At 35.7% G+C, this 60948-nt stretch overlaps 3 protein-coding genes across 4 annotated transcripts; all 3 read right to left on the reverse strand.

Annotated features, from left to right (window-relative positions):
* Positions 1–10294: 10294 nt before the first annotated feature.
* On the reverse strand, positions 10295–13782 carry LOC107763402 (ras-related protein RABD2a). The gene is made up of 8 exons (XM_016581892.2): positions 13587–13782; positions 12553–12625; positions 11887–11934; positions 11765–11812; positions 11357–11428; positions 11096–11251; positions 10906–11009; positions 10295–10721 (listed from the first exon to the last, which is right to left on the reverse strand). The coding sequence occupies exons 1-8, from the start codon at positions 13598–13600 to the stop codon at positions 10625–10627; spliced, it is 612 nt and encodes a 203-aa protein (XP_016437378.1). The 5' UTR covers positions 13601–13782; the 3' UTR covers positions 10295–10624.
* An 8592-nt stretch (positions 13783–22374) lies between these two features.
* LOC107828886 (uncharacterized) lies at positions 22375–27008 on the reverse strand. The gene is made up of 2 exons (XM_016656274.2): positions 26656–27008; positions 22375–22838 (listed from the first exon to the last, which is right to left on the reverse strand). The coding sequence occupies exons 1-2, from the start codon at positions 26924–26926 to the stop codon at positions 22657–22659; spliced, it is 453 nt and encodes a 150-aa protein (XP_016511760.1). The 5' UTR covers positions 26927–27008; the 3' UTR covers positions 22375–22656.
* Positions 27009–33728: 6720 nt separating this feature from the next.
* On the reverse strand, positions 33729–39223 carry LOC107828885 (glutamate dehydrogenase A-like). 2 transcript variants are annotated; one of them, XM_016656273.2, is made up of 10 exons: positions 39088–39223; positions 38754–38877; positions 37851–37964; positions 36259–36480; positions 36075–36149; positions 35658–35774; positions 35296–35546; positions 34836–34911; positions 34671–34757; positions 33729–34064 (listed from the first exon to the last, which is right to left on the reverse strand). In XM_016656273.2, exons 2-10 carry the CDS (start codon positions 38859–38861, stop codon positions 33879–33881), a joined length of 1236 nt encoding a protein of 411 aa, XP_016511759.2. In that variant the 5' UTR covers positions 38862–38877; positions 39088–39223; the 3' UTR covers positions 33729–33878. The 2 variants fall into 2 exon arrangements, with proteins under 2 accessions (XP_016511759.2, XP_075081811.1); XM_075225710.1 differs by lacking the exons at positions 33729–34064; positions 39088–39223 and adding an exon at positions 34223–34515 and having other exon boundaries at positions 38754–39063.
* Positions 39224–60948: the final 21725 nt, after the last annotated feature.

Here is a 60948-nt window from a genome sequence, read left to right on the forward strand (position 1 = left end):
AAATTGTTATATACAAACTCCGGTCCGCTTTACGTGATTTTTTATATTTTTTTGTAGTCCATAATATTTGATTTTTTGAAATATCAAAAAAAGAATTAATTTCTTTCTTTTTTTCAAAGTTGTCATTGGAGTAAAGAGGCTAGGAATATATGTTATATTTTAACAAAATAACTGCCAAGGCATGTTCACATTTATCTATATTAACTAGTATTAGTACCCGCGCGGATGCGTGGACACTAATCATGTTAAATATTTAAATTATTTGAATTGTATTAAAATAATCTTAAAATTTACACTTTCTCAGTAAATATAGATAAATACATGAAAAAAATTAACCATTTCTTCTATTTTTCTTTTTTGATACCATTACACCGGTGTCATTGGATCCTAAAAATAATCGGTAAGCAAAATAATAACTCATATTTATGACAAAACAATCAAATGTTGAGACAATGAATGACTCTTTGGATAAGACTTAACTCTTTTATTATTACTTGAACTCTTATTTAGTGTGTTGATATCTCTTAAAAAATATTTCTTTCTTAAAATTTCAGTTTCTAAAACATTATTTTTCAATAATTATTATTTTTATAATAATGTAATTGAAAATATTATTCTTAATTCAAAAATTATTTTAGTTGGCTATCTAAAAATATAAAAAATTCTTTAGCTAGTGAATTATTTTTACTCCATTTTGATATTTGACATTAACCATGTTAAATATCCGAGTTATTTGAATTATATGTAAATAAATTTAATATTTAAACCTTCTAAATAATTATAGATAATCGTCAGATATTAATTAAGAAACATTACATGAAAAAACTCTAACATTTTCTCAATTCTTGTAGTGATAATTTTATATTTGCACTATTCTCATAGGTGTCATTGGAACCTAAAATAGCCATAAAGTGAAATAATAACTCATATTTATGGCAAAGCACAAAGGTTGACACGATATAAACGATTCTTTGATTACGACGTGACTCTTATACTACGACTTGCACTCTTATTTGATATGATTTTATCTTTCAAAAAATATTTCTATTTTGAAATTTTAATTTCTAAAACTTTATATATATTATAATAACAATTATCTTTATAATGATGCAAGTGAAGATATTATTCTTAATTTAAAATTCACTTTAATCAGTTATCTAAAAATTTAAATGATTCTTTGGCCGGATTTATTTCAGTATGACTCCACTTTAAATTTATCGATATCTCTAGCCCTAGAATTTGAATTTTTAATACCCTATATATACAAAAAAATTTGTTCTTTGAATCCTTAAATGTTAAATTAGTTGATTATTATTATTATAAAATATTGCATATATTGTCTTAAAATTGTCAAGTAGTTTATTTTTCGACACCATACTTTGCTTAACCTCAATGCAAACTACTCAAATTGCATTCCAGTTCAAATTCAAATATCATATCAGTTTGTTAGTAATAGTGATTTTTTTAAAAACGACACATATTTTAAATTAAAAAAAATATGCTAAAATATTCTTATCTTATAATCTATGCATTTGAGTTGAAAAAAAATTTTAAATCGATGAGATTAACTTTCAAATTTTTTATACTCAACAAAGATGAAACATAAGAAGAACTTTGTTGTCATCTTTTATTTCTCATTTTTATATCTGTCTAACATTTTTTCAATATTTATTTTCTTTTATCGTATTTTTCATGTCATTATTTATTTTGTTACAAAAAATTAATTTATTTCACTATAAAAGGATAAGTTTTAATAAAAAAAATTCTATATATGAACTTTATTTATATTTTTAGTCTTTGGTTGAAATTATTTCATATTTTTCTTTTGGCTTTATCTAATCACAACCTAAATAGGTACTCACCCGGCCACTTAAATTAAAAAATGGAATGATGTGTAATTTATATATAATTCATATATAATATGTGTATAATCGTATGTTGTCGGTATATCATCTATTTATATTAGCTATAAAAAGTAAACAATAAATATGGCCGGATATTATGTAAATATTCTATAAGATTTCGGTTTTTTGAGTTTATCCATGATATAAATTCTATTATAATAATTTTAAAACTCTCTACTAATATTCAAAAATATCTTATATTTTTATTACTTTGAATTAAAAAAAGTAAAGAGTTTTTTTGAAATAATTTGTTTACATTTAAAAAAAAATATTTCACGTCATACCAATTTTTTCTTTATATATACTCTTTGTTACACTTAAAAGCCACTATAGACACTATCAAATAGAAACAAATTTCTTTCTTGCTGAGTTTGAAAAAAAAAAAATCTTTCGCATAATCTAATAATTCAAAACTAATATTCTTCAACGAAAAAAATATTATACCCTTGCAATATTGGCTTGAGTATAGCTAACTGAAGGGGTTTCGGCTTATACCCTTCAATTCCTTGAATGTTAATGATAGCAATTGTATAGCCAAAGTTTTGTTATTTGTTTGATGCCCGTTTATGCAAATTGACTCTTCAAACAAATATTCTTCAAGAAGAAAAAAGAAACAACTTTTTTTAATATTGATGATTTTATGATGTTTCTTTCTCCAGCATATATGTTTACTTTATTATATATGTAAGTAAACTTTTATTTGGTTCTATAAACTCTTTTTTGTTATTTAAATAAACATAGACGTGTACCCTATATATTACATTTATTTTAAAAGAATTTTATTTATTCAAATCTAGTTACAGTGTTTCAAAGAACTATACTTATAGGATTTTAAATGTGAAAGAGTTTTATAGTTATATGGAGTAGTTTTTTTTTCTAGAGGCGAAGTAGTATTTAAATAACTAGAAAAAAATAACAAAAGTTCCTAACATGATTGCATATGATCATTAACCGGATTAAGTATGATAACATGATAAAAAAAGATAAATTTTATTTTTAATTTAAATTCAAATTTTAGAACTTTATCTATAAATTCAAACTTATCTTTTAGTTCAAATTTCGTATATATATATATATATATATATATATATATATATATATATATATATATATATATATATATATATATATAGTCAAATATAAAATAAAGTTACCATATACTATTGACATTTATTAGCTTGCCACTTGGCTTAACCATAATGTTAACTATATATGATAATTTTCTTGCTTTAATATATATATAGATTAATGTTAAAAGATGAATTAAAAACATTCAAAAATCACTTAAAGTGGACCGAGAGTAATAAATAAGAACATATTAATTATATACATGTAATAATACAAAACATATTACGTAAGGATTACAAGAGTTAGAAGCCTGCACTTGCTTCCATGACTTCAGAAAACAAAAACAAAAACAAAAAAGAAGAGTAACGGTCGTTTGTTTTTGTGAATGTAGGGTCTACTTGTCTATACAACAAACAAAGATATGAAATTCTAGAAGTCTCAATCGGTTTAATTTTGTCTAATATGAGAACACAAAAACAGATGTCATACAAAGCCTTAAAATGAAAAATAAGAAATAGGCCATAAATCAATCATCTTAGCTTATATAAGATGCACCACTGTTGCCTCAAACTTCATCCACCAATTGATCTTAGGAAATTCTTGATCCTTCATCCCCTTTTTCATGGCTTAGAATCCCAGTCTAAAGATACCTTAGACTAAGTACAATTATATATATTGCTGCTATGTCTATCATTACCCTTTACAAATCCATCTCTAAAATGACCATTTTGGTCTATTTTCAATGAAAATATCAAGATAAGGTTGAATTTGTAAAGGTTACGTATAGACGTAGCACCAATTATATCTAGTCTCGAGAGGAGTTTGATTTAGAAAAAACTCAAATCAATGTTACTGGTGAGGTTGTTCCGCGTTCTCTTAAGTCGGCTTGTGTAGCTTGGTGATTGAACGGATAAGAGGTCCAAATTGTGGCTATGTGCCTTACTTAGGGCATATTTATGATTTTGTAAGAATACAACGTACAAAAATTAGTGGATTCTGATGAGCTTGATCGATGAGTTCGTGGAAATCACCTGCCTCTAATCCAATGGAGAGCATTTGGGCGAGAGGCAGGTGATTTCACGATCTCATCGAGATAGATTTACTCATCATTACACTGCTATAGGGAGGCCAACCAAATTGCTGATTATTAGGAAAAACAAGCTACAACTAGGTATGAGAGAGAGGGTCATTCTATAATTTTACAAGGTTTGAAATATACATATATGATTCTCACTTTGCGTTTTACACCCCTAATGTACCTTTTCATTTTGTAATTCTGCACCCTATCTTTTCATCTTTAATGATTTGCTCCCTAATTTATTCATTTCTTTGCAAAACTGTAAAAAGTGTTTATTTCATGAAGGTAACGTAGCAAGCACTAGTTAGACAAAAGACATGAACAATGAAGATGGAGGTGAAAATTCACTTAAATTGAAACTGTTTGAAAAATTTTGTACCTAAATATTCACCTTCTATGCGAAATTTTACTTTTATGTTTTTCTACCAGCATTTTTCCCCGGCTGTAGTACTAGTGTTATCCTTATGTTTTTTATTTTTAGGTCGTTACTCTTTTACATAAGGTTCTCTTTGCTTCGTTTTATTTGTCTGTTTATTGTTACTATTTCGTTTGATGTAGTTCTCTATCGTAACTGCTCTGATTTTGTTGAATTGAATCGAGGGTTTTTTGGAACCAGCCTCTCTACCTTCACACCCAAATCCCACTTGTGGGAATATACTAGGTATATTGTTGTTATTTTTATTTTTGTTGTTGTTGTTGTTGTATTTTGTTGTTCTACCAGCAAAACGTCTCCTCCTCTTCTTTTTCTGCTTTCAAACTTCAAAGAGTACCAAAATATAGCAAGGAAAAGAAAACAAGAAATCTTCCCAAACAGGCTAATTATCTTGCTAATTTTAATATTTCAGTGTGTCAGTGTTTGACCTAATAATAATGGTAACCTTTTAACTTGTATAAATAGAAGTGTAATTTATACTATTAGGCTTGTTTGGTATGAGAAATAAGGGATAATTAATTTCGAGATTAAATTTGGATGAGTTTATCCCATGTTTGGTTGGGATAAAATCGCGGTATATATAACTAATCCCAAAATTAATTATCCCGGGATTGTAGTATTTTTTTAATCCCTATGAGAGGGTGGGACAACTAATCCCGAAGTAACTAATCCCGAGATATTTAATCCTGAGATAACTTGTTTCCGACCAAACGACCCTGAATGTTGGAGCAGATTGTCTATCTTATTTTTTGAAAAGCTAGTTTCACGTTTTATAAGTAAGTATTTATAGTTATTTTTTAAGATCAACAGCATAAAAATTCTTTTACACTGTCTTTTTTTGGTAATTAAACTATTCATGCCTTGCGGTTGGAAAGAAATACCAGACTCTTTAACAGAATAAAGAAGACTGAAGAAAGTATAGCCAGAGAAATAGCGTATGTGTGCAGTGTAAGAGCTGTGCTGCTTAGATTCGTTAGGAAAGAATAGAGCTTGAGCTAGTTTTTTGTGTTGGATTTTTTTTCTCTCTATAAACAGCTAGCTGTGATATAGCTTTATTGTAATTTGTACATATGCACTTGGTGATGTGCTAGAATAGTTTTGCCCTGATTGTTCCTCATTTTTTAGTATTTTAGGCCCATAAAACAGAAATTAAAAATGATTTTTAATTTTTTGTATGCTAATGTTCACGCCATCTTTATGAATTCGGGTGACGGGCTCCGAACCGCCTAAAATTTTATGGGCTTATCAACATCGACCTAATAGTCATCGATTCACCATGAAAGTTCCTTATTTTTTGGCGTTTTAGGGCCATAAGACAGAAACTCACGATGATTTCTGATTTTTGATGTGCTAACGTCCACATCATCTTCATGAATTCGGGCGACATGCTTCGAATCGCCTAAAATTTTGTGGGCTCATCCAAAACTACCCAAGAACAATAGTCATCGCTTCACCATAAACGTTTCTTGTTTTTTCGGGGCGTTTTAGAGCCATAAAACAAGAATTCACGACGATTTTCAATTTTTCGTGTGCTAATTTCTACGTCATCTTTGCGAATTTGGGTGACGGGCTCCAAATCTTCTAAAATTTTGTGGGCCCATAAAAACAACCTAATGAACAATAGTCATCACTTTGCTATGACCGTTTCTCGTTTTTTGGTATTTCAAACCATAAAACAGGAATTCAGGATAATTTTTAATTTTTTGTGTGCTAATTTAGTCCACACCATCTTCATGAATTTGGGGGCCGGCTCCGTATCGCCTTAAATTTTTTAGGCCCATCAGAAGTGATCTAATGAACAATAACTATTGATTCTTCATGATTGTTCCTCATTTTCTAGCATTTTAGAGCCACAAAATAGGAATTCAAGGCAATTTTTAATTTTTCGTGTGCTTATACTTATATCGTCTTCATGAATTCGAGCAACGAGCTCCGAAATGCCTAAATTTTGTGGGACCATTAGAAACTACATAATGAATAATAGTCATCGGTTCGCCATGACCGTTCCTCGTTTTTTGCGTTTTAGAGTCATAAAATAGAAATTTTTGACGATTTTCAATTTTTCGTGTGCTAACACCACACCATCTTCATGAATTCAAGCGACTGGCTTTGAGTTGCATAAACTTTTGGGGGCCCATCAGAAACAACGTAATGAACAATTGTTATTGCTTGCCATGACCATTCCTCATTTTTTGGGATTTTAGGGCCATAAAACAGGAATTCATGACGATTTTTAATTTTTTGTGTGATAATGTCCACACCATATTCGTTAATTTAAAAGACGGGCTCCGAATTACCTAAAACTTTGTGAGCATATCATAAACAACCTAATGAACATTAGTCATTGCTTTGTCATGGTTGTTCCTCATTGTTTGGCATTTTAGGACCATATAATAGGAATTTAGGATGATTTCCTATTTTTCGAGCGCTAATGTTCACGCCCTCTTTTGTGAATTTAGGCGATGAGCTTCGAATCGCGTAAAATTTTAGGGGTCTATCAAAAACGATCTTATGAACAATAGTCATGGTTTTTGCGATGATTGTTCCTCATTTTTGACATTTTAAGACCATAAAATAAGAATTATGACGGTTTCTAATTTTTCGTGTGCATTACACACCATCTTCATAAATTAAGGTGACGATCTTCCATATCGCCTAAAATTTTGTAGGCCCATCAAAAACGACCTAATGAACAATAGTCATTGATTTGTCATGACCATTCATCTTTTTTTTTGTTGATATTTTAGGGTCATAAAAAATAGAATTCAGGACAATTTCAAATTTTTCGTATGCTAATATCCGCGCAATTTTCATGAATTCTGGAGACGGGCTCTGAATCGTCTACAATTTTATGGGCCCATCCCAAACGAAGTAATGAACAATAATTATTGCTTTGCCATAATTGTTCCTGTTTTTTGGCATTTTAGGGCCATAAAATAGTAATTCAGAACAATTTCTGATTTTTCTTGTGCAATGTCCACGTCATCTTTCTGAATTCGGGCAATGGCATCTAAATCGCCTAAAAAAATTGGGCCCATCAGAAACGACCTAATGAAAAATAGTCATCATTTTGTTATGATTGTTCCTCATTTTTTTGGCGTATTAAGGCAATAAAACAGGAATTCAGGACGATTTCTAATTTTTCGTGTGCTTAGTCCACGCCATCTTCTTGAATTCTGACTATGTGCTCTAAATCGCCAAAAATTCTGTGGGCCCGTCAGAAATGACCTAATGAATAATAATCAATGATTCTTCACGAGTTTTCTCATTTTTTGGCGTTTTAGGGCCATAAAACAGGAATTCAAGACGATTCTAATTTTCGTGTGCATTAGTCCATGCAATCTTCATGAATTCGGGCGATGGGCTCCGAATCGCCTAAAATTTTGTGGGCTCATTAGAAACAACTTAATGAATAATAGTCATTTCTTCTCCATGACTGTTCCTCATTTTTTGGCATTTTAGAGCCATGAATCAGGAACTTAGGATGATTTTTGATTTTTCATGTGCTAATATCTACACCATCTTCATGAATTCGGGCAACGGGCATCGAATGGCTTAAAATTTTATGGGTCCATCAGAAACGACATAATGAATAATAGTCATTGGTTTGCCATGAATGTTCCTCATTTCTTGGTATTTTAGGGCTAGAAAACGGGATTCAGGACGGCTTATAATTTTTCGTGTGCTAATGTTCAAAATTTGTGGGCCCATCTGAAATAACCTAATGAACAATAATCATTTCTTCTCCATGATCCTTCCTCTCTTTTTTAAGCTTTAGGACCATAAAACATGAACTCAGGATGATTTTCAAGTTTTCGTGTGCTAATGTCCACGCCATATTTATGGATTTGATGACGAGCTTCGAATCGCCTAAAATTTTATGGGCCCATCAGAAACGACCTAAAGAACAATACTCATCGTTTCACCATGATTGTTCCTTATTTTTTGGCGTTCTAGCGCCATAAAAAGGAATTCATGACGATTTCTAATTTTTCATGTGTTAATGTCGATAAAATCATCTTGAATTCGGGCGACGGGCTCCAATTCGCCTAAAATTTTGTGGGTCAATCAGAAACGACCTAATGAATAATAGTCATTGCTTCACCATGATCGTTCCTCATTTTTGGCGTTTTAGGTCACAAAATAGGAATTCATGACGATTTTCGATTTTCCGTGTGCTAATATCTGTGCCATCTTTATGAATTCGGGCGACGGGTTCCAAATCGCCTAAAATTTTGTGGTCCCATTAGAAACGACCTAATGAACAATAGTAATTGTTTTGCCATGATTGTTCCTTTTTTCGCACTTTAGGGCCATAAACAAGAATTCAAAATAATTTTTTATTTTTCGTGTGCTAATGTCCATGCGATCTTCATGAATTTCGGCGACAGACTCCGAGTCACCTAAAACTTTTTGGGCCCATCAGAAATGACCTAATGAAAAATAATCATTGCTTTGTCATGACTGATCCTCTTTTTTTGGCATTTTAGGACCATAAAACAAGAATTCAAGACGATTTCCAAGTTTTCATCTGTTAATGTCAATGTTATCTTTATGAATTCGGGCGACGGGCTCCGAATCGCCCAAAATATTCGGGGCCCATCGAAAACAGCCTAATTAACAATAGTTATTGTTTCGTCATAATTGTTCCTTCTTTTTTGGAGTTCAAGTGGCATAAAATAGAAAATTCACAATGATTTTCAATTTTTTGTGTTCTAACGCCCACACCATTTTTATGAATCTGGACAACCGTCTCCAAATTGCCTATAATTTTGTGGGCCCATCAGAAATGACCTAATGAGCAATAGTCATTGCTTCGCCATAATTGTTCTTCGTTTTTTGGTGTTTAGGGCCATAAAATAAGAATTTAAGACGGTTTTCAATTTTTAATATTCACGTCATCGTTATAAATTCGCGCGACGGGTTCCAAATCGCCTAAATAGTCATTGTTTCGCCATTATTGTCCCTCGTTTTTGGGGCGTTTTAGGGTTATAAAGCAGGAATTTAGGACAATTTTCAATTTTTCGTATGCTAATGTCCATGCCATCTTCGGACGACCGGCTCGAATTCGTCTAAAATTTCGTGAGCTCACCAGAAATGACCTAATGAACAATTGTCATGGCTTTGCAATAATCGTTCCTCAATTTTTGGTGTTTAGGTCACTTTCTATTTTTCGTGTACTAATGTTCACACCATCTTCATGAATTCAGGCGACGGACTCCGTATCACCTAGAATTTTGTGGACCCATCAGAAGCCACTTAATGAACAATATTCATTGCTTCACCGTGGATGTTCCTCCTTTTTTTCGTATTCTGGATCAGAAGAGAGGTAGAGATAGGCCAAACAAGTATTGAGAAGATGTGATTAGACATGACATAGCACAGCTCCAACTTACAGAGGACATGACCCTAACTAGGAGAATGCGAAGGCGGATAATTAAGGTAGAAAATTAGCAAATAGCTTAGCTTAGTCTCGGATACTGTATATGTTTTCCATATTATATGTAGTATTATTTTCATTCTTGTATTATTTTAGCCCTCAATTTTTATTACTACCTGTTGTTTTCCTTGTGGCAATATTATTATTATTATTATTATTATTATTATTATTATTATTATTATTATTATTATTATTATTATTATTATTATTTGTCTTGCCTATAGTGAAATATTTTCTTCACTATTGTTTCTCTTTTTCTGAGAATTGCTTTTCTTGAGCCGAGGATCTATCGGAAATATCACTCTACCTCCACAAGGTAGGGGTAAGGTATCTACATACACATTACCCTCCCAGAACCCACACCAAAAATATACTGGATATGTTCTTGTATTATCACAGAGCATTTTATTTGAAGCACATGATAGTAGGTACAACAGCATTGCATCCCCATCTAGTAAACCCAACTTCTGATATATATTGCAGAAACTGAATTGCAAACACTGCAATTTGACCAGGAAACCCAGTGAAGTGAAAATATCAAAAGGGGAGAAAGAGTCCTACTTAAAATAGCATTTTCTTTTGATTTGCACAGGCCAATACGGGTAGATACGAAGATTGGAGCTGGCAGAGCATAAAAAACAAAGGCATCACAATCGGAAAGGTCGCACTGGAAGCAAATCTAGCTTAGCCGAATCCAACATCTAAGTAGAACAGCAGCCACTCTTCTGGTTAACAGGTTGTCCTCGTATCTGCACGGTGGGTGGCCTTGCATTGTTTGATGCCGGCTGGCTCGCCATCCTGTATTAAGTAATAAAAGGCATAAACCAAGAAGATATCTGACCAAATATATATTTTTGTATATATGTTCAAAGTAAACAATAAGGAGATGGTGATATCAACTAAATTCAGCTTCACAGAATGACGAGATGCTATTTCACAGACACTTAACTGCATCAAAACCAGACTAACAAATTAAAAATACCTATTCTTTATTTCAGCTGCCATTGCCATGAACGCTTGCTCAACATTAGTGGCACTCTTCGCACTAGTCTCCATAAACGGGATGCCGATTTCATCAGCAAACGCCTTGAATGTGAATCAAGAACTATTCCGGTCAATCGAGAATCATTACACTAAAAAGACAAAAGAACGAACAGAAGAAAAATCACTACCTTTGCTGTATCATATGATACAGCTCGGTTGTCAGTTAGGTCACACTTATTTCCAACCAGAAGCTTGTTAACGTTTTCGCTTGCATAGCGATCAATTTCACTCAACCATTGCTTAACATTGTTGAAGCTTTCTTGATCAGTTATATCATATGTTATCTGCCAGAATATGTAAAGAAGTGGTTTGAGGAAAACAGAATTTACCAAGCGAAAAAATTGAAAATCAAATGATTGATTCCTTTAAAAGGGGTCAGGGAAACATACTATAATGCCATGTGCTCCACGGTAGTAACTACTTGTAATTGTCCTGAAACGTTCTTGTCCGGCAGTGTCCCACTGGCAAATGTAACACAGGCAAGGGCGTTAAATTCACTTTGAAAATGCATAATGATAGGAACAAAAGCTAGCACATAAATTCAGATCATGTACACTTGTAAAAGAATATAGCTCAGTTCTAGAACATCTGATCTCTGTATGACAGAATCTTAACTAAAATTGCAAGTAAAGTTCAATCAATTCATGGCAAACTACACACTACCCGGAATCCTAAAACAAAGTATTAACGGCTGTGTTCAAATTTAAAAAATTCATTCTAAAATTCCAAAAGAAAATGCCTGGGACAAATAATGTCAAACCTCAAACCAAAACGAAAGAAGACAAAAAGAATCATACAATTTGAAGTTTAATAGTCTTCCCATCTTGCTCCACTGTGCGTATTTTCTGCAACGTAAAATAGGAGCATCACTGACTGTAAGTATGTTATGTATGTAATTTCACTATGAATTTTGGCTTACAAAATCAACACCAATTGTGCTGATGTAGCTGTCCAAATAAGAATCATCCTGCATCAGAAGATAAGAATCAGTTAATCAAAACATCAAGATGTGGAAATATAACAAAGTTCCTTAAGACACAAAGCAAGAAAATATTAGAACATTCAAATTCAGTGCCATCATGCTAAACTTTATAAAATGTTTAACATGTCTGCTAAAACTATCAAAACGAACTGATCTTACAATCTATATTTAACTATAGAGCAGAGGCGAACCTTCGTTACATGCAAGTTCTTACTCTCAATACTTATAGCTCAAGTAAATGCACTTGACAAGTCAGTCCTTGACATTAGATAAAAGCCAAAAAAAGAAATTGTCACTATAAAAAAGGATAGCCAAGAACAAGTATGCACTTGACCTAATTGAGCAATGAGCCGATGACCATCACCACTAATTAGATCTGCCGGAATTGCATGATAAAACTGCTTAGATAGGATACCGAGTATATTAAGAGCAACATGGAGCTACTTCGGTCTGCTGCTATATACACTCCCACACAAATCAATCTGCACACTTTCCTAGTTTTACTGCTTATATCAGCCATTAATGGAATAAGGTAAGTAACATTCAGCTCATAAGCAAGAGTAACTAAAAATACGCCAAAATTAAGTGCGATGAAATACTTACAGCAAATCTCAGGAGAAGACATGACTTTCCAACACCTGAATCTCCTATTAACAAAAGTTTGAACAAGTAGTCACTGCAGAAAGCATAAAATGCAACAGCATTAAGTTCCACCTGAGCTGAAAAGAATGATGAACTTGTAGACAGATAGATTGTAATTAAGGCAACTGCAAGAAAATAACCCACAGCTCCCTTGCAATAAAACTTCTGGCATTTTGAGGTCAAAGTGCAAACTAGTGAGTAGCAAGAAACAAGTGAAACATTGATAAATCCTGCATCCTTAGGAATCAAATAGAGTGAAAGTTCTCAACGAGCACCTCAACTAAGTCCAAAGTGATTAAGCTAATTCTTATTTTCTTATTATGTTGTGTGCCGGAGGGGAGCCTTGGCACAAGGGTAAAAAGTTGCGGTGGCTGGTGTGACCATGAGGTCATGAGTTCAAGCCACTAAAACAACCTCTTGCAGAATGCAAGTTACGACTACGTATATAAGGCTGCGTACAAAAGACGCAATTTGGTCCGACCCTTCCCCGAATCCCGAGCATAGTGGGAGCTTAGTGCACCGATGGTTGTGTCTGGGCCAATTGATTATGGTTGTGTCCGGTCAACTTGTGTGTAGCTAGAATAATCCACAGGGCAGCCTACTACAGCCAACAAGCACGAGTGCCGAGTGCCAGGTAAACCAGTGCACATATAGTGCTTATATTCTTCCCCTTTTCCAGATTGATTGGGATATTATGCAAAAAGTTAAAACCAAAATGTTACCAATCAATCTCGTAAATCATCAAATTGAAAAGATCAGAGTAAATGATCAATTCTACAACCTATAAAAAAGTAATTTACTAAATTTCATGAATCTGAAGGGCAAAACATTAAATACAAAATTCAATTGAATAATAAGCAAATTCGACAATAAAACTACCACAACCCAAGCAGAAATCAAGCCTTCAATCGCATTATACAAGAAAGACAAAAAATTTATAATAAAACAAACCCTAGAAATGTAATTCAAAGAGAGAAAAAGGTATAAGAATTTACTATTCGGGATTCATGATTTTGCGAAGCTCTGATCCAAAGGGCGAAGGGAACGGGGATGTTTCTGTTCCCTACGGCCGGAAATCGCCGGAAAATGGGATCGTCGCCGGAAAATGACGTAGAGCAAGGTGTTTGATAGCGTGTGTGACAGAGATTTCAAATGTATGGAAATGTTGGGTAATATATATGTGGACCGACAAAAAAGGGATTGGTTTTGGGAAACTAACCTGCCTTTTCTTAATTTAACCAAATTATATGGACCACACATCTTCCAAAGTCCAAACTCATTAATATTGAATGTTATTTTTTCCATTTTTAGTATATTGATATTTTTTTATATTTAAAAATAATTAATTTAGATTATTTTTTAACTTAATGATACTAGGAAGGTGTGGCAATATTTGCTTGTTGTAAACTATAAGCTTAAGAAATTATTCTTTAATAAACTCCATAATGGCACATGAATTAAGATGAAGGAAGTAGTCATTAAGGATCTCATGTCTAAAAAATGAAAGTAGCAAAAAAGAATATGCTGAGATTGATGTGCGGATACTAGGAAGGATATGGTCAGGAACAAAGATCTTTGGGATAAGGTGAGGGTGGCACCCGTGCAGAGATAGTTCGTGCATGTGAAGAGGAGATGTACTGACACCCTGGTGAAGAGGTGCGAGAGATTGAATACCTGAGGTATAAAGAAAGGCAGAGGGACACCACTGGATAGGAAGTTGTGGAGGTCAAGAATTAGGATGGAAGATTAGTAGGTAGTAGAATTTGTCCTTACTAGTAGTTTTAGTATTGCTTTTATTAATCTTCTTGGTTGTCTATATCTATCTTATGTGCTTCTGCTTCGCTTCTGTTACTATCTTGTTGTTATTAGTGCTTTTTTATTATTTTATTTCTTTTGCTTTGTTGATGAGACTATGTTGAGCCAGAGATCTATCAGAAATAACTTTTCTACCTATATAAGGTAGGAGTAAGGTTCGCGTACATACTACTATATCCAAACCTTACTTGTGAGATTTCACTTGGTTTATTATTGTTGGAGTAGCCGATAAGGCTGCCTTTTTTCTGAGAAAATAAAACAAGAAAACTTGATCGTTGTTGTTTAGTTGCAACTTGCAAATGTATTCCTTTTCTCTTCTAAGAAAAAGAGAGCTCCTTTTTCAATGTTACAAAACAAAAGGAGAACGTCTGATGAGATTTTGGAAGATCTGATGTTCAGCTCTGTTTACCTCGAAACACGAGGAACAATTAAACTTGTAATGTGGTTATAAGGGTACGTGATCTAATTCAATGTCAATTGATAAATAGATAAAGGAATTAAGTGATTTAAATGGATTAAGCTCATGTAATTGCAAGTTATTGACCTCGATCTGGATTAGACTCGAGATCAAATGCCAAGAACAGTAAGAGCAACAATATCAGTATGAACAATCAGAACTATAAAGAGTCAAGAACGAATAAAAGAGTGTTTGTATTTCTCAGTAGAAGTGTAGGCAAGAACTCATGTATGATGATAATTGTGTTCTTGCTTTACAAATGAACAAGATCCCTCTTTATATAGTAGAGGAATCCTAAATAAGGTATGACTCTAATTTCGGAAGTAAAATACATTATTGATATCATTAACCGTTAATGGTTCTACCAGTTCCGAGATACTCGCCGGAATTGATGGCCGATTGCCTATATTGTGTGATTCTATTACTGCAACATTGATCTAGCCTGATCTCGATTCCTCGGTCTTCACGTTCCTCAAGATCAAACTTGCTTCGATATATGTTCACTCTCGAGGCATACCCCCGAGCTCATGAAATCGGGTCTCCTTGATTTTTACCGTATACAAACTCTAAACATTACAATTGAAATTGTGAGATTTTAGCTATTAACCTATTATTGTGGGAACATCTTTTCTTCTTACACATCTCAGGCGTGTTGTATTCAGGTGATCTTAGCTTTTTCTTATACCACTTTTGTCACGACCCAAACCGATGGGCCATGATTGTGAGCACGTGATTTTTGCCCTATATGAGAATCACTCCCAAAAAATTTAAAATAAAACAATTTTCCTTTGTGTACAATTTTTGTATTTTTGTGGTATTTTTGTATAATTATTTTTATCCGTGCATGTTTATTTGTTAAATTAATAAAAAATACAAAAAAATATGTCGCATTTGCATTTAAGATTTAATCCTACAATTGTTAGTAATTACGTTTGTTTTACAAAAATTAAAAAATTATAAAAAATAGGCATCTTTTGCATTTTTAGCATTTAATGTCCAAATATACAATTTTATGCTTAATTACTACTTAATTATGCGTTAATTGTTATTGGGAATTAATTTGCGCTTTTATAACTTAATTTAGTTCTTAATAATAATTTAAGTATTTTTATAATTTAGTTCTAGAAAAATAAAAGAAGAAAAAGAGCAAAAATACAAAGAAAAATCGGATTGGGCCATTTCTTCAAATTTCAACCCCAAGCCCAAACAATTGTCCAATCTTCCCCATGACCCGGTCCATTTCAAACCGGGTCGACCCGGTCCATAACCCCATAAACCAACACCCCTATTATCTTACATTTCAAAAAAAAAAAAAATATATGAAAAAAAAAACCTAAAACTATGCTAAGCTATCCGCCCCCCCCCCCTATCATTTTTCTTCTTCTTCTCCAAAATTCCTCAAGCTCCCCTCCCATGGCTTCCCCCCCCCCATCCATGGCTGCCCTTCCCCTGCCTCTTCTCCTTCACATACACACACACATACACCCTTCTTCTTCTTCTTCAAGATCGCGAGAGTTTCTTCTTTTTCAAGTTTACGTTGGATGTCGTTGCTTCTTCTTCCTCACTTCATGCTGTGTTTTCCAACTCCTATAGCTGCTACTTCTTCTTCGTGTTTCGTCGTCAACCCGTCGCGCTGCTGCTCCGTTCTCTTCTCCGAGCTGCTGCCCCGTCGTAGCTGCTGCTGCCCGTCGCCGCTGCTGCTGCCTGTCGCCGCTGCTGCTCCGCCGGGCTGCTTCCCGCCACTGCCTGTCGCTGCTGCTGCGTTCCAGTTTTCTTCTTGATGCATACTTCTTCATCTTTCACCTCGAATGATGTTTGTTGCTTCGACGTTTTCAAGTCCGTTAATGTCCCAAGTTCCGTTGGTTTCGTTTAGAGTTCGTTCGATGTTCGTCGTTGGTCATTTACGGTTAGTTGTTCTAAGTTTTATTTCGTCCATAATTTGTTTGATATTTTTAGATTTGGAATTAGTATAAGTTTGCTTTATTTTTCTTATTTATTTTTAGATAAAAATTGTTAGTTTAATTATATTGTTGTTAGATTTAAGTGAAAGATTCAATTTAATTATTTTTCAGTTTGTTCTATTAATTTTAAGAGGATTTAGTTTTAATATAGAAAGGTATTAGTTTAAATCGTTCAAATCCGTTGTTTGTTGATAATATAGATTTAGTTCATGTTCATCTTGTTTGAAGTTCGTTTTTAATTTAGTAATTTAATGCGAAGTTATGTTTTGGTTTTAATTTTTGGATCATGTATCTTTGTTATAAGTTTTGTTGGATTTAATTTAAGAAAGATTAGTTGATTATTTGAAGATTAATGATTTGAATATGTTTATTTGTTTGGTTTAAGTTTAATTCGAAGTTTGAATAAAGTTTGTTTGTTATTGTTATTGAATATTTTCATTCATGTTCATACTTTGTTTGGTTGATCTTGAATCCAAAATTTGTATAGTTTGATTTCTTGTTTTATTGTTTATCATTTATGATTATTTCTTGAATTTGTCTCATAATCTTGTTTAAGTTTAATATAGGAATTGTTGGTTGTAATGTTGTTAGAGTTGATTTTAAGTTCAATATTATTGAATTTAGAAATCTGAATATACTTGTTTGTTGTTGTTGTTGTTGAATCTGAAAATAGGTTTGTTTGTTGCTAAAAATATTGTTCAATCAAATTTTAGTTGTTCTTTGTTGTTCAATTTGTGTTCATGTGATTTATTGTTGAAATGTTGAAGAAATCATGTTCATGTGATTTGTTGTTTGAATTTGTGTAGAAATTGGTCATATTGGCTATATTTTGGTTGAGTTTGATTAATTGATTAGTTATAGCTGATGAGGGTAGTTTGGTAAATTGCAGTACGTCCAGGGGTAAAATAGTAATTGCAATAAGGTCGGAGGGGTAGTTTTGGAATTGTACATTTTGTAATTTTTTATGTTAAGCATGGGGGACAAAAGGTAATGAAGTGTAGGTGATATAGTTGTTTAATATAAATGGGGGACAAGACAAAATGTAGTGGAGGGGAATATGGTAATTGTTTATGATAGGCATGGGGGACAAAATATAATAGGGTGAGGTTGATATATTTATTTAATGTAATGGGGATGAGTGAGAAGATAATGGGTTTGGTAGGAGAAAATGTTGATTTATTAATTGATTTAAGGGTTTGGAGATGTGATATGTATAGAAGGCTTGGTCAGATTTTAAAAAAGGACAGACAGAGAATAGAGAGAGAACAGATTAGAGAGAGAAAAAAAAGAGCTGAACATTTATTCCGAAAAAACATTGAAACTCTCAAGAAAAGAAAAAACATACAAAGAAAATTAAAAAAAAAAGTTGAAAATTAGAAGAGAGAGTAGTACACACCTGATAAATATTCTGGTATACAGGTGTAGAAATTAAGGGTTGAAGATTAACTAGCCTTTCAAAAATCTGAAAATTTTCCTTGGTTTCTGTCCGTTATTTTCGGCATTCCTGGATTTTATTTTGAATTTTTCAAATCTGTCACTGGGGTTTTTGTTGACTGGTTATTGCTGGTTATTGTTGCTGTTGTTGTGTTACGTATTACGTTGCTGACTTTCTTCTTCTTATATTGACAATATCAGGTACACAACTGTAATTTTGGCATTTTGTAAGCTGAAATGAAGAATGGAGTGTTAAATTTTTAATTTAGTTTTAATTTTTTTTTGTATTGTATTTAGATTATTCATGTATTATTATTCTGTAAATCACTGTCATTTGGCATAACTAGGCATGTTATAGCGATATATTAAATAACGCCTTAACCGGATTATTAGGAAATATATTTAAGCCTGATTACTAATTAAAACTGTTTAATAATCAAAATAGAAGAAATAACGTAAAAAATGACGTTATTGAATCAGTTTGGCAAAAATTGACTAAGTTCCTTATTCATAAGGTTTTTTGTCAACGTTAAGTTAATCGGAATCATGTAGTTAATTTCAGTTAAAACATGAATTAGTTTGCGAATCAAGTATTAGGACATGATGTGAATTAAAACAAAGTTAGTTAAGGTTAAATTGTTTAATTTTTAGAAATATGGTTTAGTAATCAAGTTTTTTTTTCAATTTTCAGTATTTGTAAATAATTAATTTCAATAAGCTTAAGTCATACTAACAATATGAATTTTAATCCAACTATGGGATAATTAGTTTTTTTATTTTTTGACAATTCCATGTTGTTTGTAATTATAATTTTAGTAATATTACTTTCCATTAATATTTGTTTTAAATTAGTAATTAATATGTTATTTTTAAGTATGTAGAGATTGACTTCATAATTATAGACAAACTTAGTAATAATAAAGATGTAGTCATTAAAGGGTATTCATAAAATAAGGGAGGATCTCGCTAAAAAATAAATAAATATAAATAATACGAAAATTGCAGTCCTCCAATCTTATTTATTTATTTTTTAATATAAGAAAATACCTAGATTCCGAGATGGGCGATTTAGTAAAATTCACAGTCCTACCTAATAGTATCATAACGCGTAGTATTTTGGGGCATATTTAATAAGGTTATTTTCTTAAATACGGGTGTACATTTATGTAACCCAAATCACGATCTTGACGAAGTCAAAATACGTCAACAAATCACGTGTGCACTGGTTGTGGCGTGGTTCGAGATGCGTTTTCACGACGTTGCAATTTTGTATAAAATAAATAATGATAAAAGCGGTTTTAAAAGTTAAATTTGCATATAAGTTCTTAATTGTTTAAAAATCAAATAAATGAGCCAAATATGACAATTGAGCGACCGTGCTAAAACCACGGAATTCGGGAATGCCTAATACCTTCTCCCGGGTTAACAAAATTCCTTCGCGGACTGTAATACAGAGTCATTCTTTTCCTCGATTCGGGATTAAAATTGGTGACTTGGGACACCCTAAATCTCCTAAGTGGCGACTCTGAAATAAATAAATAAATCCCGTTTCGATCGTCCTTTAATTGGAAAAAACTCCCTTCACCCCTCGCGGGGCGGTAAAAAGGAGGTGTGACAATGACGAGTGTCCGAGTTCTACCTGTTGGACACCCCTAAGCATACGTGTGAGATGTAAACATGAAATAAGTGTAGGTCATGCATAACGTCTGGCAATAAACTACTGATTCATGTGAATAACATACGTAGGAAAACATACACACACACACACACACACACACACACACACACACACACACATATATATATATATATATATATATATATATATATATATATATATATATATATATATATATATATATATATATATATATATATATATAATACGGTAGGGCGAGCTGACAAGGCCACATACTATCCAACTATACATGATTGTCTACAGACCTCTTATAGAGTGTACAACTATATAAAGGATGGGACTCGACCCCGTCATACCCATATATATATGAGTATCGTACCAAAACTCAATATCAGCTCCGGATCAAATGGAGCACACCAAATCTCGCTGAGCAAGGATCTTAAGAAGGGGACTGTCAGCCAGTCGGGCCTGAAAAAATTCAAGCGATCTTTTCGTAGGCGTTTGCCCCCGATTCAATCGAAGGATCGAATTGATAATAAAAACATGAGTTTAATTAGTCGATATATTAGTGAACAAGAAAAAATATTATCAAGACGAAAGCCAGGAGCAACCACTAGCCTGGACTGATTGTAAAGAAAGAAGCCAAGAGGTTGCTAGACAAAGGGTTCCTTTTTCAAGTTTGTTGTTAAAACAAATTGCTCCAAAAAACAGAAGGGAGAAACTTCATTTTTATCATTTATATTGGTCAATTTCAGCAACTTAATTGTTCCTTTCAAATATGGGCTTTTTCAATCAATAGAATTATTGAAATACTATAATTGAAAACTAACTTTTCTTTTAATCATTAATATTTATTACGCCTGCCAATATTTAAGTTCAATGAGTTCACGCTTTAAGGTTTTTAACATTGAATTAATTATATTTTTTAAGTTGTAAGTTCATATTTACTATTTATTGTAATTTTTATAAATTTTTACGCATTAATTTATGCTCTATACCAAAAGTATTGGATTTATTTCACATACCAACAAGCTGCATCGACTCGGTGTGTACATATTTAGTCTTTTTTGCTATGTATACCAACAATTAATATGTATTGGTGGAAAAAAGATATTACACGTGGAACTAACAGTATAGCGACAAGTGGTGCTTTCACTGAATGAAATTAATAATACAAGAAAAGTGCGGGAGAAACACCCATGAGATAATACAGAGAAGAGGACTGGGCGTGACATCTATCAAAGAAGAGGTATGAACGAAGTGAATGGAAGTTAAAAAGAAGGGAAGATACATGAATCAGAAGTAAATAAGGAAGGGGAACCTGAGCAGATACAAGGAATCTATAGCTATAGGTATGTCAGTTACGGTTATCTATGGTAATGGTTAAAATAGCACGGGTTAGCCAGTTTTTGGACTGATCATTCAAAAATAGCCAGCGTTTGCAAAGTTATTAAAAAATAGCCACTATTTTGCTGCAACACGGAAAGTTCTAGTATAATATAATGGAGATCAGTGCACCTGTGTATAAAATTCCACCATATTATGCTGGAACTCCAACACGCAGAAAGTTCCAGGATAATATACGGGAGAACTTCCAATATATTATGCTGGACCAATATATTATACTGGAACTTCAGTATATTATACTGGACCAGTATATTATACTTGAACTCCAGTATATTATACTGGAGTATAATGGAGTATTTTTTCGGTTTTTGAACAGTGTTTTCATTCAGATTTATCTTTACATGAAGTGGTTAAATTTTGATTACTTTAGACATTGTGGCTATTTTTGAATGATCACTTGTAAATCTAGCTGTTTTTGAATTTCTCCCATGGTAATGGGTAATCAATACAATTAATGCCCATAATGAATTCAAATTAAGTGTGAAAATCGTTTTTGGTTGTACGCTCCTATATATAAGGATAATGAATTTTATTTGTACGGACAGATTTCGATTACTACTAAAATATATTCTATTATTCTCTGCTTCATCAAAGTTTTCAGCCTTGATTTTAGGAATTGTTTGTCGATTAATTCCTTATTTCTCTTTGTCAATTTTCTCTATCGTTTTTATTATTTTTCTAAAAAACTATTGTGAAAGTGAAGTGAAACTTATTATTAGTAACCCATTTTTTTTTCAAATATAGGCTTTGACTGAGAATTTTTTTGATTAAACATAACAATCAAGGGTATTTTCTTTTCCTTTTTCTTTTGCATCTAACAATTTAAGTTCATTCATTTAGTTTTTAGATACATTATATAGTGGTTCTTTCTTTTGGGAATAAAACTAGAGCAAACTGTAAACCGGATTGTCAAATTCAAAGCAACAGATTTCACAAAACTTGAGGAATTTTCTCAAAGGCAATACACAAGAAGAAAGCATCATAATACGTCATCATCATCCTTCTTTCCTCAAATAGAACTTTCAAGACCTTATGGAGCTTTTAGCGGCTATGGAATCAGATGAAAAAAGAAATTCAAACCGTCTATTTTTACGGATACAATAAGAAGCATTCTCAATCGATAGGTCAAAGACAGAAACATATATAGTAGCAGTAGCATCTCTAATCTTTGAGAAAATCAAAGTCTTTTCCATATAATAGCGTCAACCAAATACCGAAACATCTTAGTAGACATTGAAGAGAAATCCCTAATAACTTCGTCACTCAAAAATGATTTGGCAACAACAATCCTCAAAGCATAAATAGTGAGAATTTGGGTACGAAAATAAGTGAAAAAGAAACAAAAAAGATATTTATGGAAATCCATTTTCCATATAAGATGTTCGACGATTTTCATCTTTCTTGATCAAATCATCATCACTCAATTCTAGAGGTAAATTTGCAATATGCATGCCATCAGGATCGAGATCTCCATCAAGGTTTAATCCTTCTATTCTTTTAGCAATTGCTTCCTCTTTCAATGGCGCATCAATATCTGTTTTACAAATAATTAAGAAGCAAGTTAATAGAAGTAATTAAAACCAAATACACAATTTCTCTAAAATAGAGAGCAGTACATAATTTGTCGGTCTCATGGAATTTGGGATGATCTCCTTGTTTTTTCTTTTTTCTGAGACACCCCACCAAGGGAAAAAGAAAAGGAGATTTCATTTTAAGGATCGAATCCGAAATCTTTGGTTAAAATTAGAGGTTATTTATAATGGTAGAACCATAATTTTCATTAAGAGTGCTAATTTTATATATAAGTCATAACCTTTGGTGGTTAAATAATAATATTCTTTGCAGTTTGTTATAGCTTCTCGGAAAGGTAACACTAGACCCTATAAAAAACAGTATATAACAACGAGTTTAAATTTTAACATTCGACAATGTAAATTAATATGCAGGTCATCTTTTCATCCAATTGCAAATGTTTTAAACTACGCAAGCGTCTGTAACTTGAAAAATAGTGAGTAGTTTGTAGACCCAGTCAATTACTATAAGAAATTATAATACATTCAGACAAATCAATAGAGAATATTTTCATAAAGTGTTTAATTAGGGTAAATTTCACAAATGATCATATAATTATAATTTTTTTCCCACTAAAATCATATAACTTTGTTTTTTTCACACAAAAATCATATAACTATGACATGTTTTCATTAAAGTCATATAACTTAGTTTTCTCACACAAAAATTATATAATTATGACCTTTTTTTTTTACTAAAGTCATATTACTTTGTTTTCTCACACAAAAATCATATAACTATGATTTTTTTTCTTACCAAAATCATATAACTATTTTTTCTCATACGAAAAATCATAAAACATTTATTAACTCACACCAAAATCATAGTGATAGGAAAATATTATTTTTCAGTAGTATTTTCTTATTTTGTGATTTTTTATTTTCTTATTTTCAGCCTAATAAATAATAATCTAATTAAAATAAAAATGACTCAACCGGTCCTGGCCTCCCCGACCCAATACTCATATATATAAATTAAAATAATACTAAAAGTGAATAGTAAATCCTTCAGTCCTTCAAACTTAACCGGCCGGACGAAAGTAATTGCATTTGTTAGCCTAATTAGTTTCGTCCGGCCGGTTAATTTTATATTTTTTCCTTAAATAGGAATGACCCAACCTAATGTGACCCAATACCCATATACGTAGGCTAAATAATACTAAAAGTAAATTCTTCCCCCCATAAAAAATTCAATTCGGAATGCATGAGATTCTGACAAAAAAAAAAGGAAATAAAAGATATAATTAGAGAGCACTTGAAATAAAAAAACTATAAATTTGAATAAAAATTTCGAAAAGAAAAATAAACAATAAAAGTATCATGTTTTGAAGGATTTACTATTTACTTTTAGTATTATTTTAATTTATATATATGAGTACTATTGGATCGGGTGTGCCAGGTCGGGTTGAGTCATTCCTATTTTAAATAGATTATTATTTATTATGCTCAAAATAAGAAAATAAAAAAATCACAAAATAAGAAAATACTACCGAAAAATTATATTTTTTGATCACTATGATTTTTGTTCCCCACATAATTTTAGTTGGAAAATTATTCTATATACAACAGAATTATATTCACTTATGGTCTTATAATCTTGTAGCCGTAAGTGCATCCACTCACGACGAGCTCTTGGTAATACTGTGGCCTTTAGGTGGTCATATCGTTCCTTCAAACTAGTTCATAATTGAATGGATCTTTTTAAGGTTAAATATTCACTTTTTAACCCTTCATCGAGATGATGGCGAAGGAAAATCATGGCTTTCGCCTTATCCTGACTTGATGCTTCATTTCCTTCTTTAATAGTGTCACTTAGACCTTTAGCGTCAAGGTGAATTTCAGCATCAAGTGCCCATGACAAATAATTATTTTCAAAGATGTCAACTGCCATAAATTAAAGTTTTGACAAATTCAACATAGTGAAAACTATCATAGAAATAAGTGAATTAGAATGACAAGAATTATTATCAATGAAAAATTCAGTGCAATACATAATCGTGTATTAATATTCTATATCTATAATTATCAAACAAACAATTATGTGCAATGTGATGATAAATTAGTGTTTAATATTACCCACAAAAACTTTAGACATGTAAGTATATATCCATAGAATAAATAAGTTGAATTAATATGTATTAGTATAGTTTTGTTCTACTTAGAATACGTTTCAATAAGGTAAGTAGGCATAAAACTAGATGATATCAATTCTGACAAGTTTCAACATTCAATACGATTCATCTAATAGTTAAGTCGTTAATTCTAAAGTCATTAATTTGTTTGTACGCTTAGGTGATAAATTTATTGAAGACACATTTAAACCTTTTGAAAATTTTGCAAGAATTCCTTCTAAATGCATATTCTGTTAGAATATTTGGATGTGGGCTTAATTAGTCTAATTATTGTAATTCAATTTTAATACTTATTTATTTATGTGTAGGATTAAACTTCTTCATAGTTTATATAATGAAATAACAATTTAACTAAAACTTATTGTTTTCATACCAATGCAATTATTATAATCATATTCAAAACAAGTTATGCATATGGTAATTAAATTGCAGGTTAAAGAAGATCCTAATAGAAATGTTATAAACATAGGAATGTATACCTGAATCGGAAAAGAAACTGACTACCTCTTTTAGGAAGAAGATACAATTCGGATGAAGCAGATAACCTCAGTTGGTTAGAACCTCGTGTTGATAACGTATTAAGAAATGAGAGCAAAATAGAACAATATAGTAATAGAGACAAGATGTATAGGAGGAGAATGTAAAAGTTATCTTATTCAAGTATGTTTCTTGAGTGTTCTTCCATAGGCAAAGAATGTCTTATTTATACTATACAAGATACACCTAAAACTTCCTAAATACATCCTAGGAATTAATAGGTGCATCTATCCAAGTAGTACATTGTACAGAATGTATGGATAGATTAAATTAACATCCATATATATTCACTTTATTTATAACAAGTTATATGATTTTTGTGTGAGAAAACAAAGTTATATGACTAGTGAAAAAAAGTCATAGTTATATGATTTTTGCGTGAGAAAACAAAGTTATATGACTTGGATGAAAAAAGTCATAGTTATATGACTATTTGTGAAATTTATCCGATTTAATTAACATACTTATTAAATTATCATTGATGAAAATCTTTTTCTTTTTCCGCGAATCATTGAATACATTCTAATTGCTGAAACTTTAGTATTGTGTACATGAGTTTTGTGGTTGAAGCTTGAAACAAAAGTAGTTAACCATCAACACTTATAATCTAGTGTTATCCAATATCTATATGAGTCTCTCCACTACCTGAAAAATAGAAATTAGCGATGGAAAAACTTTTATAGCTAAACAGTAAATTTCATCAATAATCCTACTCCGCGATAGATTATTAAAAAATTCTATTAGCTACGAGCGATTTAGCAATAAATTAGCGACGAAACTCATAGCTAATTTTAATTTTTTTAGTAGTGCTCAGTTTAATTCTCACTATCCCCTTTCCTCTATCCCTTTTCTCAAATCTTCTAAAAAAAGATAACCAATACACAAAGTATCTCGGTTCATGCAGGATCCGGGATGGGCCGCATTCCAAGGGTGTAATGTAGACAGCCTATCTTAATGCAAGTATTAGTGGTTGCTTTCACGGTTCGAAGCCGACATGACCTATAGTTCGCAAGAAAACAACTTTTATCGTTGCTCCAACGTCCCTTTCTCCTCAAATCCTCTACTGTAATAAAAAAAAAAGCCAAAAGAAAGAGTAAAGAATAGAAGATACCTGGATTAGACAAAAACCATAGGATAAATCCACACAAGAGCAAAACCAAAGGTATAACATGAACAGCATTCTCTGCAAATTTGGCACGAGATTTTTCCTTCTTAGCAATATCCGAAAGTGGTTCATGTATTGGTAATAATTCATTAGTTTCCAAAGACAAAGCTCTTAATGCTGGAGACACTTTTTGTGAGGGTGATGAATTTGAAGATGAAGAATAATAGCTATTAAAATAATCGTCTGAAACTCGAGTTGTACTCGATGATCTATACATCTTTAATTTTAGTGATAAGCTATAGTTTCCCTTCTACGTCGAATTTGTTAAATTTGAGATGAGTAAATGTTGAAAAAGAAGAAGAAGAAGAAGAAGAAAATAAGAGAGCCAAAAGAATGCCGAAATCAATGAAGTAGGATCTTGAACGGAGGACTTTTTCTAATGGAAATTTTGAGATTATGACAATCAATGTCAATATGGTAAATAAATAAAAGATAATTACAGAGTATATAGTTTAAGTATTACACAATCAAATCATTTAAAAGGTAATTTTTATTTCATAATATATTGATTGGTAGTCTAGAATATTGGTAAGTAACTTGTTATAACATGTTATCTTACCTTGATGAACATTTTAAATAATTCAGAATTAAATTAAAAATTTATAGTTGACTTAAATTATTACTGAAATTTAGAATTTCAAACAAGATTTCTTACCAAAGCTAGAGACTTAAAATTATTACTGAAATTTATAACTTTAAAAAGGTGAAAATTTTATTTTGGAGGAATCTCAAGTATTTCTTACCAAAGATGGAGTTTATTCCAAAAATTATATCTTTTAGTTATGGTTAGAATGATTATTAGATTGTTTTAATGTACATTCTTAAAATTAAATAGGGAAAATGCATAAGTATTCCTGACCTATAGTCGAATTTTCAACTACACACTTAAATTTTGTGGGGCTCCTATCCCCCCCCCCCAAAATAAATATATTTTACCCTTAAAATATCACAACCACATCTATGTTGTGTGGTAGAATACACACGCCTCTTGTTTTTTACCACTAATTTTTTTTTTTCATTTTCGTTCAATCTTCTCCTTTCTTTCTCTGTTCTTTCTCTCGCCTCCATTATCGATAATCCCAAAAATCACCATTATCATATCTGTTTCACCGGACGCTATATCTTTATCATCTCCAAAAGAAAATTTTGATTTTCACCATTTTTGTTTTCACCAATCATCGTATTCATGACCTTCATCCCCCATAACCATAGAACTTTATTACATTAATACAAACATAATTCCAACTAACGCCGATCAATTAGAGTACAATATAAAAGAAAGATAGATTTTAAAAAAATTAAAGTCGTTGTCGCCGTCAGAAACAAAATTGTCGCCTGTGTTTTGATGCTCTCAAGTTCTAGAGTTGTCAAACCATCATTATCTTTATATTTTAATTCAATAGTTGATAGTTTGTACTGAGCCTTTATTGTTGCTGCAAAAAAGGGATGTACAGGTAAAAATAAAAGTAGAGGAAGACGAAAAAAGTGAGTTGGACTCCATTTTTCCGGGGAGGAGTTCGCCGGAGTTCTTGTGGGAATCCCTTATAGCGACTGGAAATAATTAAATGTGTTAGAGATTGTTTTATTAATAAAATATAACTAATTGTAAAGTATCCAATTGTAAAAAGACATATGTAGACATTTAATAAAAATTTAAGGGAGTTTTATGCTCTAAAACGCCTTCAAGAAAGTGAACACACTTTCTATACCACGTCATATATATATATATATATATATATATATATATATATATATATATATATATATATATATATATATATATATATATATATATATATATATATATATATATATATATATATATATATATATTTTAGGATAGCTTATGCTCTAGAAATTATGAGAAGATCTTTTTAAATAAAATATATAATTATTGTCATTATCATTCGATTTTAAATTTTTTGGAATTTAAACTAAGACCAACACATTTGTCTATCCTAGCTACAATATGTAGCAGAGGAACAAATGTCCAAAAGCGAACATCTATGCAACATCAACAAGATATTTTGATCATAAATATAAGGGATATTGTTACTTTTAAATAAAAATATGAACCCCCAAATTTATATTGATTATGTCTGCTAGATGTCCACGTTAATCTTACCTCTAAATAAAAATAGAACCTTGCATTTTAAGGTAGCAATCAACAAACTGAGTTCAAACATAGGGGAATTAGATTTGCTTCTTTGTTGTGTTGATACAAGTTCAAAGCAAATCTCTTAAATATGACACATGGTATATTAATTCGGGATTCACAAGGAATATAAGACTGAAAAGTGTTGGTGATTTGAAATTTATCTTTGTTATAATTTGAGTACACTCGATTGTTTTTTATCAGAAGAAATAAAATATTTGGTGAAAACTTAAAAACATAATGCAAACTGTTCTTTTTAGAGAAATTTTATAAAGCACTATCTTTTAGTGATAATTAGCTATCTATAGATAACATTTGCTATATTACGGATTGTAGATATGTTTTCTGTTGTTATAAGATGTATTAGATGTATTTAAGCTACTGTATTCATGAATACAGTAGCAAAAATAGGCGCGAACTAGGGAAATCCAGCTAATCAGTTGTTGTATTCGACTGTATTCATGGCGTGAAACATGGAATTACAGCTGGACATATTATTGTATTCGACTGTATTCACGGCGTGAAACAGGGGATTACACTGTTTTTAAATGGAAAGTGAATCAATTAACATAATAGACTCCTAATATAACTCAACAAACTCAATTATAACACACAAATTTTGTATTTCCAATTATAAAAAAGATTCTCAACCGAAAAGTACCCCAAAAATATAGCAATCTTCAGAGAAATTATATAATACATCTGAATACATAAATTATATTAATTAAAAAAACATATGAATACATTCATGGAATATAGCGAGACAGTGAATACAATGAAATACATAGAATGCAGCGAGATACATTGAAATACAATGAAAAAAAGACAATGAATACAATGAAATATATGAAAATACAGCGAGATACATTCAAAATTATTAACAGAAAATTCAAGTTGCTCAGCCCCCAACTCCGTCGTCTTTGTTCAAGAACAACCCTAATGTCGTCTCGTTGAAGCAACATCAATATCCAGTCCTTGCTCGCCGTCACCGTTGCCTCCGGTTGCCGACGATTAGCATATAATTACCAGCAAAATAACGGAGGTTTTTATTGATCTGATATGTTGCATCAGAGAATGTGGCACGCCACTGGCCGTGAAATCGCCCGCCACTATGGTGTTGACGCCGCCCAATTTCTCCTTATTGAAAGCGACAGCTCGGGTCCATTCAAAAATGGTGAAGAAAATGTTAGAGATAAATATGATAGAGGCAAAGAGAAGAAGAAGGGTATGTGGGGGCTGATTAAGGCATTGAGTTGCAGTGGTGGTGCCTCCTACAAGGCACCATCAGTTGTCAAAGGCCTCCATTGGTTGCATTTCACTTGTCTAATATGGAAAAAAAAGATCGTTCAAGATTAATTTCATTGGCAATGTCAAATACAACCCAATTTTTGATTTATACATAATCATCTAGCAATAGTCGGAGAGAGAGGGGAGAATAGATATGGGGAAGGGGATAGGAGAAATTTGAGGGAATATGAAAAAGAAAAATAATACAAAGCTTATTTTATGACTTAAGGGTAGGAAGTAACTATAAATAAATATTTGGTTATAAAAAATCAAAAGGTAGCTATGAAATATAATTTTTTAAAAGGGTATTTATTTAATATAAATAAGATATTAACCTTTGTTATAGGAGGTAACTATTCCTTCTTTTTAATCATATGTATTACTTTTGGACCTCTAATTTGGGCACGGGCTCAGTACAGGCTTACTACGACTAGCATGCTTAATAATTTGAAATACTGTAACGGAAAGGAGTCGGACCCAAAACTGAAAAATATTGAGTTTCTTTTGTTTCTCATTCAGTGTACAGTACACATAATGGGCCGACTAATCCAAATTTTTGTTACATTGAAAGAATCATATTCATTGAAGAATAAAACGCTTCCAAACTAAGATTTTTTTCATTCTCAAGCCTTGTAAGAATCATATACATTCCATCATATTCGTGGCAGTAAAAAATGTCAAACAAAACTTAGCCACGCATGGTAACTGTTCTGGAAAAGGGCAGTTCGCGGCACTAAGCTCCCGCTATATGCGAAGTTCGGAAAATGGCCAGATCAAGAGTCTATTGTACGCAGTCTTGCCCTGTATTTCTACAATAACGTCTAAGGCTCCCCTTCGGTGGTCTAGGAAGTCTATAAAATGTCATTAATTCACATAACATGGAAAACATTATGCCTGTGTCGTCCCTCAGTACACTCATAAAAAAGGCTTTTCTACACATGCGTTTGCCAGAGTTTCACCTTCGATCGGACAAAGTAAAACCATACATTAGACAAAAAGGAAAAACCAACACTTCTATATACATCCTCAGGACACAACCAGAATTATTGAACTTCATAGAACAGAAGCTCATTATTTTCTTTAAATTGTTTTTCGAACATTCATCATATTGATACATATATTTCACATGACTTATTTCCTATAATTATCATGGTATGCTATTAAATATCTATCCCTATATTTAACACGTATTAAATTCATAATACACTCCTAGAATTTTATATTCATACAAAAACACTTGTACTCATCCAATATGTTTACCCATGATGATATCTCTCCCCTGGATTAATCGATGGCGCACGACCACTATTGTAGCCACCAGAACCACCATTTTCTCCGCCAGCACTACCACCACCACCACCAGTACCATAGCCATAGCCAAAGCCAGTACCCGCCGATCCACTCCCGGACCCAAAACCAAACCCCCAGCCCCGACCGAGCCCATCAGGCGACCTGCCCGAGCCTGAGCCAAAACCCCCTCCTCCTCCTGGGCTAGAACCCCAACCCCAGTTGTAATCCCAGTTAGGTCCATGAGCTGCACCACTTCCTCCACCGGCGGAAGAAGATGTTTCCGGCGAGGTCGTCATCTCCGTTCCGCCGTTTTCGTCACCGGTGTTGAAGCACAGAGAATGAGGTGAGATCAAGAAAATGATCACAAGAGTGAAATGGAAAGTCTTTGGTTGCATTATTATTGTGCTAGTAACAATATTGGCTTTTTTTCGTTGGGGCAAAGTGCTAAGGTTTGTGCATGGATATAGTGGGTATTTAACTATTTATGCACCCGTGACACTAAAGAAGCCCGTGGGGCCTTATAAATGCACTTGTCGAAAGAGAGATAAAGTGCACCTTCCACTCATGATTTGCACCGTCCCTTCCTAACTTTTCCTACGTACACTACAAAGTTTTTTTTGCTGTATTGGTCGTGTGAACAATTAGTACATGCACTTTGTTTTTATGTTGACATACGTTAATCTCCGTTCTAATTTATCTGAACCTGTTTTACTGGGTATGTAGTTTAATAAAAAATAAAGACTTTTGGAATTTGTGGTTCTAAACAAAACAAAAAAGGGTCCAGAGTATTTGTGTGGTTATAAAAGTTTCTCATTGAAGGTAGAATTTGAAGTTTAAACTAAATTGTTTTCAAATTTAGAAAGGGGTCATTCTTTTTGGAACGAACCAAAAAAGAAATAGGTTCACGTAAACTTGAACAGAGGATTTAATAAATTAAAAGTGCTCCTTCCCAAGATATTCTTTATTTCAGTCTGAGGAATAAAACGGAACGTGACAATTTTTAATTAAGGGTGAAGAAATACTCCTTCCGTTTATTTTTACTTGGCATGTATACTAAAAATAGATTTTCATTATTTACTTGTCACTTTATTTTACGCATATCAAGAAGAGAAGATAATTTTTTTTTTATGTTATACCCATTATATTTATTACTCATTTCAAATTATTTTCTTAAATCCAATAAAAAATGCATCAATTGATATGAGTATCATGGTAAATTATGTACTTCATTTATTATTTTTTAAGGGACATGAAAAATTAAAACGTACCGAGTAAAAGTGAACGAAGGGAGTACTATTCATCCATCACATCTTTGGATGGTTCTTTTGTCTTGTTCTAGTAATATAGCACGCTAAGCATACTGCTTTCTATGGTGCAGTCATAGCACTCAGTTGGATTGAAGATCCTTTTTGCATGCTTTGGGCTCTATCCGTATACGTGGAGTAGTTCTAACCTTGTTTAGTGGATAAAAATTTGACTTATAACTAACTCATGTCACGAACAGATCCAAAAAAAAAGAAATATTAAAAAGAAAATTATCTTAAAAGGTTTATGTTGAAAAGTTATGGGATCTTGACACGTGCACAATTTTATAAATAATATCTCAGATAGATATATTCATGGGATACCAATGATCTTATTACTAGGCCGGCAATCAATTATTCGAATGCCGTGTTGCATCCAAAAAGCAGAAAAGGATCTCAATTTTATATCTACTCTTTTGGAAACAACCTCTTCTTGGACAACCACTAAAGGATTTGGTGAAGTAGATTGACTCCTTTCTTAACCAAGAGGTTTCGAGTTCGAATCATGGGTATGGAAAAATCTCTGGTAGGGAGCACTTTCTCTCGAATGGGACCCTACGTGGAACAAATCCGGATATAATCAGGCTCCAATGTCGGTACGGACACCGGATGGAAAACCAAAAAGAAAAACCACTTCTTGGACAGGAATTGTGATTGAATATAGCAAAAAAAAAAACAATAAGTTGAAGTTGCCTAACTTATTGCTTTTGACTTGTTTTAAACAGTTTTTAACTTATTTTAAATACTTTATAGCTTTGCCACACACTTAAAAAAGCTAAAAAAAGTTTAAAAACGACCAACTTAAAAGTCAATCCAAACACCCCTAATCGATTAAGTACCATTGTACCAATGCTTCTACTTCTACTAACATACAAACTTTAAGTGTACTTACTACAATCCCCTCTGGTGTATTTGATAGTTTTCCATAATGTTTAGTACATGCTTATAAATATAGCAATATTAGCTATGAGAAGATGAATCCATGGAATTGAAAAATGGCAATTTTATTTATATGGTTGACTCAGGAATATACAGAATTCCAGGTTATAAAATTAGACCATTCTTACAAGATAGGAAAATGTTCAACTGAAAAAAGAGGAAAGAACATTTAGCTGCAACAGAGACAAATACAATTATGCTTCCCACCCTCTTAATTGTGTGGCTCGGGCAACACGATTCACCCCCAGTGTAAAGGCGCCCATTCGAAGATTGCAGTTATGCGACTTACACATGTTCTTGAGATTATGAAAGGCTCTTGTCATGTATTTCTTAAGCTCCCTATTGACATGTTCTTCATCCCACATAAATCCTTGAATATTCTGCACGCCGAGAAAGAGATTACAACTGAGATCCACAATTCAAGAGCCCTCCGATCTTAACATCGCGGGCAGAGAACACGTAAATGTTTATGTTCTTTCAGACACGATGCAGGTTTGACGGAGAACTTATCTAAATACATCTTAATACAGGACTGGGATCGACAGAAGCTAACCATCCATAAACTCAAAATTATTTTATCTACAAGATTAAACGGGATTAGCTTTACATTATTGTCAGGAGACTAAAAAGGGCGTCCCGATGCACTAAGCTCCCGCCATGCGCAGGGTCCAGGGAAGGGTTGAACTACAAGGGTCTATTGTACGCAGCCTTACCCTATATTTATGCAAGAGGCTGTTTTCACGGCTCGAACCAGTGATCTCCTCGTCACATGGCAACAACTTTACTAGTTACGCCAAGACTCCCCTTCTTGTTGTGAGAAGACTCTCTTAACTATATAAAAATATGTGGAAAAACAACTTGACTTGATAGCGATTAGAGAATTTACTCTTACTATACCTTAGTAAAATATCATTAAGCTTTAAATAATATATAGTCAACATAACCCTAAATGTAGATTTGGGGTGTCACATATAGATGATATTTACCTGAACCCATTCAAAATAGCTAACAGTCACGCCTCCAGCATTGGCATATATGTCGGGAAGTATTACAACTCCTTTCTTAGACAAAATCTGCATAAGGATAGTAATGTGTTATAAATTGTTACCACGTAGTCTTAACAGATTTGAGAATCAATTTCTAGGTCTTACCTCGTCAGCATCTGGATCAGTGGGATGATTTGCCGCTTCTACTATGTACTTCGCCTTGACACTGTCCGCATTTTCTCTGCAGAAAAAAATCAGAAAAGACAAGATCATAAGGACAAATTAAAACACTTCCACTAAGTACAAAAAGTTCTATCTGATACTAATATGGTCTTTAATCAGTTCTGAGTTGGCTTTTGTCATCCTCAGAATATGCTGCCTTCACACTGCCCAGTTAATAATTTTTGACTCTCGTTAACGATGCAAATTGCCAGTTTGACTTCGCCTCTCTATCCTCAAGGTAGGGGTAATGTCTGTGTAAATACTACCCTCCCCAGACCCCACTCGTGGGGATCATACTGGACTTCTTTTTGTTGTTGTTGTTGTTAACGATGCAAATTCCAGGAATTAAACAATTTGGATTAATAAAGATGCAAATTTTGAGATGCAAAATGAGGTTTTGTACCTGTTCAAAACTCCTCCTAAAGCACAGGGTATAAGAACATCACAATCATGTGTAAGCAATTCATCTGAACTCATTGCATCACCGCCACTGAATCCAGCTAACGTCCCTGTTGCTTCTTTATGATTAAGCAATGCAGGTATATCAAGACCGTTTTGATTCTTGACTGCTCCTGTTATATCACTAACTGCAACTACCTTCCCACCTCTCTCATGAATAATCCTCGCTGCCCATGCTCCTACGTTCCCAAATCCCTTAACAATGCAAAAATACACATAAAACATCATTTCAACTGACGTTTGTGCGATAGCATGGCAGAGGAACGTAATGAAGTGTGCTCGAATTGAAGTAATGAGAGATTCTACCTGAATTGCAAAAGTCATATCCTTAATATGCTTCCCGTACTCAGCAAGTAAAGCTTCTGTAGCATAAACGACACCGCGTCCAGTTGCAGCTTCCCTACCCAACGAACCACCAAGATCCTGAGAAAAATAGTGAAAAAGGGTAACTAACTGATTAAATTCAGGACAAGTCCAAAATGTAATAACAAAAGGGAAGCCTGGTGCACTAAGCTCCCGCTATGCGCGGGATACGGGGAAGGGCCGGACCACAAGGGCCTATTGTACGCAGCCTTACCCTGCATATCTGCAAGAGGTTGTTTCCACGGCTCGAACCTGTGACCCCCTGGTCACATGGCAACAACTTTACCAGTTATGCCAAGGTGCCCCTTCCCAAAATGTAATAGCACTTTTGGAATTTAATAGTATACTGCAAAAGCTTACAACTGGTTTCCCGGTCACAATCGCAAGAGAGTGACCATGAAATTTTGAGTACTCATCCAAAATCCAGGCCATAGTCTGTAGTAGGAAAAGCATCACATAAGCACATTAGTTTGTTTTATATTCCGAAGCTTTTACAGAGAAGAATATGTTAACAAAGTTACATAAATAGAACTGTGTTACTAACCTGGGCATTAGTGCCCATATCAGGTGCAGGAACATCAGTATTAATTCCAATAAGGTCATGAATTTTCTGAGTGAAAACACGTGTAAGGCGTTCCAATTCGCTCTTACTTAACTCTTTTGGTACGCAGCCAATTCCACCCTTAGCTCCCCCATATGGAATATCGACTACAGCAGTTTTCCAAGTCATTAGTTGAGCAAGAGCATTCACTTCATCAAGATCAACCTTGTAACAGAAATTTAAACTATGTCAGCGCAAAGTCCATCTCTAGAAACAGCAAACCGCTGAAGTATATCATACTGAGGCAACCAACACAACCAGGAAAATCAAATAAATAACTCCACGGACTGGAATTTTACATTGAAATACAAGAATATGGTATTAATACACACCTTCAAGCAATCTTGAATTTGCCTAATTGATACTGACAAAGGAAGACTCGTCGCCCTTGTTAAACTACATAGTTAGTGAGAAAATGACATTGTTGATTTCTCTGTCTCTCAAAAAAACCAGCATCCGTTAAGACATAACTAACTTTTTAATGATTCAACAGGATTGCCTATCATCTTAGAATGCGACGAAGTTACTGGATTTTTTTGAATGCCCTCATACCTTAATTCTTCCAGACATAGAAGAAGAAACATTCAGGTTATACCTGAACTAAATGTTTATAGGAGGACTTAGACTGTAATTTTTTGAAGAATTATAGCTCTCGAGCTCTAGTTCAAGTACATCCTATGCTGCTCGAACTCTCCGAAAATGTCTCCGCATGTGTGTCGGATCCTCCAAATCTGTACATCTATTATTCTACGTCTCTGCCATTCTTTTTGATGATTATCTAGAATTTAGAAGATTTCTAAACATTAGACAGCATTTACGCTGGATTTTCACAGATATTGCACTCACAAAACCTTGTCTGAACCACTTCTACTCATAGTTGGAATACCTATAAACACAAAAGCCAATTCCTTTGCATTTACAGATCAAACTTGACTTGCAATACATAGTGTATTATTCACTTACAATCTTTGCCCTCTTACATATACCTGTTTCTTTAAATGACATATCCGATGTTTATCCCGGTGCATGAAGCATCCCGCATTCACGCAGTGTCCGGAGAAGAGCCGCATCCTAAGGGGTATGATGTAGACAGCTTACCCTAATACAAGCATTAGTGGTTGCTTCCACGGCTCGAACTTATGACCTATAGGTCACATAGAGACGATTTTACTATTGCTCCAAGACTCCCCTTCATATCCGATGTTTTGTCCATACAAGTTTTTCCAGACAACATACTAAAGGGAATGCTACATTTGAATGTCAAAGCAACTACTAAGTTCAATCAGAACGGAATGTAGTTCATTAGATCTGTCTTTTGCCCAGAGGCAGTGGTTTGAATCCAGCTCCTGAAAAGACTTTTAGTCGCACAAATCTCTACGCCTTTGTAATGGATAATCGTTGCATTTTACTGTTCAAGCACAACTTTCCCAAGATTACTAAAAATAGAAACTTATTACTGTTTTAGTTCAATCAATTTGCATACAAGCAATAAGTTAAGCATTCAAATAAAGAAAGAATGTAAGGCAAAAAATAACCTCAGGATGGTATCTGATTCCTCCTTTCATCGGCCCACGAGCATTATCATGTTGCACTCTAAATCCAACATAGGAAACTAACGTTCCGTCGTCCTTGGGAATTGTGCATTCCACCTGATCAAATACTAAATTCATCAACCTATCTGCTCCATAGTTAAATTAAATAAATGCGTACATTTTCTAATAGTTTAAACTTTTATAAAGCAAACAATTACACATTTGGATCCCGTAATCTCAACAAATAAATAAAACATCCATGTAATTGTTTTTAGTGAGACAGTCACACATTTCTAACTTGTTTCTTCAAAATTTTGTGAGGAACAAAAAAGATTAGTCTTTCTACCTTCTTCTAACCTTAAAAAGATTCAATTAGAACATGAAAGTGCGGTGCACAAAGCATCTCGCGCTCACGTAGGGTCCAAGTAAGGGCCGAATTCATGGGTCCAAGTAAGGGCCGAATTCATGGGTCCGGAGAAGAGCCGCACTCAAGGGGTGTGATGTAGACAGGAAAGACTGCACTCAGAGGCGGATGTAGAGTTATAACACCGGGTTCAACTGAATCCAATACATCTGATGCATAGCATAAATTTATGTATAAAAATTCACTAAAATTGTAAGAAATATAGGTTTGAACTCATAATTTTAAACATACAATGGGTTCATGGCAACAAAATTAAGGATTGAACCCATAGAGTTTAAATCTTGCATCTGCCTCTGGCCGCACTCAAGGTGTGTGACTTAGACAGCCTATCCTAATGCAAGCATGAGTGGCTGCTTCCACGACTTAAACCCGTGACCATACCGTATCGAGATAACTTTACCGTTACTGTAAGGCCCTTTTAAAAGAAGAAAAGAAACAACTTTGCACTAATATACATCACTTAATTCATCATATGTTGTTACCTTAATTTCTCTAAAAGGGATCAAAAGACTCTTCTCAAGTTTTGAGTCCAACCCAAGAATGCGAGCTGCTTGGCGAAAGTTACGGTTTGTAGCTGCTAGAGCATTCATGGCTGCTTCTATATTACTGAAAAATCAAGAATAGTAGATCAAGATGGCCAAAATGACAAAAACAAAAGTCGGAACTGCTTGATGTTGATTCTTGAAATAGTAGAAAATTATTAGGCAAGTGATAGTCAACTAAAATTTGGGAACTTGGAAAAGTGAAAGGTGATATATATAGCAAATTTGATCTCTTTCCAAGAATAGATATCATAATCTTATGTGCATGGTCCACCTTTTATGTAGCAAATTTGATCTTTGCCGAGGATTACGAGAAGCACGAGGTTTCCACCTTTCACCGTTAAGGTGTATCGTCCTCCTTTTTTTCCTCTCTTTTACCGAGTATTAAGGATATACTATTAGATTTAGGGCCAAATCTGTTTGTTGGACTTGTTTGTTTGAAATACAAAAAAATTGCTTAAAGGCTTTTAAGTCAATATTAATTCATAAAGATATAAATTTAAACATTGATAATTTAAATTTATTGCTTTATTAGTATAATTTATTATAGCAACTTAATTAATGTATTTATCAAATATCAAGACTATAGATCAAATTATTGAAACATTACAAAAAGTTAACAACAAAAACAATAATAACACTTCAGTCCAAATTAAGGCGGGCATCCGGTCCGGCCCGGTCCCAAACGGGCTTTGCAGGCCGGGCTTAAATGAATCCGGGCTTCATGGGCTTTTGGGTGTAACCAGATCAGGATTGGGACTGTGTAATAATGGTCTCGGGCCCAAACGGGCCTTGACTATTTTTTTAAAATTTTTTTTACCTAAGGCAATTTCTTGTAAATTATATAGCTTATATATATTATATATACTATATCTATATCTATATTTATTATATATATATATATATATATATATATATATATATATATATATATATATACATGGCTTATATGTGTATATATATATGTATATATATATGTGGGCCTAAGTGGCCTGGCTTTTTTATTTTATTTTTTATCTAAGGCAATTCTTGTAAATTATATAGCTTATATATATATACACACACACTATATATACTATATACATGGCTATATGTGTGTGTGTGTCTATATATATATATATATATATATATATATATATATATATATATATATATATATATATATATATATATATATAAGCTATATAAATTATCTCAAATCAACTTAAAAGCATAAATTGTGAGTTGTCTTATCGGTCTGAAAAACTGACCAACTGCAGAAAAGCTGTTTCGTTTCAGAAAAAGTGAATATGTATAGCGCGTCTAATAATTTTAAAATAATACAAATTGTCTCAAATCAACTTAAAAGCATAAATTGTGTGTTGTCTTGTCGGTCTGAAAAGCTGACCGACTGCGGAAAAGCTGTTTCGTTTCAGAAAAAGTGAATATGTATAGCGCGTCTAATAATTTTAAAATAACACAACATGTCTCAAATGCTGACCGACTGCAAAAAAGTGAATATGTATAGTGCTGTATAATACTATATTTTGTGTGTTGTTTTGTCTATAAATAACGGGCGCATTCTAGTTATTTTCTGCACTTAACAATAACCAATAGCAAATATTTTCATAAAAGTAAGGTTTTTCTTTACGCTTTAACAAATGTCTGAACCCCTTTATGTGCCAAGGTGCGAGTGCGGCAAAAAATGCATGATGCAAGACCTTTGGGATGATGGTGAAGCTGGACGCCACTACTGGGCGTGTATGAACAAGTTTTAGGGTTCCCGACAAATCTGTTTTCAATTTTGAGGTATGGATTGATGAACCCTGTCAGCAGGAATATTACAAAGAAAAGTTGCAGTATCTTCATTGTTTGTGTTTGAAACAGTGGGAAAGAGATCGACAATCCAAACGAGAAGTTGCGGAGTTGAAGGAGAAACTAAAAGAGGTGGAAGAAGAAAAAAATAAGCTGGAAGACAAATTTAAGTGGTTGGAGCAGAGATTACTAGGCGATCGTGACTAAACAATGACATGTACGTGTTGAACGTAGTAGTGTATCTTTACGTTTTCCGTGTCATGTGTTTTCATTAGTTGTACTGAATTTAAGTTATGTTAACTTTCTATGTTTGTGTTTGTGTTGTACTGTTAAAATAAAGAAGAAACAGGCCTTGACTATTTTTTAAATTTTTTTTTATCTAAGGCAATTTCTTGTAAATTATATAGCTTATATATATATATATATATATATATATATATATATATATATATATATATATATATATGGGGGGGGGCTATTTATTTGTTTAAATTTTTTATCTAAGGCAATTTCTTATAAATTATATTTTATAATTGCGACTTAAAGGTTTTAATTCAAATTTAAAACACAAAATATTGTAAAGAGATATTCAAAGGAATGCATTATAATTTTTTATTATTATGACATTAATAAAACATGACAATATCTTTCTTAGTCTTCCTCCCCCAATGGAATGAGCACAACAAGGTGCTAATACCACCATTGAGAAGAAAAAGAAACTAATCAAGATGTGCCAAAATACAAGTTACATATTAATTTTACATGGTATCTCTTACAAATTTCATAAATCCATCAAGGTCCGGAGGTCCGTTGGTGGTGGTGGAAAAGAAGCTCGTTCATCACCGCTTCCGGGCGAAGCTGCTTCCTCCGCAAGTTCAGCTAGCATTTCTTCATAAACTTCGTCTACCTCTGGTTGTGATTCAACAAGTCCAAAATTTCTTCGTTCCGAACGGATCCAATCTCTGAAAAGTATGATTTTTCCAAGATGCTCTATAATCACCGAGTTGTAGTCTTGCTTGACTGAAAGCGCTCTCCGATGCCATTATTGAAGCTTGAATGGTTAAAATGTCTTGGGCCATCCTTGAAAGGACGGGAAAGTATTTTTCTTTGCCCTTCCACCATTCTATAAGATTAAATAAGCCGTCGGGATTCTCCTGCTCAAGTCCCTGTGACAAATAAACTTCAAGCTCATTTAGTTGTGAACAATCACTAGTAGTCCAACCTTGAGAACCCCTGAACTCGGTCCAAGAACTAAGTGCTCTTACTCCTGCAATTCTTTTAGATGATTGAGAACTAGAAGAAGAAGGAGTTGGAATATCTGGTCTAGCATTATCTAGTGCAATTTGATAAACACTATAAATAGTTAGAGCATTTATTTTAATTGAGGCTTGTGTGTCCGAAAGTGTAGAGAACTCCTCACGTGCAAGTGCTAAACCATTATAAGTAGATCGATACCAATATTGAGGACCACCTAATTTCATAGTAGGATTTAACAAGGCAGCAATACCATAAATAGGGAGAATAGGGAAAAAATATTAGTTTAAATTTCTTTCTCATAGAATCAATAGCTACTTCATAAATTTCTCCACCCTCTGAAAAATGAGCAAACAAATTTGCAAGATTTGCAAGATAAACTAAACAGTTCAAAATAGTAGGATAATATTGTCCAGAAAATTAATTTGTAGCAACATAAAATATTTCTAAAAAATATACAAGCATTTTAACATTAGCCCAATCCGCATTTGTAAGGTGCTCATCATCATCACTTACATGAGCATTAAACGTTGAGTTTATGGGGTTTCTATATTCATATGCAACAACTAAACTGTCATACATGTAATTCCATCTAGTTAGACAAGGTTTATGAACCTTTCTTTCTCTTAGGCCAAATTCATCGCATCTTTTAAAATATTCTCTAAGTCTACTTCTACAGTTTGAATAAAAAACCCAATTAAGAGCCATTTTAACTTTTTCAATTTCAACATTTAAAATTTTTATACCATCACCCACAATTAAATGGTAAATATGACAAATACATCTAACATGAAAAATGTTACTAAATGCAGGATTTAGTGTAGTGGTAAGCAAGGCTACAACATTAGTGTTACTAGTAGCATTATCCATTGAAATTGACATTATTTTATCACTAAGGTAAAAATATCTACAAATATCCGTAACCGTGCTAGAAATAAACTGTCCTATGTGCCGTGAATTAATTATTCTATAAGCAATAATGCGCTTTTGCATTATCCACTGCTCATCAATCCAATGACTTGTAACAATAAGATAATCACAGTTCATTACCACTTCTACCAATATCAGTAGTAATAGCAACACGAAAATTAATATGAGTAAATAAATAGCGCAAATATTATTCATATTCATGTTTATATTTATAAATATCGCTCTTTACGGTTGTGCGAGGCCATCCTTTATAAGTAGGATTAAAAATTCTTCTAATATAATGCACAAAGTGAGGGTTAGAAGGAAAACTATAGGGTAAGCACATAACAGTAACCATTTTTGCTAATTTTTCCCTATCTTTTCTTGGGTCATAATATAAAATACCACCGATAACAGTGTTACTTCCCGATTGAAATTGATTTGGCCGGTACTAGGGTCAGGCTAACTAGGTAGACTTGTCCCCCCAGCCGTAGCTTTCATTTGATTATATTTAACTTTATCTTGAAGGTGTATCATTATGTGTCTCCTCAAACTCCCCCCCCCCGATCAACATAGTTAAAGGCTAACTCTTTGCCACAAGTTTTACACTTAGCTTTATTTTTTTTATCTTATTTGAATAAAAAATGGCCTAACAAAAGATGTTTCGGCCCGTTTAGAAGGTTGTCTAGAAAAAGTAGGGATAGTAACCGGGGGTCATCCATGGCATCATTTGGATTAGTTGGGTTAACTTGAGCAACATGACTAGTGGGTGTATCATCATCCGGTTGCGTTTCATCTAAATCTATTTCCTGCTCATCTTCTTCATCTATAGTTGGATTAGGTTGTTCATATATTCATCATCTAAGCGTTCACCACCACCAACATTATGCACATATTGACTATCCGTAAATTATAATAAAGTATTATCACTATCAAGAATAGGAGCAGGTGGAGGGCGGGTATGAGTTTGGGTAGGGGAGGCCGGTGAATTAGAGGAGGAATAGATTGGCCACTAGATTCACCACTCTTGGATTTTCCCTTATTTTTACTAAACATTTTTTTAAGGAATATGCCATCTTAATTATAATTATACAAAGTAATTAAATAAAACAAACAAAAATATAATATTAAAACTAAAGAGTTGGAACGAGTTTACCGAATTGATGAACAACTTGTTGAAATTAATTATCGTTGAAGACTTGAATACTTCAATTCACCAACTTCACAATTTTTCACACAAGTTGCAACAATAAAGTAACCAATTTAGAAGAAAATTAGAGAGAGATTGATGATTTGGTGAAGAAAAATGGAATGAATGAGGGGGTATTTATAGTTAAAAATAGGGAAAAAGTGTAATTATAAAACGTTTGGGGTTAAAATAAAGTTTGGAATGTTTAATGGCTATTTTGCAAATAGCCAACGACTATTTTGGCAGACCAAATGGCTAGTTTTTAAATGGCCAAACGGGCAATTTTTTTTATTCAATAGCCAACGGTCAGATTTTTAAAAGAGATTTTTTTAAATTATAGCTGTTGGTCCCGTTTAGGACCGGTTGAACCGGCCCACTTAGGAGCCAGTCCCGGGCCCAAACGGTCCCGATCCTAACGGGCTTCGCGTGTGAATCGGCCCACATGGGCCTCAAACCCCCTGGTCCCGGGCTTAAACGAGTAGGCCCATAATACTTCTGGGAGTACTTCTGACCACAGTCCCTTAGCTTCTTCGAGTTTCTTTTTCATGATGTTCATTATGGACTTAGTGGAGGATTCTGTTTGTTCGTTGTCGGCTGGGTGGTAAGGAGTTGAAAGTATTCTTTAAATATGCCATTTTTCGAAGAACTCGGTGGTTTTTCTTCCCATAAACTGGGGCCCATTGTCACATTTCATCTCTTTAGGTAGGCCAAATCGGCAATTGATGTTTTCCATATAAAGGTGATTACCCATTGCTTATGCACTTGGGAGAATGCTCCTGCTTCCACCCACTTAGAGAAATAGTAAGTTAAAACTAAAAGGAATTTTATGTTACCTCGTCCTGGTGGAAGTGGTCCCACGATGTCTATTTCCCATTTAATGAAAGGCCATAGAGAAGTGACGGAGTGGAGGTGCTCGCCTGCTTGATAAATTATCGGGGTGTATTTTTGACATTGCTCGCATTTCTTCACGAATCCTAGGACGTCATTTTTCATGGTACCCAGCCCATATGATGCACCTGACGAGTGCTCGATCATCAGAGTGATTGTTGCAATGACCTTCATGGACTTCCTCGAGGAAGTATTGGGTTTGATTCGGGCCTAAGCATTTTGCTAAAGGACCGCCGTATGTTCTCTTGTATAGGTCGTTGTGAAGGAGGCTGTACCTGGCAGCTTGCATTCTCAGCTTTTTGGCTTCTTTTTTGTCGTTGTTTGGGAGGGTGATGTAGTGCAAATAATTTATAACAGAATTACGCCAGTCCTAAGTTAGATTTACAGATTTTACCTCGATTTAGTCCAATGCCGAGTTAAGGAGGTTAACTACACTCTTATCCCCAGGGGTTACACTTTTGGTGGCTGCGGCCAACTTGGCAAGATCGTCTAGTTCGATGTTCTGATTTCATGGAATTTGGTCGAGCTGGCACTCGTTGAAGCTGGATAACAATCTGCATATCTCAGTCTGACATTTCAGCATCCTCTATTCTTTGATTTGGAAAGTCTCACTAACCTGGTTGATTACGAGCTGAGAATCACAACGAAGCTTTAATCGCTTCACTCTGTACCTGAGTGCCAGTCTTAATCTTGTAATTACAGCCTCATACTCGGCCTAGTCATTAGTTATGTCTGGGCATCCTATGGATTGGTGAATTATCTTACCGGTGGGAACCTCGAATACGAGTCCCATCCTGGATCCGCATACATTGGATGCGCCATCGATGTGCAGGAACCAAACGTCCTGTGTCTAAACAGAAACTTGAGTGACTTCATTTTTAGCCTCAGGCATTACTTTTGCGCTAAAGTCTGCGACGAAGTCGGTGAGCATTTGCGACTTTTTCGCTATACCTGGCTGATAAGTGATGTTGTGCTCACTTAACTCGATGGCCCATTTAGCCAGCCTTCCCGACAACTCGGGTTTTTGTAGTATGCTTGTATATGGATAAAACCGGGGGTAATGAGTACCCCAATTTCTCGATGGGGTGAACAAAAAGAGGACATAACTACGCGTAGTGAAAATAAAAGCTGGGAGTCGCTTGTATCAAAGCCCAAACAAAACACTTGCCCCTAGAGCTATCGAATAACGAGACCTCAGGAAACATTGCCAAACGATCGCATACGATTAACAAAGGACCGTGGTATCCGTGCCCAACCAAATATCACAATGTGAATCTCGGTCCGTATCAGCGGTATATCAGTGGTTAGCAAAAAGGAAGATTTTTACCCTTTTTAGAATTGTACTTAGGGCAAAACTCCCCTACTATATAAAAGGGAAGCTGATTATTCATTAAACACATTGTAATACGCATACAAAGGCAATATATATATCTATTTTTCTCAGTTTTAAAAGGATTGTTCCAAGCCCTTGTTTTGGTTCATAAGTTCTTCATAAGCATTGGTTCGGAACCAAAGGCGAGCTTTTTATTAAGCCTTTATCCGAGCCCGGATTCATAATCATCATTAGTTTGGCTATTATTTTATTTTTATTTGCTCATTTAATATCATTAATCACTTGTATCGAATTAGTTCACATATCCTTAAAACCGTGTATAAATTCAATTGTTATCCATTTTTTAGGGTAAACAGTTCAGTGCCCACCGTGGTGTTAAGGATAATAGTGGCCGTTTGATACAAATTTTCATAACACGCTATATTTTATGCTTGTTCTTTAAGGTTTTAATTTCAGATCTACCTAAGGATGTCAAACTCTCAGTCTGCTTAATTCAACGTTGATATTGAGTCTGGCTATCATGGCGATAACAACAAGGTAGCACCTAGCTACAATCCCAGTTGCAGATCCAATCGATTCCAAATCACATGTGGACATCGATGCCAACATGCCGACCGATCCTGAGAACAATGTTCGCGGAGGAGCCCGACCAACGACTTGAGGTACACTAGAAGGTGAAAGTTACGGGATCAATATGAGGGTAATCTTCAAAATGTTACAGGCCTAATATGAGGCGATAACACAGCTACAAAATCAAAGCCGTGTCCCCAATAGAGTTGAGCTCGAACCATCCCTGCAAAGCACCCGAAGAAATGAGCAACTCACAGAAAAGCTGGGTGAAGCTGAATCTGGGACCAACCCCGAGATCATAAAGATGCTTGAGGAACTTACAAAGCGGGTGGAATCGCGGGACAAGAAATTTGAGGCTAATGAGAAAAAAGTGGAGACCTATAACTCCAGATTTGATCAAATCCCAGGAGCACCCCTAATATTGAAAGGCTGGACTCCAAGAAATTTTTCCAAAAACCCTTCCCTCCGAGCGTGACGCCAAAACCAATCCCGAAGAAGTTTTGTATGACCGATATTCCGAAGTATAATGGAACCTCGAATCTGAATGAGCACGTGACCTCCTTTACGTGCGACATCAAGGGAAATGACTTAGAATATGAAGAAATCGAGTCAGTTTTGCTGAAATATTCGGAGAAATCCTATCAAATGGAGCAATAATATGTTATCGCAACTTACCCCCAAATTCTATTGATTCGTTTTCTATGCTTGTAGATGCCTTTGTAAAAGCACACGCCGGGGCTATCAAGGTCGAGACTAGCAAATCAGACCTCTTCAAAGTAAAACAAAGAGATAATGAAATGCTCAGGGAATTCGTATCAAGGTTTTAAATGGAATGGATGGATCTGCCTCTAGTCGCGAATGATTGGGCCGTTCAGGCGTTCACCCAAGGACTCAACCCCTTAAGCTCCATGGCTTCACAAAATTTGAAACAAAACTTGTAGAATACTTGGGGGTAACTTAGGCCGATGTCCATAACAGGTACCAATCAAAATCAGAGTCAAGGACGATCAGCTTGGGCCCCCCTCTGGGTCCATTTATCCTATCAAGAATAACGATAGGTCTGAGAGAGTTGTCGATCGTGAACCAAGACCAAACAGACACCGGTATCAACTATATAGTATAGACCGAAGGGGTAACGAATCTGGGTGTAAGCTTACACAAAACGAAGAAAGGAACGATTGAAGCCACAATAGTCGGGGACTCAAGAGAAAAAGTGACTTCGACGGGACACACGGGGATAGGGAGGCACCGAGATTATCAAAATATAACTTTAGTGTCGATACTGCCAGCATTGTGTCTACTATCGGGCGCATCAAAGACACCAAATGGGCTCGACCATTGCAGTCCAACCCTACCCAGAGAGACCCTAACTTGATGTGTAAGTACCATGGCACTCACGGCCGTAGAACTGAGGACTGCCGATAGTTAAGAGAAGAACTGACCCGGTTATTCAATAACGGGCATCTCCAAGAGTTTCTGAGTGATCGAGCCAAAAATTGCTTTAGGAATAGGGACTGTAACAAATAGACCGAACAAGAGGAACCTCAGCACGTCATCAACATGATCATCGATGGAGTCGACGTCCCTAGGGACCAATGAGGGTGTCCATCACAGGGGAAAAACGAACCCGAAATTATATCTCGGAGGGAACCATTTCATTCAACGACGAGGATGCCAAAGGCATCATACAACCTCATAATGATGCACTGGTAATATATGTACTTATAAATAAATCTCGAGTTAAACATGTGTTGATTGGTCTAGGCAGCTCGGCCAACATCATCAGATCGAGGATCGTAGAGCAATTGGGCCTGCAAAACCAAATAGTGCCAGCAGTCCGAGTTTTATACGGGTTTAACATGGAATGTGGAACAACTAAGGGGAGATAATCCTATCGGTAAACGCCGCCGGAACCACCCAAGAAACAAAATTCTATGTGATCGAATGGGATATGAGGTATAATGCTCTATTCGGAAGGCCATGGGTTCACAACATGAGGGCAGTACCTTTAACCTTGCACCAGTATTAAAGTTCCCTACATGGGGAGGAATCAAGACAGTGTATGGAGAACAGTCGGCCGTAGAGAAAATGTTCGCAATCGATGAGGTACTCCCAATACCCGCTGTCTCGACGTTAAAAAGCGGGGAATCGGCCAGAAAGGTCGAAGTTAAATAGAAATCACCGATATCAGTCCCGGCCAGGTTGGAGGGATGAGAAGTCGATGAAGAAGATGATTACGGGGTTCCCAGATCGTTCATAGCTCCTGATAATACCAATGCCACCAAATCTACAGTCGAAAAAGTGGAGCAAGTCATATTGCCTGAACACATACCGGATCAAAAGGTATACCTGGGCACGAGGTTGATCCCCGAGCTCAGGAAAAAACTCATTAGTTTCCTTAAAATTAACGTCTTGTTTTTCCTGGTCCTATCTTGATATGATATGGATCCCACCAGAGATAGCCACTCACAAGCTGAGTTTGGATCCACAGTTCCACCCGGTTAAACAGAAAAGAAGGCCTCAGTCCGAAATCAAGCATGCTTTCATCAAAGACAAGGCATCTAAACTATTTAAAATAAGTTCCATTCGAGAAGTTAGATATCCGGACTGGTTAACTAACGTAGTAGTAGTGCCCAAAAAAGGAAATAGGTTAAGAATGTACGTAGATTATAAAGACTTGAACAAGGCATGCCCTAAGGACGCTTTTCCTTAGCCTAACATCGATCGCATGATCGATGCAATGACCGGGCACGAGATACTCAGTTTTCTCAACGCCTGTTCCGATTACAACCAAATATGGATGGACCTGGGTGATCAAGAAAAGACTTCCTTTATCACTAAGTTCAGCACCTACTGTTACAATGTAATGCCGTTCGGCCTAAAGAATGCCGATGCCACCTATCAACGCCTAGTAAACCGGATGTTCGAAAAACAAATAGGAAAATCAATGGAAATTTATTTTTATGACATGTTAGTTAAGTCCCTGCAAGTAGAGGACCATTTGAAACATTTGCAGGAAACCTTTAACGTATTGAATAAATACAATATGAAGCTGAACCCTGAAAAATGCACATTCGGGGTCGAATCTGGAAAATTCCTTGGGTTCATGGTTTGTTTTTCCATCTGCCTTGCTTGTTACCTCTACAATTTCCTTGGTTGTTTTCTCTCCGATTTCCTTGATGTTGTTGTTATTCCAATTCTCTTGATTGTTTTTCCCACTCCAATTTCCTTGATTGTTAGAATTTCAATTGCCTTGATTGTTTTGAGGTCGCCATTATTGTTGGCTTTAGCCTTGGAAGTTATTTCTTTGCCCTTGAAAATTATTCACATATTTCACTTTCTCTTCTTGTTCATTATAGGACTCATCTTGCTCAAATCCACCATCTTATTGCAAATAGTTCTCCACTCGATTTTTCACTTGTAGACCCTTAGTCCTCCTCTTATTCACCATCATGTTCAGTCCTTCCATAGCATTGGCTTGATTCAGAGTTTGCACTTGATTTAGTTGGGCCTCCGCTAGTTGAGTCATGGTAGTTGTCAATTCAGCAATGGCTTGCCCATGGTCTTACAATTCTCTGTGAAGGTGAATCATATTTGGGTTACCTTGTGGAACATCAACCCGGTATTGCCAAGCTAATGACGTTTCCTCCATCTAATCCAAAATCTCACACGCCTCCGCATAAGGCGTAGTCATAAAGTTCCCAACGGCTAGTTGATTCATTACACATTGGTTAGTTGTTTTAATCCTTTGATAGAAGGTTTGTTGAATCATGTTTTCTGTCATATCATTGTTGGGACATTCCTTAACCATTGTTCTATAGCGTCCCATATCTCGTGTAGTGATTCATTTGGCTCTTGCTTGAATGCAAAAATCTCATCTCGAAGTATGTCCATGTTCGGGAGAGAAAAACTTAGCAATGAATTTTTCCGCCAACTCATCCCAAGTGTGAATTGAAAGGTTCGGCAATCGTTCCAACCAATCTAAAGTGTTTCCCCATATAGAGAAGGGAAAAAGCCTTAGCCTCAATGCATCCTCGAAGACATCCATTTTCTTTCTCCCCCAACAAGTGTCCACAAACCCTTTCAAATGTTTATAAGCATTTTGTGTTGGACCACTGGTGAAGAAACCCCGTTGCTCAAGAAAACTAAGCATCACATTGGTGATTTGGAAGTTGCTCGTCCTAATACGGGGAGGGACTATTTCACTATCATAACCTTCGTTGGGCAATATTCGGTGTGGAGCCGCTCGTGGTAGAGGTGGGGGTGGAGTGGGCACATTATCATGAGGAACCCATCCTCTTCGATTGGCTTGAGGTTCAAGAGGTACCTCCTCAACTTGCTCATCCTCACCGTCCACATCCCCCAAAGACACATTTCTAAGATCATTGATCACCGCCATGGTTGTACCTAAAAGTTCTAACGCAAGTTAGTAACACGAAAGGGAAAGAAGATATTCCAAAAACAAACCCAAATATATAGCTAACATCGTTTTAACTCCCCGTCAATGGTGCCAAATATTAATCCACATCCAATCCACACTCAATAGTGAGTGGAAACGGTGGTTGGAACAATAGTACCCAACAAGAGTCAGGGTTGATTTCCACAGGGAGTTACTAAGGGTGTTAGGAGTATACACTTGACGAAAGCGAATGGAATAACTAAATTGCACTTACAAAAAAGGTTTTGATTTCTAATTCTAATTTTACTCTAGCAATTATAAACTAAGAGAAGGATCTAGAAGCGAAAAATTGTTTTTGGTGTTTTTCCAAATAGTTAAAAAGCTAGGGATATGACCATAACCTAGGGTGTTCGCCTAACGGGTTAAATATGTTAATACTTATTTTGTTGATTGGGGTGTATTATAACTCTCAACTCTATGTTACCCACTCAATACCTCTCGGTATTTGAAACTCGTCTATTTGTGGCGGCCTAAAAGTTGCTGACAAAAATGCCCCCGGGAGGTTCTACGGCCGCAAAATTCCATGTGCAGTCCGCAGATTTCTTCATTTGGCAGGATCTTGGATTCTGCAGCCGCACAATTCTGGATTGCGGCTGCGAAGCATCTTCTACGGCCGCACAGTTCTTGTGCGGTCCGCACTTCAGCAAGGCTTCAGGTTTTGATCTTTTGCATACTCTCTGAACTTTGAATCATTTGTCAGTGCAGACCTCGTTCTGCGGCCGCACAATTCATGTGCGGTCTACACATTAGCCCAATTCCTGCTGGGCTTTTTCACTTGATCTGCGGCTGCATATGGAATTCTGCGGTCCGCACTTTCTTCTGCGGCCGCAAAAATCCTTTTGTGGACCGCACTTCTTTAGTTCTGTTCCATTTCTTGCCTTGTGATTCAGAACACTCCTTTTTGAGTCAGATTTCATCATGGGAGACCAAACTTCCAACATTCCTGCAATTTGCACACTTTCATTAGTTTCGGAAACATAAATCAATACATTCGAACTAAAACAAAAGCAAAAAGATACTATTGAGTAGTCAAAATCTCCACTTATCATTCGTCCAATCCATGGACCCCTTCATTGGACCTCTCCTTTCCTGCTTGGGCCTCCTCGAGCATAGACTCAGTGTAGGAGGGCATCCCTAAAATTTCTATTACATCGGGCGCTTCTTTCGGAGCGAAGCCGGCATCCGGGGGGGGGGGGGGTCTCAGCCCCCGTCTCCACATCAATCTCCTGAGTATGAGAGAGATCGGCCTCACGAATCTCTCCCTCTACTTCCGCCTACTCTTTAGTAGGGGTTGACCCGTAGGCCACAAAAATATCATCCTCTTCGGACTCATTCTTGAGATGAAGAAGCGAAACTGAGTCAGGTGCTCGGGAGTCGGAGCTCTTCTTTGGCTTACGAGCCAATCTTTTCTTTGGACTCGTCTCTAAGCTTAGGGAGCCTGAAGCCTTTCTTTTCTTCTTCTTCTTTTTCCCCCGCGGTAGCCTCGGGCTGTGCCATGACAGGGGGATCAACGGACAAGGATACATCCCCATCCCCTTCCAACGGCCTAAGTTTGGTGGTCTTAGGAAAACCTACAAAAGAAAAAAAAGGAAGAAAAGTCAGTATGATATAAGTTAAAAGGCATAAACCGTTCAGGGAAAGACCTTACCATGAGAAGGGGCCTCTCATCGGCCCTTCGAAAGCATGCGCCATGCACGCTTGGAATACGACATTTGTGTGTAGATACCCTAGATCCATTCCTTAGATCGAGGGATAGCATTTGGAACCCGGGCAATGGCTGCACAACCACAAGTGCGAATGAGAAAAAAGGAAATGAATAAAAAGTTAACTCTTAGGGAGAGACTGTACTTACGAGATTCATTCCATTTCTCAGGGAATGGCATGAACTCGGGGGCATCAAGTCTTCAGTATTCACCCAAACGAAGTGTCCCTGCCATCCCCGGTCTTGGTCTTCATTAATGCTCAAAAATGGGGCCTTGCTGGCCCGACGAGTAAGCTTTATTAGTCCCCCTCGAAAAATTTACGGACTGTATAAATGGAGCAGATGATCAAGGGTGAACCGACGAGATTCTGTCTTATTCACGAAGTAACGAAGGAGGATCATGATCCTCCATAGAGACGGGTGGATTTGCCCCAGGCACACTTCGTACCTCTTGCAAAAATCCAAAACAATCGGGTTCACCAGGCCTAGTGTGAAAGGGTAAGTGTAAACACTTAAGTACCCCTCCACGTGGGTAAAAATGGCGTCCTCCGGCCCGGGAACTACTATGTCCTTACCTTCCCAATTACTATCCCTTCGGACTATGGGAAGGATGTTTTCAATCACAGAGCATATGTACCATGATGCTCCTTCACCCGGGTCCTATTTCCATGAGGGTTTCTCGACCTTGAAGTCATCTACAGTCGAGCATCCCTTGGGAATAAACATTTTCAAGAGAGGCTCGGGGGCTGGTTCGTCGATAGCACATCAAGAGCGATCGTCTTGAGGGCAACTATTTCGGGAGCGACCGCCTCGATATCAGCGGTCGGCTGGGAAGAAGATGCAAACTGTTAAGGAACTAATTAAGCTGTTTTTGCCATTTCTATCTGGAAAGGTTTGAGAATTTAAATAAAAAGGAATAGATAAAAAGCTGAGTATAATGATTTGGGGAAAATATGGGTAAAAACTGGGAAATTACTATGAAAACTTGAAGAACAAGGATGAATATGTGAAAGTTTGAATAAAGTTGATAATAAATTGAAAGATCGAAGGTAGAAGCTTGGTCGGAAAGTAGAAAAAGAATAAAGGATAGGGGCTTTTATGGAAAAAATTGGTGTCGCTTCGTATTTGGAGGCAACTAGACGATCGTTGACATGTGTTCGAAGTCAGAACGATGCGATGACGGGACATTTTGGCTTCTTTTTCATTTCTGTTATAACGTACGAAAGAAGGAACCGGAAAAAATTTGTCATTTCTCATCATTTCGGCAAATCGACCCTTTGAGAAATGAGGGGACTATCTGTATATGGGTAAAACCGGGGGTAATGAGCACCCCGATTTCATGATAGGGAGAATGAAGAGAGGACATAACTGCATGTAGTCAAAATGAAAGTTGGGAGCCATCTGTATCAAAGCCCGAACAAAACACTTTCCCCTGGAGCTATCGAGATCATGCCCCCAGACCTGATTCGAATAACGAGAACTCGGGAGGCATTGCCAAATGACCGCACATAATTAACAAAGGGTCGTGATATTCGTGCCCAACCAGATATCACGGCGTGAATCTCAACCCATATTAGCGGTAGATCATTGATTAGCAAAAAGGAAGTTTTTACCTTTTTTTAGAATTATTCGTAGGGCAAAACTCCCCTACTATATAAAGGGGAACTTGATTATTCATTAAACATATTGTAATACTACAGAGGCAATATACATCTATTTTTCTCTATTTCTAAAGGATTGTTCCAAGCCCTTGTTTTGGTTCTTAAGTTCTTCATATGCATTGGTTCGGAACTGAAGGCGAGCTTCTCATTAAGCCTTTAACTGAGCCTGTATTCATTATCATCATTGGTTTGGCTATTTATTCTAGTTTTTATTTCTCATCTAACATCATTAATCATTTGTATTGAATTAGTCCATATATCCTTAAAACCGCATATAAATTTAATTTTTATCTATTTTTTAGGGTAAATAGTTTGGCACCCACCATGGGGCTAAGGATAATAGTGGTAGTTTGTTACAAATTTCCATAACATGCTATATTTTACGCTTGTTTTTTAAGGTTTTAATTTTAGATCTACCTAAGGATATCAAACTCTTAGTCTCCTCACTTCAACATTGATATTGAGTCTGGCCATCATGGCGAAAACAACAATGTACTACCTAGCAACAAGGTGCCTCCCGCCGATCCTGATAGATCCAATTGATGCCAACTCACATGTGTCCATCTATGCCAACGTGCCGACCGATCCTGAGAATAGTGTTCGCGGAGGAGCCCGACCAGCGACTTGATATACGCCCAAAGGCAAAAGCGATAGGATCAATCTACGAGTAATCTTCAAAATGTTACAAGCCCAACAAGCGGTGATAGCACAGCTACAGAATCAAAGTCGTGCCCCAGCAGAATTGAGCCCGAACCATCCTAGCAAAATGCCCAAAGAAATGAGAAAGTCAGAGAAAGGCCGGGTGAAGCTAAATCTGGGACCAACCCCGAGATCATAAAAATGCTTGAGGAACTGACAAAGCGGGTGGAATCGGAGGGAAAAGAAAATTGAGGCCCATGACAAAAAAGTGGAGACCTATAACTCCAGAGTTGATCAAATCCTAGGAGCACCCCCGATATTGAAAGGCTTGGACTCCAAGAAATTTGTCCAAAAGCCCTTCCCTTCGAGCGTGGCACCACAACCAATCTCGAAGAAGTTTTGTATGCCCGATATTTCGAAGTATATGGAACCTCGAATCCGAATGAGCATGTGACTTCCTACACATGTACCATCAAGGGAAACAACTTAGAAAATGACGAAATCGAGTCGGTTTTTCTGAAAATTTTTGGAGAAACCCTATCAAAGGGAGCAATGATATGGTATCACAACTTACCCCCAAATTCTATTAATTATTTGCTATGCTTACAAATGCCTTTGTAAAAGCACACGCCGGGGCTATCAAGGTCGAGACCAAAAAATCGGACCTCTTCAAAGTAAAACAAAGAGATAATAAAATGCTCAGGAAATTCGTATCAAGGTTTTAAATAGAACGGATGGATATGTCTTCGATCGTGATGATTGGGCCATTCAGGCATTCACCCAATCACTCAACCCTCGAAGCTCCTTGGCTATACAGTAGTTGAGAGAGAACTTGATAGAATACCTGGTGGTAACTTGGGACGATGTTCATAATAGGTACTAATCAAAAATTAGAGTCGAGAATGATCATCTCGGGACCCCTTCTAGGTCTATTTATCCCGTCAGGAATAAGGACAAGTCTAAGAGAGCTGTCGATCATGAATCAAGACCGAATAGAGATCGGTATCAACCGTATAATGGAGATCGAAGGGGTAACGAATCTGGGCGTAACCTTATGAAAAATGTAAAAAGGAATGATTGAAGCCACAATAGTTAGGGACTCATAAGCAAAAGCAATTTCTACAAGCCACTCGAGGCTAGGGAGGCACCAAGGTTATTGGAGTATAACTTCAGTGTCGATGCTGCCAGCATCGTGTCTGCTTTCAGGCGCATCAAAGACACCAAGTGGCCTCGACCATTGCAGTCCGACCCTACCCAGAGAGACCTTAACTTGATGTGTAAGTACCATGGCACTTACGGCCATAGAACCAAGGACTGCCGATAGTTAAGAGAAGAAGTTATCTGGGCCAAGGCAGCTTCTCGAGGTGAGGGTACCTCATCTCGGCATTAATAAGTATTTTAATAATATAATAAATTGAGGATTGCATACTTTGTTTTCTCGAGCCAATACCATACTTACTGCTACTTCCGAGATAACGAGGTAGACAAGAAGGCGTTCCACAGGCTCGAGTTTTGAGAGCAAGGGTGGTAATGCCATGTACGTCTTCAGTTCTTGCAGTTCTTGTAAATATTCGGGCATCCACTCGAGGTTGTTATCCTTTTTAAGTATGTTGAAAAGCCTGTGACATTTATCAAATGACCACGATATGAATCTGGATAGGGCGGCAATTCAATCGGTCAATCTTTGGACTTGCTTTTTAGTGGTCAATTGTTCTGGTATCCCGTTGATAGCATTGATTTGATCTGGGTTGATCTCAATACCTTGCTGTGATACCAAGAAACCTAAAAACTTTCCTGAGGCTACGCCTAACGCACATTTCTCAGGGTTTAATTTCATTCTGCACTTTCTTAGTACATGAAAGGCTTCCTTTAGGTGGTCGATATGATCATCTTCCTTCACAAACTTAACCAGAATGTCGTCTATATACACCTCCATGGTTTTGCCGAGTTGATCTTTGAACATTTTTGTGACAAACCTTTGATAGGTAGCCCCTGCTTTCTTCAACCTACTTGGCATGACCCTATAATAATGCGTTCCCCTATAGGTGATGAACGTGGTTTTCTCTTGGTCATATACCTCTATGAGTATTTGGTTGTAACCTGAGTAGGCGTACTATGAAACTTAATAGATCGTGCACGGCCATTGCGTGGATGAGATGGTCGATATGTGGTAGTGAGAATGAATCTTTTGGGCATGCTTTGTTTAGATCTGTGAAGTCTACGCACATTCTCCATTTCCTATTTTTCTTTTTAACCATCATCACATTGGCTATCCACTTGGGGTACTTCGCCTCCCTGATGGAGCCGTTTGCTAGTAACTTCTCTACTTTTTCGCGGACAACCTCATTGATAGAGGGGTTGAACTTTCGTTAGACCTGCCTTACTAGGGGTAGAAGGGGTTGACATTTAGCTTATGTGTGGTGATTTCTTTGGGGATACCTGGCATGTCTCCATGACTAAAGGCAAACAAATCAACATCAGTTATTAAGAATTGACTAAATTTACCTGGTTCTCGAAGTTCGTAGCCGATGTAGGCCTTTTTTTTGGGGTCACTATGATCTAGTTAAATGGGTTCGAGGTTTTCTATGGTCGATTCATTGTCTTCGACCGTCTCGCGATCCATGATGACTTCCTCGGCTTCGCCATGTGGCGACCTCGGACCTGCTGATTGCAATGCTTCTTTTTTTCTTTTCTTTCTTTTGTTGAGTTTCTTTACTGTCTATGGTGATTCGAAATCATTCTTAAGAGGTACGTTGTTCTCCTCATATGCTGAATATTACCCAAGGTGTTGGAAATTTGATCACTTGATATAAGTTGGAGGGGATGGCTCTCATGGGGTATATCCATTATCGTCCCACGGTGGCATTGTACGCGGTATCCTGGTCCATGATATGGAAAGTCATCTCTAGAGTTACTCCGCCGGCGAGAATGGGGAGTGTGATTTCTCTCGAAGTACGTTTAACTACATTGTTAAAACCAGTTAGTGTAATGCAACGTGGCACTATCTCATCCTCGAGTCTCATTTGTGTAAGGACTTGTGGATGGATGATACATGCTTCACTTCCGTCATCCACCATAATTCTCTTATAATCAATATCTAAAATTAGTAAAGTAATGACAAGTTCATCTTTATGAGGGAAAGTAAAATCGTCGGCATCTGACTCATCAAAAATGATACTTTCTTAGAGTCCGTCATATCGTTCGTGGGTGGTTGATCTTTTGACATTGTGGGTGGCGGTGAATCTGATGCCGTTGATAGAGTCATCATCGCTCCCACCAATATTATATTGATGGTACGAACTAGTGAAGGGGGCTTTAGCGGGCTTTGGCGATCCTGGAAGTTCTCGGCCCCTTGACAAGGTGTTCCTGCCTTTGTCGCTGAATAGTTCTTTGAGGTATCCTTGCCGCTACAAGTTTTCCACCTCTAGACTCAGGGCGATGTAGTCTTCTATTTTGCGTCCGCATTCTTGGTGGAACTCGTAGAGGGCGTCAGATTTCCTTGTGTTTGGGTTCGACCTCATCTTGGGTGGCCATTTGACTTTTGTTCCGAGCTTCTCGAGAGTGTAGACCACTTCTGTAGGTGATGCACAAAAATTGTGAGCAGATAACAAGGGGGCATACCTTGATCATTCCAATGACTGACTGTTCTTGGCCTAGACAGGACATCTTCATAATGGGAGGAGGGAACGAGTGTTCTGACATAGGGTTGGTGTCGTTCCCTAATTGGATGCGACACTGGGTGGTCTCTCCTCGTATTATCTATATGTTCTTTCCTGGACTCAGATTGTACCGAGGTGAGCCATTGAGTTGGTCCATTGGGGTCGTCGTCATCTACTCTGACCTCGGCATAGTAGGCATTATAGATTTCATCCCAAGTGGAGGGCAAATACTTCATCACCTGACTCAGAAGCTTTTTGGTCGCCCTCGAGCCTTCTCTGCACAACCCGTTCTGAAAGGCTTCCACGACCATCCCTTCGGAAACATTTGGTAAGGTCATCCTCACCCTATTGAATCGGGCGAGAAAGTCCTTCAGTCCCCTTTCGGGAGATTTCTTAAAGGCAAAGATGTCGTTTACTCTTGTTTCAACTTTCTTGGCCCCGACGTGCGCTGTCACAAACTTGTCAGCCATCTCTTCAAATGTTTCTATAGAACAGGCTGGTAATTGTAAATACCATGTCAATGCCCCTCCAGTGAGGGTTTCGCCAAATGTTTTCAGCAAAATGGAGGATACTTGCTCTCTAGTGAGGTCGTTGCCTTTCACAACGGTAACATAGTGAGTCACATGAGCTTCAGGATCGGTTGTCCCGTCATAGATTCTGAGATATGGGGCATCTAGAAGGACTTTGGTATAGCTTGTGGGGCCACTTTCTCGGTATTTTGTCTACCCGTTTCTGGTAATAATTTAGGGGCACTTGGTATTTTGTCTACCCATTTCTGATATTCTTTCATTTGGTCTTTGAGCGCCTTGTTCTCGTTTTCCATTTCCTCCATTTCTTTCAGCACGATGATGAGGATGTTGTCACCTACATTGTCAGTAATAATGTGAGTTTTACATGGAGTCGGAGGATCTGGTTGGTTGCCCTGTTCGTTTTCACATTGTGATGCATGGATTCTCTTGGTTTCTGCGGTCATGCATGGAGCTTGTTTACTGAGTATGCTGACTAGAGTATTAGTTAGCCATGCTTCGATGAGCTTTTTTGTAGCAGGTGTCACCCTTTCTTCCATGGATATGGAGGCTCCTTTCCCATTTGGTTTTGTTGTACTGTAGAAAGGGGGAGGCGACCTCTCTCGCCTGGGGGAGGCAGTGGACATCATTTCCTTGCCCTGGGTATCATAACCTTCATTGATAGTAGTCATGAGGTTGAGGGGAGCGTTATCTATTGCCCTTATTTCATTTCCTCGATTACCTGCAATGGAAATTTTGTACGCATAGAGAGGATATATAAACTTTGTGGTTTGTTAGATTAATAAGTCACGTGAGTTGTAGATCTAATGGAAGCTAAAAAATTGGCTGAGAAAACCCCCACAGACGGCGCCAAACTGTTTGAACCAAAATTTAGATCTAGGTTTAGACAATTAGATTTTATAATAGAGTAGAGTTAATCTTAGCCAATATTAATATTCAAAAGATTATTTAACCGATTTTGTAGCAGAATGTCACCAATATCATTCAAATAACAATAAATGTGCAACAGTAAACAGTATTTAACAGTCCAAGAACAAAAAGAATAGCATTAAATAGTAATAAATGACATGTAATGGAATTTACGTAAAAAATCCAAGTAAGTTAACTGAAAAGGGATGAGATTCTTTGATATTCCTCCTGAGAATGATAAATAATTGATGAGCCTTTAAAAATTCGCATTCTCCTTGGATCGTGGGAGAAATATTAAGTACAAATCTGAAGAAAAGGTATGTTTTGTATGTACGTAATAAAGCAAGAATCTTCAGATAATGTCAATGCGATGTTTTTTACAATGAGTGTCTAATTTCCATATATAGCTATATATATTTCTATTTATAAAGGAACTTGGGCTACAAAAATCCTAATAGTACATATGAGAGGAATATCCCCTAGAACATTCTTTATAACACTACTAAAAATCACCTGTTTACCGATGCAAATTACTGAGGGACATCCCTCGGTAACAAGGCTTTACCGAAGGAAGTCCGTCGGTAAGTCGTAGGCAGGTAAATCTTTCCTCGGTAAAATAAACCGATAGAATCCCTCGGTAAT

Source organism: Nicotiana tabacum, chromosome 11 (assembly GCF_000715075.1).
Source record: "Nicotiana tabacum cultivar K326 chromosome 11, ASM71507v2, whole genome shotgun sequence".
In the NCBI taxonomy this organism is placed as follows: Eukaryota; Viridiplantae; Streptophyta; class Magnoliopsida; order Solanales; family Solanaceae; genus Nicotiana; species Nicotiana tabacum.

Excerpts from the sequence above, each read along its gene's own strand:
- LOC107763402 (XM_016581892.2), bottom strand. Across the intron at positions 11,813-11,886 it reads GCACAATTGGTGTTGATTTT|AAAATACGCACAGTGGAGCA; the intron begins GTAAGCCAAAAT and ends TTTACGTTGCAG. Across the intron at positions 11,429-11,764 it reads AGACTATTAAACTTCAAATT|TGGGACACTGCCGGACAAGA; the intron begins GTATGATTCTTT and ends TACATTTGCCAG.
- LOC107828886 (XM_016656274.2), bottom strand. The coding sequence starts at position 26,926 with ATGTATAGATCATCGAGTACAACTCGAGTTTCAGACGATTATTTTAAT. Across the intron at positions 22,839-26,655 it reads ATGGTTTTTGTCTAATCCAG|ATATTGATGCGCCATTGAAA; the intron begins GTATCTTCTATT and ends TTTGTAAAACAG.
- LOC107828885 (XM_016656273.2), bottom strand. The coding sequence starts at position 38,861 with ATGAATGCTCTAGCAGCTACAAACCGTAACTTTCGCCAAGCAGCTCGC. Across the intron at positions 36,481-37,850 it reads GAATCAGATACCATCCTGAG|GTTGATCTTGATGAAGTGAA; the intron begins GTTATTTTTTGC and ends TTCTGTTACAAG. Across the intron at positions 34,912-35,295 it reads TTAGGAGGAGTTTTGAACAG|AGAAAATGCGGACAGTGTCA; the intron begins GTACAAAACCTC and ends TTTTTTCTGCAG.